This window comes from Pristiophorus japonicus, chromosome 5 (assembly GCF_044704955.1).
Source record: "Pristiophorus japonicus isolate sPriJap1 chromosome 5, sPriJap1.hap1, whole genome shotgun sequence".
Taxonomy (NCBI): Eukaryota; Metazoa; Chordata; class Chondrichthyes; family Pristiophoridae; genus Pristiophorus; species Pristiophorus japonicus.
The window spans coordinates 32,938,703-33,003,596 of NC_091981.1; the positions used below are offsets into that span (position 1 = coordinate 32,938,703).

The 64,894-nt window shown below is 46.5% G+C and overlaps 1 protein-coding gene across 1 annotated transcript; it reads right to left on the reverse strand.

The window, feature by feature from the left end:
- Nucleotides 1–29,932: 29,932 nt before the first annotated feature.
- Nucleotides 29,933–47,337, reverse strand: LOC139264275 (leucine-rich repeat-containing protein 14B-like). Its single transcript, XM_070880476.1, has 2 exons — nucleotides 46,346–47,337; nucleotides 29,933–35,300 (listed from the first exon to the last, which is right to left on the reverse strand). The coding sequence occupies exons 1-2, from the start codon at nucleotides 47,248–47,250 to the stop codon at nucleotides 34,655–34,657; spliced, it is 1,551 nt and encodes a 516-aa protein (XP_070736577.1). The 5' UTR covers nucleotides 47,251–47,337; the 3' UTR covers nucleotides 29,933–34,654.
- Between the last annotated feature and the right edge of the window lie 17,557 nt (nucleotides 47,338–64,894).

The following is a 64,894-nucleotide window of genomic DNA, read 5'->3' on the forward strand; positions in this document are numbered from 1 at the left end:
CTAAAGATAACCAGGAACCACTGTAAAAGGACCTGGGCCCCCAGCGACCCACTAACACAATCAACCTCGTTGTCAACCATGAGAATGAACCCACCATGCCCGTCAGTACGATCAGACCAGCCGCGCAGCCATGCAGCAATGATCCAACCAACTCATCCATGCCAGGACTTCAACTCAGCCGATCGACCCGGGAACGCAGAGTGCCAGATCGCCTCAACTTGCAAATAACCTGTACATTAGACTTTGCGGGGGAGTGATGTTATGTATGTATGTAAACCTCACCAATATGTAAGACGTGCCACCAGGGAGTACACCTGTGGGAGATCTAAGGGTCACCTGTGCACCCTGGGTAAGCAGGTATAAAAGGTAATCTACCATGCTACTTCCTCACTCTGGAGTCATGTTAAAGAGACCAAGGTTACAACAGTTTGAGCTTACAATACAGTCTTGTTGAGTTATTCAGAACATAACATGTACCATTTATCACAGGAAGACCTCTTTGATTATTACTTACTAACCCTTGTTTCCTCTGTCTTGCAGATTCACTTTCGAAATTCGTGCTTTCCAATTTCAGCTTTACTTCCTTCCCTATTGAATTTGTTCTCAGGTTCCCAAGCTAATTTAAACAGTAGCAAAATTCCCTGCGAGGATATTGATCCTGGTGCTGTTGAAGTGCAACCCGTCCAGTTTATACAGGTCCCATCTCCCCCAGAAGCAGTCCCAATGTCTCAGGAATTTAAAGCCTTCCCTCCTACACCAACTCTCCAGCCATGCGTTCATCCTCTCTATCCTTTTATTCTTGTACTCATTAGCACCGGTAATAACACAGAGATTAATACTTTTGAGGTCCTACCCTTTAAATTTCTCCTAGCTCCCTAAATTCTGCCTGCAGGACCTCATCCCTCTTTCTATGAGGGAGAAGGGAATAGAGGGTTATGCTGACAGAGTTAGATCAGGAAAGACAGGAGGCGGCTCGAGTGGAGCATAAGCCCTGGCATGGACTGATTGGGCCAAATGGCCTGTTTCTGTGCTGTATATCCTATGTAATGCTATGTAGGGAACATAGGAACGTAAGAAATAGGAGCAGGAGTAGGCCATTTAGCCCCTTGAGCCTGCTCCGTCTTTAATAAGATCATGGCTGATCTGAACTTGGCCTCAACTCCACTTCCAGATTAATCTTTAAAAATCAGAAATCCAGGACAATCATGGAGCGTTGGCAACCCTATTGTCAGCCCCTCTCATATCAAGCCAAGGATGGAGTTGCATGTGAGGGGGGATTGATTTGCTTTGGTCAGAAACAAATATGGCTCATTAATCTCTTATGCGATAAATTGTAAGCTGTCTGATTTAAAGATTAATCAGTTAGGATTAGAAAATCTCAACTGCACAAGACTTTATCAAGAAGAGCGGTCATTCTATCTGCAGAAAGCTGGGAAGGCTTCAATGGGTCTCGCACCAGCTCCTAGAAGGCTGGAATTCTTCGGACAGTCCAAGAACCCTGCTCGATGCACCCACTTTGATGGAGGGAGACAAGTGGCAGATTCACCCTCTCTACCCTGACAGAAATTTAAAAGGGTTACTGTAAATGGGACTAAATCAGGTTTCACCTCAAATTCCTACTAACCCCTGGGGAAGAAATGTCCGTTCTGGCCTCCCCCCCAACCCAGAAATGTCAGGCCTCATTTGTGAGTTTGATTTTTTTTCTCAACAATCCTTTCACAAGACGCAAAAAGCTGTGAAATCTCAGCTGCGTCCAGGGTTTTATTTTGCACTGGGGTTATCCTTCTTCAAACATGAATATTTTTTTTTAACATGGGACACATCATTGTGTTTGGCCCCATAATTCATAACATGCGGTGAAAACACACAGATATCTGCACGTTAGTTTATAACCCAGTCAGCAGGCTAAGGGGGCCCCCTTGAGGAAAGTCAATGTAAGCCATGGCCCGTTCAGTTCTGGGACTTTCCTCTGTCTTGCTTCACAAGAAGCCCATTCCACCATTTTGTGAAATTGCACTTGAGTCTGCTTCTTCGCCTACCTGTTTACTCGGCATAAATCTGTGCACTTGGATCTCATTGATGCCAGATTGCGGTCTATGGTTAAGCAAGCTTAGTAAATGTGCTGTAGATCTATGATCCAATCGACTTATAAAGTGCAACATCCCCGCAGACACAGGGAGCCCCTGGCCAAAGACCGCCCTAAGTGGAGGAAGTGCATCTGGGAGGGCGCTGAGCACCTCGAGTCTCATTGCCGAGAGCGTGCAGGTGCTCAGCGCAGGCAGTGGAAAGAGCGTGCAGCAAATCTGTCCCACCCTCCCTTACCCTCAACGACTATCTGTCCCACCTGTGACAGGGACTGTGGCTCACGTATCGGACAATTCAGCCACCAAAGGACTCATTCTAAGAGTGAAAGCAAGTCTTCCTTGATTCCGAGGGACTGTCTATGATGATGATGACGATGATTACTTGGGAAAGCAGATTTGAGGGCTGGACACCAAGGGATAGAAATTGGACCTCACTGCACCTGTTTTACGGGCGTAAAACGGGCAAAACCATGACCAGTTTCAGGGACCATCGTCCTGTGCCCCAAGGACGCCTGTAATGTATCCGACTCAAAAGTGGGTCAGATGATTTTTCAGGCGTCTCTGGCAGTTAACCTAAAACAGGTGTTGGGCCACTTGTCTAAGTAGATGCCAAATTGGACAGCACAAAGCGGAGCGGAACAGGAGTCGAGCCAGATTCTCCAGTGGATTCTTGCAGTGTTTTTAAATATAACATTTTTTTTTAAATATTCCTGTGGAGACGTGAGGAGCAGGATTGCGAGCAAGTACAGTGAGGCAAGCAAGCCCGCAATCCACCTGCTTAAAGTGGGCGAATTGCCTGTGGAGGTGTGGCAGGCACCAGTAGCTCACCCAAATTATATTAATGAGGCCCAAGGCCCAATTTCGGGCCGGCCTCGGGCCTCCCGGTTGAGAATGGGTTTGGGAGGAAAGGGCGCGGGCTCTGTGCACTGCCACCATTTCAGGCCCGAAAACGAACCGAAAAGAATTTCATCCCCTCCCCACATGTTCTATTTAAATAACATTTAAATGTGAGCATTTTCAGATTGAGTCGCCCACAAGCTTTGCACTGGGTGCTTGCTCAATACTTAATGCTTTCATATCAATACAATATTTCCAGGTATGGCTCCCTTCCAGCCTTAACTCCAGACCCTTCTGCTTTCAGGTATTTAATTGACAGATTTTAACTCAGGGCTGTGCATTCAGCCGCCTAGGCCCCACGCTCTAGAACTCTCTCCCTAAACCCCTCCGCCTCTCCACCTTCCATTCCCCTTTTAAGACACTCCTTTAAACCCACCACTGTGACCAGTTTTCGGGCTCTCCTTCTTTGGTTCAGCATGTTATTCCTTGTGCTTCGGCGAAGCACTTTGGGACATTTTTACTATGTTAAAGGCTCTATTATAAGACATGGAGCACCACAACAGCTATTGGTAAAAATCCTTTGGCATCATTTAGCTGCGTCTTAACTGCCGCAATATTATCCATCTTTTCTCTAGTCAACTGCAAAGTGCCCCTGTATCCTGTTTATAGCAGCATGCACCTTGATTGACAGCTTGTCTAAACACTCAGCATGCCTGTGAACTTTAGTGCTGAGGTGTTAACTTGATTGACACTCCATTAAGCCATCTAGAAATCTCAACACATAGTTCAGCTGTGCAGGTAACCATAGCGACGCCCTGGTGAAATGATAACAGATATCCAACAGAACCAACCATGCATCACACATCAGGCTACTGACAATATAGCACTTAAAGGACTTGTATTTATATAGCGCCTTTCATGACCTCAGGATGTCCCAAAGTGCTTTACAGCAAATGAAGTACTTTTGGAAGTGTAATCACTGTTGTAATGTAGGAAATACTGCGAAGCCAGGTCGCTGACTGCAGTGCAGGCAGGCATAGCAGGAGGGGCAAAGGAATGGCAAAAGTTTGTAGAGGGATGTGATCGGGGCCCAGGAGAGGTGTGAGTTCGGGGCCCAGAAGAGGCGAGGGCCCAGGGGTGGCAGGAGCCTGCGATATGTGTGCGCCCTAGGTCTGTACAGCAGAGCTGGTCTCCAGTTGTCTTGGGTAATCCTTGCCACTGGACCAAGACCGAGCTCTGTCAAAGCCGTGTGGTGGCTAGTGTACAACGGCCACCACACGTTAGAACAAATCCAAGCACAGGCATCTTCCACCCTCCAAGATGTAGTTCGCGATGTGGAATGTCAGGTCCTTCATTGAAACACCTGTGAACTCATCCCTTTTTGGCGTGGAAGCAAGTCATCCTCGCTTCGAGGGACTGCCTATGATGATATGATGATGATGAGTAGGAAATACGGCAGCCAATTTGCGCTCAGCAAGATCCCAATGAGATGTATGACCAGATAATCTGCTTGTTGGTTGAGGGATAAATATTGACCAGGAAACCTTTTAGGAGACATACATGGCTTTGGTATAATGGCATCCGAAAGACAGTGCTCTGACAATGCAGCATTCCCTCAGTATTGGACTGGAGAGTCAGCTTGGATTATGTGCTTACATCACTGAGTGAGACTTGAACCCACAACCTTCTGACGTGAGCATGCTACCAACTGAGCCAAGGCCATCTTTCAAATGAGGTGTTAAATGTAGGCCTTGTCTACCTATTCAGGTGGATGTAGGAGAACCTATGGCATCATTGGCTGAAGAGTAGAGGAGCTCTCCCAGTGCCTTGACCAGCATTTATCCTTCAGCCAACATTGCCAAAAACAAATTAATTACTAATATCACAGAGTGTGATTTCAACCCATTGACCCTGAAACTGGACACACCACACACATGTATATATATATCAAGAAAGGAAAATATGTAAGAAAAATGCAGCATTAAAACAAATCGGAAATAACTGTAAAGATCTGGCAAACGATCATATTTATACTTAGCAGATCCTGTGCTATTATGACAATTTTATAATTATAATTTTATAACTGCTTGTGTCGTTTGGACAACTGGAGAGCAATGACAGTGCACCATCTTCCTGTTTACACTGAAAAACTGGCTCCCTTATTCGTTGGGCTGAGTCATTTGTGAATCGATAATTCTACTATTATAATAACAGAGCTGCTTTGATCACTGTAAACACAGGGAGTAGGCATGCAGACATAGCTCTCGCATGGTACGGACTATAAAAACACTAAACATCAGAACACCTGATTTTACAGATGTGTGCCTTCGACATTGAGTGCCTGCTGACAACAGGAACCGTGATCGTGAGGTAGTGCAGTACTATTTGGCTAGCTGTATGTTAAGGGCATTGTTTGACCTGCCTGTTTGTCGAGCAAAAGCAGATGTCATTGAGTCACGCTATTCTTAACCTGATTTGTTATTCAATATTTGAAAACTAATACATCAAGAAAAGAGAAAAAATGAGAACAACCCAACAGTTGCTACAATCCCTTTAGTGAATATGAGTCCACATTTCAGGATCAGAAAAACAGGGAAAATAAATAGGTAATGATAGAAATGGTGCTGAAACATTCTGGAATCACGTGGATTTTTACAACATGTCATATTTCATCCAAAGACGAAAGGTCATCGAGCTAAAATGTTAACTCTGTTTTTCTCTCCACAAATGCTATGTAGCCTGCTGAGTATTGCCAGAATTTTGTTTTTATTTCAACAACAACTTGTATTTATATAGCACCTTTAACAAAGTGAAACGTCCCTAGATGTTTCACAGGAATATTATGAGATTTTAAAAATTCGACACCAAGCCGCATAAGTAGAAATTAGAGCAGGTGACCAAAAACTTGATCAAAGAGGTTTGTTTTAAGGAGCGTCTTGAAGGAGGAAAGAGAGGTGGAGAGGTTTAGGGAGGGAGTTCCAGAGCTTGGGACCTAGGCAATTGAAGGCACGGCCACCAAAGGCTGAACAATTATAATCAGGGATGCTCAAGAGGACAGAATTTGAGGAGCGCAGACATTTTGGGGGGGGCTGTGGGGCTGGAGGAGATTACAGAGGTAGGGAGGGGCAAGGCCATGGAGGGATTTGAAAACAAGGATGAGAATTTTGAAATCGAGGCATTGCTTAACCGGAAGCCAATGTAGCACAGGGGTGATTTCATATTTCATCCACTTGGCATTGATCATGGGCAGACTATTTGGTCGTGGGAGCCCAGTCCTTTTTGAGCTTGATGTCAACGGAAATATCCTTTCAGCTATGGTCACTGGACAGCGATCAGAAGCAGAAACACTAGCGGAGATTCCCCCCCTCCTTAAGTGTAGGGAACCTGGAACCAATTCCAATGACTCTGCTAATTCAGCACAGACCTGGAATCAAATCTAGGGCCTTACATGCTTGTACAACTCAACACCACACTGAGGGGTTCATCTATCCACAGAGCCTTGCTATTCTGTATGAATTAGCTACTAACTGGAGAAACTCAGTGAGGCATTGGGGAATTCTGAAAATCAAGCAGTCAGCCCTCAATGGTGCGATTATTCTATTTCTCCACAAATTCACGGGATGAGCGGGTTAAGGAATTGAAGCTAGTGGTGTAGCACTATCGCTGACCCTTGCTTGCTGGGGTGAAGTACTCGCTCCCCAAAATGAGCCTTAAATACAATCTCAGAGGAGGGCGTATTTCTGTGCCAATAATTATTTTCCACCTTTCTGACCAAACATTTACATGGGCTTCAGGAGGAAGATAGCCAATTTAGTGGCGACCAATGCAGAATTAAGGACTTTTCTATATCATAGAATGGATACGGTAGCATAGTGGTTTTGTTACTGGACTAGTAATCTGGAAACATGAGTTCAAATGGTAGCTGGGGAATTTAAATTCAGTTAATGGAATAAAAAGCTAGTATCAGCAATAGTGACCATGGGTTCAATTTTCCCCAGTGGTTTGCACTGTTTTTTTGGAATAGGCTGCTCTTTTTGGCCGAAGTTTCTCTAATCAGTTTGCACAGTGTAACTCAGTTAGTTACATAGAAACATAGAAACATAGAAAATAGGTGCAGGAGTAGGCCATTCGGCCCTTCTAGCCTGCACCGCCATTCAATGAGTTCATGGCTGAACATTCAACTTCAGTACCCCATTCCTGCTTTCTCGCCATACCCCTTGATCCCCCTAGTAGTAAGGACCTCATCTAACTCCTTTTTGAATATATTTAGTGAATTGGCCTCAACAACTTTCTGTGGTAGAGAATTCCACAGGTTCACCACTCTCTGGGTGAAGAAGTTCCTCCGCATCTCGGTCCTAAATGGCTTACCCCTTATCCTTAGACTGTGACCTCTGGTTCTGGACTTCCCCAACATTGGGAACATTCTTCCTGCATCTAACCTGTCTAACCCCGTCAGAATTTTAGGCCCTTTTTTTTTCAGCCAAAGGGGGCGTAACCAGCCACTTGCACCACTTCTGGCCATTTAGGGAAGTTTGGCCAGCTGAGAGTTACTCCAATTCTGCTTAGGCCAGCGTCTGTGGCCTCTGCAGAAAACCTTCCGGAGAGTTAAGGAAATCGGTGCAGGTAAGGAAATCGGTGCAGCAGATGCCCAGACTCACTAAAAGAATTGAAAAACACATAGCAGCAACATACCTCCAACCCCGCCTAAAGACTGTCCCCAGTTCACACACATAGAGTGAGAGAGAGAAAGAGAGAGAGAGAGAGAATGGGGACCGGACCAGGAGAATGGGGACTGAGAATGGGATTGGACCGGCAAGCCCTTCGGGCGGGCTGGAGATAAGTTGGTGCTATGTGTTTTTCAAATCTTTTAATGTGTTGGGAGCTGGCTGAATGCTTCACTTTGCAGCCTCAGCTCGCATTGTGTCCTTGGTTACCATTGCAGCCCAATCCTTTTGGCGCAGATCAAGGCTCCACCCCCATAACTAAAAGTCAAGTTACGCCACCCCAAAATGAAGAAATCCAGCGGGGAAACTTCACATTTTTTTTTTGCCATACTTAGGCCCCAAAAAAATGGACGTAACTCTTCAAGTACACCAAAAACATGCTTTGGGGAAAATTGAGCCCCATGAAACTACCAGAAATGACGAGATTGTTGTAAAGACCCATCTGGTTCACTAATGTCCTTTAGGGAAGGAAATCTGCCGTCCTTACCTTGTCTGGCTTATGTGACTCCAGACCCACAGCAATGTGGTTGACTCTTAAATGGCCTAGTAAGCCATTCAGTTATATAAAGTGGCTCACCACCACAGGGCAATTAGGGATGGGCAATAAATGCTGGCCTTGCCAGCAATGCTCACATCCCATGAATAAAAAAATAACCCTGTGCTCATTAAAACCTAGGTTGAAATTAGCTCCATTTCAATTCCACTTTGGATGCGTACAATTAGAAGAGACTTTCATCCCATCAGTCTGGGCTGGATTCAAATACAGGTTCCAGAGATGAAAGAACACTCTGCTAATCCACTGTACCACACAGAGTCTAGTGTCATTAAATCATTACTTGTCTGCTGTGAATTGACTTTTAAATCCGTATCTCTCACAACAGATTATTAATACCTTTCTGTAAACTTGCAAGAATGTAATTACTTCAACATACTCACACTTAATGTACTGTGTTCAGTTCTGTTCATGTTATATAAAGAGATTTGATAGAGGTGTTCAAACTCATGAGAGGTCTGGACAGAGTAGATAGAGAGAAACTGTTCTCATTGGCAGAAGGGTCGAATACCACAGATTTTAGGTAACTGGCAAAAGAACCAAAGGCGACATAAGAAAAATCTTTTTTACGCAGCGAGTGGCTAGAATCTGGAACGCACTGCCTGAAAGGGTGCTGGAGGTAGACTCAATCATGGCTTTCAAAAGGGAATTGGATAAGTACCTCAAAGAAAAAAAAATGCAGAGCTACGGGGAAAGGGTGGGGGAGTGGGACTAGCTGAGCTGCTTTTACAGAGAGCCGGCATGGGCTCGATGGGCCGATGGGCCGAATGGCCTTCTTCAGTGCTGTAAGCATGCTATGATTCTGTGATTTTATGATAAGGGTATAGAGGGACTAGAGAAGGTGCAACAAAGATTCACAATGCGGATACCAGAACTGAGAGGATATACGTATCAGGAACTGCTGAGCAGGCTGCGGCTCTTTTCCCTATAAAAGAGATAGCGGAGAAATGGCCTGATGGAGGTCTTTAAGATTATGAAAGGGTTTGATAGGGTAGGCGAAAAGAAAATGTTTCCACTTGTAGAGAAGTACAAAACTAGATGTCATAAATATATAATAAAAACAAAAACTGCTGGAAATATTCAGCAGAACAGGCAGCATCTGTGGAGAGAGAAACAGAGTTAATGTTTCAGGTCGCTGATCATTCATCAGAACTGGAAAAAGTTTGTAAAGCTGGAAAAACACCAAAACCAGTCACACTTTGTTCTGACAATGCCACTTTCCACATCAGTGCTTCCAATATGTCTTCCTTTTTCCTCAACCGAGAATTCCCCTCCACCATGGTTGAAAGATCCTCGACAGTGTCTGTTCCATTTCCTGCATTTCTGCTCTCACCCCTTCCTCTCCCTCCCAGAACCACAATAGGGTTCAGACTTCCAGCATCTGCAGTATTTTGCTTTTATGTCATAAATATGAGATAGTCACTACTAAATCCAATAGGGAATTCAGGGGAAACTTCTTTATCCAAAGAGTGCTTAGAATGTGGAACGCGCCACCACAAAAAGTAGTTGATGCAAAGAACACAAATCCCATTCCCGAAGGAACTTTCTATTTACATTCACTAATATCAGAGATATCACAGCACGATTGAATCAACACTGATCATTCCATCCAAAGTGATTCTTTCCAATACACAGTACATGTTTATCCATTACTTCTGTAATCGGCTTAATTTGATTGAGAGCACAGCACTTTAGTTAGTGGATACACAGCACAAAGCACGTCTTCATCATCGGAAGGACTAATAATCTTTTTTCAATTGGTTCATTCACAGCTTCTAGTTAACTGTAAGTATTTGTTCATAAGTAAAGGAATCTTAAAAAGTTTCACCTATCCGTGGTGTCTGTTATCGTCTCGATCCTGAAAATTAGGTGGAAACACTACAGGTCTAGAAATCCCCCGGTGTAACAGCAGCCGTTAAGCATGGTATGGTTGACAAAGTGGCAGCCGCCTCATCTCTGTCCGCTTCTGGCACAGGACACGACAGCAACCATGTTGGTGAGGGCCATAGCGCTGCCATTGACAGTGCTGGCCTCTCAAATTTAATTTAGAAAATCTTGACTTCAAGTGGTGTGCAATGCTGACCTGATGCCATGATTGCTATTTGGGACGTTCTTGCTCTCCACAACACCATGGGCTCAATTTTCCCAGGTCATTTGCGCCGTTTTTTTGGCGCATGCCGTTTTTTCTGGCGTAATTTTTTAATTCAATGTTTCCACCTGGAATCTGCGCTGGTGTAACTGCTTTAGTTACGATTTTTCAGGGTTAGGTTTTTTTGATGTCTTGGGGCGTTCCCTTTTGTCTGCGCCAGTTTTCAGCATTTTTCGCAGTTTGCCCAAAATTTTTTTATCCTAGATCGGCGTAACTCCCGAAAACTCTTCTGGTGAGTTAACAGGAAGCAGCGGACATTGAAAATTCGGCGCTTAAAGACGTCATTGTTTTTCATCGAAGTTTTTGGAGGGAATCTCTAACACTTGAAATATCCATAATAAAGTTCAACATTTTTTACCTCACCAGAAGAGTTTTCGGGAGTTACGCCGATCTAGGATAAAAAAATTTTGGGCAAACTGCGAAAAATGCTGAAAACTGGCGCAGACAAAAGGGAACGCCCCAAGACATCAAAAAAACCTAACCCTGAAAAATCGTAACTAAAGCAGTTACACCAGCGCAGATTCCAGGTGGAAACATTGAATTAAATAATTACGCCAGAAAAAACGGCATGCGCCAAAAAAACGGCGCAAATGACCTGGGAAAATTGAGCCCATGGTGTTGTGGAGAGCAAGAACGTCCCAAATAGCAATCATGGCATCAGGTCAGCATTGCACACCACTTGAAGTCAAGATTTTCTAAATTAAATTTGAGAGGCCAGCACTGTCAATGGCAGCGCTATGGCCCTCACCAACATGGTTGCTGTCGTGTCCTGTGCCAGAAGCGGATATGGAAGTTTCTTGGATTTCTGAAGTTTTCATTTTTTTTTACTCACATGCCACCACTGAAGGTCTTCAAGCAGGGCTGGAGGGAGGGTCATAGTGTCGGCCCTCAGAATCAGCCCCGCACCCAGACACAGGGGTTCGGGGCTCGGCTGGAAAACAAGCCTGTGGGGGTTGGCGGGGGCAGGGAGGGAGGTGGCGATCGGAAGGCTGCTGCACTAGGCATAAGATTACACTGAGTTTGGGGGAGAGGGGAAGAAGGGGAGAAGTCACAAGACTGCAATTAGTTGGGTGGTGGGGGGGGGAGGAGAGAAAGGAGAGGTCACAAGACCTGGGTGTGGTCCATCCATACAGACCTTGGGGAAAGAGAACAAAGAACCTATCCTGCCTGCCTTCCTGCCATTTTGAGCTTCTTGCAAAGCTAAAATTTAACTATGGGGACAATACTGACAATGCCATAACTTGTGCAAGCCTTCTGCATGATGGTGCCACATAGGAGACAATTAATTCGACTTCATCGCATGAGGAACATCAGAGCCCATAGGGTGCTGGGCAGGAGACCTTACCCACGTCGGGCATATCGAGACAGGCGTTCGTACCTGCACCTGAGTGATGCAGACTGTGTCAGAAAGCCTCATTCCTGCAAAGAAGTTGTAACCGAGATCTGTGAGTTGGTGAAAGCAGATCAGGAGGACTGCTTTGTCAGTTGAAGTGAAGGTTACAGCTGCACTTTCATTCTATGCATTCGGATACTTCCAAGTTATAACTGGGGATGTGTGCACCATCTCTCAACATGCAACACATGTCTGCATTTGGCAGGTGACTGCTGCACTATATGCCTGGAGGAATGACTACATAAAGTTCCCCATGACCGCCCAGGCAATGCGTGACAGGGCTGTGGGCTTCTCCAGGATTGTTGGCTTCCCAAAGGTACAGGGCTGCATTGATTGTACCCACATCGCCTTGCGAACACCTTTGGAGGATTCCGAGATGTACAGCTACAGAGAAGGCTTCCAGTCCATTAATGTACAGCTCGTATGTGACGACATGCATCACATCATGTCAGTCGATGCAAGATACCCTGGGAGCACCCATGATGCGTTCATCCTACGCGAGAGCTTTATATCTGCCATGTTTCAGCAGCAGCCAGAAGGGCAGAGCTGGCTACTGGAGACAAAGATTACAGCCTCGCCACCTGGCTCATGATGCTCCTATGCGTAACCCGGACGGAAGCTGACCGGGAATACAACATGTCGCACATTGCGACACGCAGCATCATAGAGAGGAGCATTGCCACCTTGAAGCAGTGTTTCCGATGTCTGGACCATTTTGGAGACTACTTGCTGTACTCCCCTGAGATTGTTGGTCAGTTCATTGTTGTGTGCTGCATGCTGCATAACTTAGCCATCATGAGGCAGCAGCAGCTGGTAGGAGAAGACCCACCTGCGGTGAGAGTGGCTGATGATAATGATGAGGAAGATGCAGATGATGAGCACGACGATGAGGATGAGGAAGCCATGCAAGTACCTGAACCCGAAGCACGACGGCGGAGGAGGGCGGGCCATTGTGCCCCTGTAACAATTGCTTGAGCCTTGCGCCAGCAGCTCATCCGTGAACACTGTGCTGCCTAAAGGCTCAGCGGCAACTATTCCAAATGGACCATATTTACTGTTTGACCTGTTCCGTTGTGTTGTGTTAATGGAAAAAATAATGGAAATGATTCTTGTTTACTTCAAAAGTTGTGTTAATAATCAAACAAATAATGGAAATGATTCTTCTTGAGTTCCAAAAGTTGTGCTAATAATGGAACAAATAATGAAAATGATTCAGGTTTAATGTAAAATACATTTTATTAAAAAGTTTAACAAACAGTTCTTTGTACTTAACTTTAATAAAATTATTCTTGTATCAAACTTAAAAGTTTTCAGTTACAATCACTTACAAACTTTAAGATCAATTACTAACTTTTAAAATTGTAAATTTACATAACTTACAACAATCTTTTAATTTGAGAACAGTTACAACAGTAACAATAATATTAACAACAACAGCAGCAGCAAAGAAAGGCTGCACCCATCTCTCCTCCACCTTATTCTAGGACCGCCCGCCGCGTTTGTTCCTGGTGACTCCACCACCCCTGCCCGCGGATGGTGGTGCAGTGTTTCTGGGGTTGATACCAAGCTTATTCTTTCAAAGATCTCGGGTAATGCGCACATGTTAAGGGGCGAGGGCGAGGGAGGGTGGCAGACGGCAATATGGAGGGCCCAGACGGCAATCTGGAGGGTTCAGGTGGCAATGTGGAGAGCCCGGCTTGGGACTCTTCAGAGGCTGATGTAGGGATTGGAATGCGAGTGGCAGTTGATTCTGTCAATGGGCGCGGGGTCTGGGCGTGTTTCCTTATGGCAGCAGCTAACTCCAATATGCCGTCTCTCATGTGCCCTGACAGTGCCTCAACTACCTGCAAAATTCCCTCCCTCATGGTCAGTGATAGTGTTTGCACCATCTCTGACATTCCCTCCCTGATGTTTACTGACAGTGCATCAGCTACCTGTGACATTCCCGGCCTCATGGTAACTCACTTGCAGAAGACAGTTAAGCTCTATGGGTTAAAGACTGCCTATTTTTAAATGATTTGTTTTCACTTTAGAAGACAGTTCCCCTTTAAGGACTTGAGACTGCTTTCTAAAATGACAGGCTAGCTTTAAGACAATGCTGCTCTTGCTCCAGGGATGCTAGGGCCACGCTATATTGGTCCTCCTGCTGAAACTATCGCTTCAAACAGCACGTTGCACGATAGGTTCTGTGCTGCAATCACGTAAATCAGCAGGCAACTGTGCTGCCTGTGCTCTTTATGGACGGGAGTTTACCTCGCCCAGCAGTGGAACTGGGAGTTTTCCATCACTATAGGATTTCTAGGCCTACTGTGTCTTGACGGGATCTCGGTTTAATGTCTCATCCAAAAAATGGCAAAAGACATGCATTGATGAGACGTTAAACCGAGGCCCCGGCTGCCCTCTAAGGTGGACGTAAAAGATCCCGTGGCACTTTTTCAAAGAAGAGCAGGGAAGTTATCCCCAATATTTATCCCTCAATCAACCTCATTATCACATTGCTGTTTGAGGGAGCCTGCTTGTGCGGAAATTGGCTGCCGCGTTTTCCACATTATAATGTGACTACAATCCAAAAGTAATTAGTTGGCTGTAAAGTATTGTGTATGTATAATATAAGTATATACCATGTACACTCAATGTACAGTTACATAAGAACACTGAATGTACCTTCACACTGTATACACTATACCTGTACCACCAGAGGGTGCAACTGGTGGAGACCTAGGGATCACCTGCACACTACAGGTAACCAAGTATAAAAGGGAGCTCACCTTACTGTACCCTCATTCAGGAGCTGCAATAAATGGACTAAGATCACAACAGTTCAAGTGCAATACCTTACCTCGTGGAGTCATTTCTAGAGTGTTTACAGACACAATAACTGGCGACGAGATTACGAATTTCCACGTGAAAAATGGCTAACATTGGCAACTTTCAACAACTCGCTGATGGGGAAGATTGGGAGGCCTTTGTGGAAAGGCTTGAACACTTTTTCATCGCCAACGACCTGGCTGGAGACACACCGACCTCGCTGGCTGATAAGCATAGAGCCATCCTGCTCAGCAGTTGTGGACCCACTGTTTGTGGTCTTGTCAGGGACTTGCTAGCCCCAGAGAAGATGACAACCAAAACTTACGTGGAGCTCGTAATGATGACACAGGAACAGCTCAAACCTAAAGAGAGCATCCTCACAGCCAGTCACCTGTTCTACACACACCGGCGGGAAAGGCCAAGAAATCGCAAACTATGCTGCAGACCTGAGACGAATGGCTGCACCTTGTGATTTTGGCGACCACCTCACCGAAGCACTGAGGGACACCTTTGATATTGGAATCGGCCACGAGGGCCTCCTCCACAGGCTGCGATTAACGGCGATCAACGTCCTATGCGGCACCAAATTTGGATCCATCAAAGCACCTGAAAATCCAACCGTCCAACTCGACTGTGCAGCGACGACACAGACCGCACAACCCAACAGTGAGATGATCCAACCCAAACGGCCAGACCTCACCTTCCAGGCTCCAGTGGCAGGACTCCGGAGGAAGAAGATCGGCGCAGAAGATAACTTCCCTGTTTCCGTGGCAGAACCTGGGGAGAAAAGGATCACCACAGCCTACCTCATGGAGAGAAAAAAAATGGTGCCACGAGGTGAAGCACCTGAAGTCAATATGGCCGCGACCAGACCACGAGGGACAGCGTTGAGGAAGCAACATGTGATGCGGAGCAGCGAACCGGATTGGGGTAAAGATTGCAAGGCCCTCTTAAAGGAGACCGGCAACCCAGCACAATTAAAGTTCCACTCTTTGTATAGCGATGCCGGTGATACACATGTAAAAAATGTAATTAACAAATGCATGTATCTAAATGTAACTTTGAACAGTGATGCCGGTAGTATACATGGAAAAGCTGTAATTGACAAATGCGAAGATGTAAGTGACAAATGCGAATATGTAAAGACAACTAACAATGTCGAATCGGATGATTGCGGTCGCAGCCAATGTATTATGACTGTAAATGAAGAAATGATGTGCAATGCCAGGTTCTACACGTACGCCGACAAAACCAAGGGCAACCTCCCGTCGGAAGCACCCAGGTCCAGCGGGCTACGCGATCATGTAGCCTGCGCCTCTGAGACCAATGTGGTCTCCCAGGGAGTGTGGCCACACACAGAGGGAGCATACCCACTGCAGGGCCAGTGATCAGCGGACGGCAAAGGCACCACTACTGGCACCCTGCCCCAGATCGGCCCTACCTCTCTGGCCACCAGGGCCAATACCAGGAGCAAGAGGTTAACGCCCTCCAGCCCTCCCGACAGGACCTGGGATGACCAGGCTCCCACTACTGCTGAAGGGCAGCAGGGAGACACTGCAGCCCTCAAAGGAGGACAGGGAGGCCACACATTCCTGTGGCTCTGCCCACCACTAGGCAATGGCAAAGGCCCTGAGACTCAGCCAGGTGAGTGATCCGAGCCCACCGAGTTGGCTGGGGACACAGCGCCGCCATCAGACAACCTGGAAACAGTCCGGTTACACTGTAACTAGCGTCCTCACCCACCTGCACCTACACCCCAGGGGCAAGACTGTAATACCACGTATGTACCTTACCTGTAAAATGTACTTATTCCACTACTGCTAAACCCAAACAGTGATGTAACCAATCCTATTTTTTTTTTCTCTGTACATGTATGCAAATTAAGGTGTTGAGCCACGCACATGGTCTATGTATGGTGGGGGGGGCGGGGGGCGGGAATAGATGTAGGTAGCCTTGGACACACATGGATCACATCCAGAACCCACATAAACCCCACTGCAACTTCCACTGCTGACCATTTCCCAATGTTGTGGCAATAAGGACTTGGGGGTCGACAGGGAGAGAGCACAGACAAGGTGCAAGGGCTTTGGGCACTCAAGTCGAGGGCCAGAGCACACAGTGCAAAGGCCAGTGGCACAAGACTTATGGGGGAGTGATGTTGTGTATGTATAATATAAATATATACCCTGTACACTCAATGTACTGTAACATTAGACCACTGAATGTATCTTCACACTGTATACACTATGCCTGTACCACCAGAGGGTGCAACTAGTGGAGACCTAGGGATCACCTGCACACTGCAGGTAACCAAATATAAAAGGGAGTCCACCTTACTGTACCCTCATTCAGGAGCTGCAATAAATGGACTAAGGTCACAACAGTTCAAGTGCAATACCTTACCTCATGGAGTCATTACTAGAGTGCTTACAGACACAGACACTTTGGGACATCTGGTGGTCATGAAAGATGCTATATAAATCCAAGTCTTTCTTTATAAAACAGTTCCAAAACTAGTGGGAATAAATATAAGATATTCATTAATAAATCCATTATGGAATTCAGGAGAAACCTCTTTACTCAGAGAATGGAAAAAATGTGGAATTTTCTGCCACATTTGTCTATAGTCCCTCCACTTCACAAGTAATTCATTGTATTTGCACCATTTTGGGGTAATTCTGTAAGATGGAACAAGGCACAATGGGGGCAAAATTCAACAGCTCCCGAAAACAGGTGTAGGGATCGCAATCGCAATGACAACATTCGTCCTTCCACCCCTGTCACTCCGCCAGTGCCCTGGCTGTCAGTCAGCCATCTCGGACTGCTGCCGTCCATGCCGAGATGGTGCAGTCCAAAGCCAGGCCTTCTAGGCCCAGAGATGCTCAAGCTCATCTTCCAAGGCCATTCCAGCATCCTTCCACCAGCCATGCTGCAGACACAACAGGTTGCACTGCACAGGAGCACTAGCACAGGCAAAGGCGCACAGAAGACAGGCACTAAGGGAATGCATAAAGGTGGTTAGATGATATTTGTATGCAATATGGCATGATTTGATTTACAAATTTATAAATTTGGTTTGGAATGCATATTTTGTGTTATCTTTTGTTTTTCCTTTGTTGCTAAGCAAACGCTGTGATGGTCAGTAACAGAGGGAAGGTAAGGGGTGGGACTGCTGGTGAATGTACAATGGGGTTGTGTTTACTGGTATCACAGTCAGATGAGTCATTCACAGATAGCTCAGCCAGAAAGAGGCTGTTTGAGTGCCTCCTCCCTTCCTCTTCCTCCTCTTCTTCCTCCTTTTTCCTCATTTTCCTCCTGCTCCTGCTCCTTTTCCTCCTCCTGTTCCTGCTCCTCCTCCTCAGCTGGTCGCTGTCATGTATGTACATTCTGTTTGTAGCCATCAGATGGCATCACTGTTGGAGGCCACTGAGCAGCTCGCACATGGTACTGCTCAGATATAAAAGGACAGCTATTTTGATAGTCAGGCACTTTGGGCCTAAATAAAGCAGAAGCAAGGTTGTACCTTGCTTAGTTAAACAGTACTCAGTTTGAATCTTTATTGTATACATAACATCGCCATATCGCCGGTGGCAAGGGCTATGCTCTCATGATGGTGAGTTTGTGCATGCAGCAGACCACCACGAATCTTGACACCTGCTCTGCCGGGTACTGCAGTGCCCCTCCCAGTCCAGCATTGCTTCAGCATGCCAATGGTGTGCTCTGTGATATTTCGTGTGGCAGCATGGCTTTCGTTGTGAGCATGCTGCCCATGTGTGCTTGGGTCGTGCACCGGAATCGCGAGCCATGTCGTCAACAGATCACCCTTGTCGCCCAGTAGCCAGTCGTGATGGCTCAGAAGACTGACGCAGAATGAAGGCATCATGGCTGCTTCCAGGATACCGGGCATTCACCTGCATGATTCAATGAGTACAGTCGCACAACAGCTGGACGTTGAGGGAGTGGAATCACTTTCGGGTGCGTTACATCTCAGAGTTTACATGCAGTGCCCACAAAGTAACGTGCGGCAGCCAATGGCACCCTGACCATGCGGAAGGGAAGCCTGCAATAAACAACAACAACTTGTATTTATATTGCACCTTTAATGTAGTGAAACGTCCCAAGGTGCTTCACAGGAGTATTATGTGATAGAAATTTGACACCGAGCCGCATAAGTACAAATTAGCACGGGTGACCAAAAGCTTGGTCAAAGAGGTCAGTTTTCAGGAACGTCTTGAAGGAGGAAAGAGAGATCGAGAGGTGGAGAGGTTCAGGCAGGGAGTTCCAGAGCTTGGGACCTAGGCAATTGAAGGCACGGCAGCCAATGATTGAGCGATTATAATCAGAGATGCTCAGGGGGCAGAATTAGAGGAACGTAGATATCTCAGGGGGTTGTGAGGGTGAAGGAGATTACAGAGATAGGGAGGAGCAAGGCCATGGAGGGATTTGAAAATAAGGATGAGAATTTTGAAATCGAGGCGTTGCTTAACCGGGAGCCAATGTAGGTCAGCGAGCACAGGGGTGATGGGTGAAGCGGGACTTGGTGCGAGTCCTCGCAAGTCATGTGCTCACTCTGCCTGCTGCTCTCTGGCAAGGCAGAAATAAATTCAGATCTCCTGGAATACAGAGCGTTGTGTATCACCCCTATGTGACAGTAGATGGCAAACTGGGAGATGTTGCAAATATCACGCATCCAATCGACACATAAAAGTTCATGGTCACGGTCACCTTCACAGCCACTGGCAATACGCTCCTCGTCCTGCTCTGAGGTTGCAGTTGTGGCTGCAGCAGGTGGAAGATTTCAGTGAGTATGTCCTTAATGAACCACAGATGTCTGACATGCTGTTCCTCGCTGAGGTTCAGGTAGGAGTATTGTGCCCTGAACACCCTGGGCAGGTATGGCCTCCTGCTGAGAGCCCTACTGCTCCTCCTCCTCTTCACTCTTCCAGCAGCTTGTCCTGTTCCGTGTCGTCTCTGCTCATTCACCCTGCCATGCTGTCATCATCATAGGCAGTCCCTCAGAATCGAGGAAGACTTGTTTCCACTCTTAAAATGAGTCCTTAGGTGGCTGAACAGTCCAATACGAGAACCACAGTCCCTGTCACAGGTGGGACAGATAGTCGTTGAGGGAAAGGGTGGCTGGGATTGGTTTGCCGCTCGCTCTTTCCGCTGCCTGCACTTGATTGCTGCACGCTCACGGCGATGAGACTCGAGGTGCTCAACGCCCTCCCAGATGCACTTCCTCCACTTAGTGCTGTAGGCCAAGGGGAATGCCTACTACTGCACCCATGGTCTGTACAGAATCCTTGACGTCAGGACAAAGTCTTTCAGCATCTCCCACGCCACTCCCTGTAGACTTTAGCAACTTTTAAGAACTCTAGAAACCACCAAACACTTCTACAAATGCAGCAACAGCCAGTAGAAATCAACCAGCAACCAACCTTTAAATAGCGCTGGTGGAGGGTCCTTCCTGCGGCTGAACACATGTTCAGCTGTGCGTGTTTAAAAGAGAATGTTGGCTGGAGCATTGAGCTCCAAAATGGCAGCCCAGGCATCAGTGTTATCGGCTGATTGACGCCATGATCTTGCAGCGGACACTCACTGCGCCCGTGCTAATGACCTCACCAAGATGGCGTCCATCACGGTCCGCACAAGACGTGTGTGGGCACATTGCGGATGCTACTTTGGATCTAAAACAGCACTCGTAGCATAAGCATAAGTTGTCACCTTCAGGAGAAGAAGTGGAAGAAAAGGGCAAATAATTAAACTCATAAGAAATTCAAAAGTGTCAGGGAAACCTTGAAATGAAGAGTACTGTACTTAATTTAGTTCAAGCCATTGTACTGAACAAAGAACCTCTCAATTACTTACCAGTGATTCCAATCTGTTCCCAATCAGCATTACTGTGACTTCTTGTAACAAAGGACCCGAAGGTTAAAGCAGAATTAGCTAGTAATCAGAACCTATTGTCGAAATCAAATGAGAGAAGTTGTTTTCAGAAAGGAATATGTTAATAGGCTGAGAAGGGAAATATGAAACAAATGTACCAGATCAGAGGGATCTGAAAAATGTACAGACTGAAGAAAGCAAATACTGAAGGCCCAAATTTGCCACCTTGGAGTTGAATTCAGATTTTGATGTGTTTAAATATCTCATAATATAAGACGATGAAAATTTCACATTCATTTCATGCTGCTCAAGTAAGACTGTGGAGTTTCACGCGTGAAAGAAATTCTGCGTAGCAGTTCATTCAAGGAATATTCGCTGTTTGAATATTATCACACATGCATTCAACCGATTTGTTCCAGAATAAAAGTGCAGAGGGAGGAATTGAGTATTGCAAGCAGTTAACACACTGTGAAACCCCTTTTGTTTGTTGGTTATGAAGATGCAATGTGAAGTGGCATCAGAACAGTCTCAGGTCTTAAGAAGGGTCCACACCAGATGTGTTGACTTGTCCATTCTCTCTACAGATGCTGACTGAGCAGCTGAGTCTTTCCAGCATTTTGCTTTCAGTGTTTCATCTCGGTTCCTGTTCACAATCCAACACAAACTGGCATGAAACAGGAAAGAGGTCATAAGGTTAACAGCTGTTGTAGAAGGTGCTCTTCTAAGGTTGGTGTTAGGGAAAGGATGTTCTTACTTATAAGGTTATAAGCTATTCCACAAGATAATCGGGTCCACAGATATTTATTGGCTTGCGTAGGAATTAAGCATACAGTGGTTACCAATAACTACATATATACAATGAAAACTATTACCAATAATAACTACACATATACTTGAGTCACTTACAGTAAAAATGAATTGCTGAAGAATTCACCGCATCACAGGTTTTTGAGCTTGGCTGACCGAGTCTTGTTAAATTCAGAAGTATCTATTCTAACACCCCTCTTTTTGGCCCCAATTTTCCCCAAAGAAGAAAAATGGCCTTAACTTTTTTTTTAGACCCCTCAGCGCTGAACATAAAAATCTATAGTTTCCTCAGCATATGCGCACCCTCTGGTGCTGACACTACCCAAACCAACTCTGCAGGGCGGAGCCCCCAATGTGTGCTGAAACGGCACAGCGCATGCAAGGAAAAAAAAACATTTTAGCGCATGCGCACAAAGAAAAAGACCCATTTGCACATGTACAGTAGAAAGTATTACAAAAAAAACAGCACGTTTGGGGACTGTGTGGATCACCATTGAGAATCCATTGGAGGCAGAGGTAGTTTCGCCGGTAGGAAATACAGCTTCGTTCACGAGATAGCTGCAATGGAAGGCCGCAGAGAAGACGAAAGGGCCAGGGACGGAGAAGGGGAAACCGGTAATGGTGAAGAGGTTTCGCGCGGATAAAATTGAGCGCCTGGTAGATTTAATCGAGAGTATATGGGAAGTTCTTCAGAACAAGGGAAGCTTCGGAAAAAATAAGCTTAAACCGTCTGCACTCGCAAAAGTTTGGGACCAGGTCGCAATCGAGTTTAATGGAATGTCCATGACCCCAAGAACCGGTGCGCAGCTGAAAAAAGAAGTGACAGGACCTCGGACAAGCAGTGACTGTAAGTAATATGTTAAATGTACATTTATTTGGACTTTAAAATATATGTATGTTTATGCACTGTAATAACATCTGTAAATGTGATCCGTGTGCATGTGTGTGTGCGTGTGTTCAGAAGGACCCTCTCTTAAAAAGTTCCATTTGCATCTTAGCAGAAGATGATGTCACAGATCAACCGAGAACAGTCACAAACTGGAGGAGGTCCATCCGCTAAGTAGGCTGCAACTAACAGCCGTGGAGCAGAGGATAGTGTCAATGATTAAATGCCACAGGAGAAGACCAACAATCAATCCAGAAGCTGGGCCCAGTTTTCCATTAGAGGGTAAGCCCTGCAAATTGCACAGTCTGGTTTGGCTAAATGTTATGTACTGCGTGTGCTGCCTGTGCTTCTCCTTCCTCAATGCTGCTAACCAAGCAACTGTCTTTTGTTTCTCAAAAGTTGAGCATCAGGAGGAGACTGAAGGTGCACCTGAAATTGAAGGAGAGAATGTTCAAGAAAACGGCACGCCAGATATTCCAATTCAGGAGAATGATGGGCAGCAAGAAGTCATAGATGACGAGATGGTTACCCTAGATTTGGAGGAGCTGAACCCCTCGAGGATTCCAAGCCCTTTCACAAGCGAATCAAGCGAGAGAACTTTTCCAGGTGTGACGTCTGAGGCTGCGGGTACAAGTGTGTCACAGCAAGCCACACCTGCGAGACGCCATGGGAGGGCGAACTCCAGACCTGATCCAGAAACATTGAGAACATAGGACATCTTGTGGGGAGGAGCGGGGAGGACATCGAACAATCTCAATTGCTCCTGGAAGCCTTTGGTGGGGTGAGGGCAGAGTTAGCTGGACTGTCATTACAGGTTGAAAGACTTTCGGGGCGATTGAACAAGGTAGTATCGGCAATAGGGGGGCTCACCCAGGCTGTCCTTAATGCGAGGAGCGCTTTCCACTCTACACCAAATTCAAGGGTTGATCCTGAGGCTGACGTTGACTACGAAGAGGTACCCGGGCATTCCACTATGACACATTTTGGCACTGTCCCTGTTGTAGCCCAGCATCAAGAAAAGCCGCGCCGGAAAAGAAACAGATTACACCTGGAGGTACGGGGGGGCAAGGAAGCAGAGGTCTGCAACTACGGGCACACGCAGGGGTAGCGGCATATACTGAGGCAGGATTAGCGCACAGTGCTAATGAAGAGGATAGATGTCTTGTTTGTTTTTTTGGTTGATTTAGTTGATTGCTCTTTGTAAAGTTTGGCCATGGCTCGGAATAAAGTTTTTTAAATTTTGAAGGTTTAAACATAAGTCAAGTTAAACTAATTACAACTGTGCTGTACAAATGTTTAATAAACATTTTAATTTTGGACTTTTAACCTGACTCCTGCACTTCAATTTTTAATGCTGCACTAATAAATTATCACAGGAGAACCGGATTGATAATGTAAAATGGCCTCACCACTTACAACCTATTGGTTTAAATGATACAGGGGCAGGTTCCAATACTAAGGTGTTCATGGATCCTGGCTTGTTCTGGGTCACTGATGCATGCAATGAAGTACCATGGTGCATATACCAGTGACCCTCACCAGTCTGGATCCATGAACAACTTAGTCTTATTGTCCACCTAAGCACTCCAACACTCCGAAACTCCATTTAAACATACAAGATTTATGGTGGGAGTATTTAATAACATAAGCTAATGTCCATCGAAGCACTCCAACACTCCTTTAAAACTTAAAAGATTGGTGGTGGAAATATTTAATAGCCATTATGTGATGTCCACTTAAGCACTCCAACACTCCTTTGAAACATAAAAAATTTGTGGTGGTAACATTTAATCAAATTATATATTTTCCACTTAAGCACTCCAACACTCCATAAAAACCTAAAAGATTTGTGGTTGGATTATTATTTTTTTAAATGTAATGTTCCACCTTTAAAAGAGATCACTGCTGCTTGCCTTTGAGCCTAGAGTGTCTTGCACTGTCCTTTGTGTGCAGACCTTCGGCCTGGGCTAGCAGCGGCTCCATTCGACCTCCAGGACAGTGGGGAGAAGGCTGCGCTGCATCCCAGAAGAAGAAGAGGATTGGTATGCTTATTCTTCATTTTTGGACCGCTTTAATGTTTTCCTTCAACTATTTGGATTATTTTGGGCCGTGAGGACATCGTTGGAAAAGGGTGAAGATTTTATTATTTTTTTTGCCATAATTCTTTTTTCATCGCAGGAGCATCAGTATAGGTAGGTTTTTGTTTTTTATTTTTATTTTATACCTGTTTATAGTTAAAATTTGGTCTTTAAATTACTTTAGAGTTTACTTATAAGCTAAATGGAAGTCCCTTCGGCCAGGGATAGCAGCGGGACAGTGCGGATTCTCTAACTGTAGGTAAGGCTTTTTCCTATGGTGATTCAAGGGTCTCTGCGCCGGTTTTTAAAATTTTGTAGGTGGGGAAAGTTTGCCTTATGTAAAGAAATGGTGCTGAATCTTCTTTTACAGGTACACCAGCTCCAGAATGTTTGCCGCTGGTAGTAGACGCCGGCCTCCTGACATTGGGGAATCTTTGGACTGAGCTTCGGCGCCTAGTGATGGGCAAAATTGGGGCCTTTGTATCTGTCTTTCATTCTGGCTACGTGAGAATACGCAGGTTTCAAAATATTACCTCATCCAATTAGCTGCAATAACTTCAGTTTTAACAAGAGTGACTGAGTTGTTAAACAAGCCATTAAACTGGAGACGGTTACAGGGACCCAGGATTCTCCTACTGGCGAGCTATCATTTGCCTTGCACAGATGTCTCCTTGGAGGAGTTAATCCCTCGGAGGACAGCTGGGCTATCTAGGAGGCACGGACAAAGGAAGCTTGTAGTTGAATGCTTAGCAGCTTATGTTTCTGTTTGATAAATTTTAATTTCATTGGAAATGAAACTGACATTTCCAGCCTTCAAACAGAAACTCACTTAGCAGGCAAAAGCTAAAAGTTAATATAAGGAATGATTTCCTTACTGTTGGGGCAGAGTGTAGGGAGCTTGGTTCTGTATCTGGTCATGCTGTTACCAGGTCAGCAATTGCTGGATGTTGACGCTGGGGGACTAAGCTTCAACTTAGGGATGAAATTAAAAAGGAAATTAGGAAAGCAAAGAGAGAGCATGAAAAAATGTTAGCAAGTAAAATCAAGGAAAACCGTAAGATGTTTTATAAATCGATTTGACTATTTGTACTAACGATTTTCTCATCCTTTTGCGCCTGCGTCCTCCAGACTCCGCCCCCCGCCCGAAACCGGAACCGGATGTGGGACCACGCAATTGGTCACATTGATTCTGACCATGTTGCCCAATTGAGCTGCCGAGCGCTGAGCCCCCCGCAAAGCCCTCAGCCCCCCCACCTCCAACCAAGCCCTGAGCCCCACTCCATGCCCTGAGACCCCGCCGAGCCCTGAGCCCCCCGCCACCACCGAGCACTGAGCCCCGCCCCCCCACTGAGCACTGAGCCCCGCGCCCCCCGCCGAGCCCTGAGCCCTCCCCTCACCGATCCCTGAGCCCCCCGCCGAGCCCTGAGTCCCGCCCCCTGCCGAGCCCTGAGCCCCCCACCGAGCCCTGAGCCCTGCGCCCCCCGCTGAGCCCTGAGCCCCGTCCCCTGCCGAGCCCTGAGCCCCGCACCCCACGCTGAGCCTGAGCCCTGAGCCCACCACCCCCCACCGAGCCCTCAGCCCTCAGCCCACCGCCTCCCGCCGAGCCCTAAGCCCCCCCTCACTGAACCCTGAGACCCCCACACCCCCCACCGAGCCCTGAGCCCCATGCTCCCCGCCAAGCCCTGAGCCCTCCCCTCACTGATCCCTGAGCCCCCCCGCAGATCCCTGAGCCCCCCACCGAGCCCTGAGCCCCCCCTCACCGAACCCTGAGACCCCCGCCCCCCCGCCGAGCCCTGAGACCCCCGCCCCACCTCACCGAGCCCTGAGACCCCCACCGCCCCCGCCGAGCCCTGAGCCCCACCCCCTACTGAGCCCTGAGCCCCCCGCCGAGCCCTGAGCCCCCCTCACCGAACCCTGAGACCCCCGCCCCCCCCTGCGAGCCCTGAGCCCTGAGACCCCCGCCCACCCTCACCGAGCCCTGAGACCCACGCCGCCTCCGCCGAGCCCTGAGCCCCACCCCTACTAAGCCCTGAGCCCCCCGCCGAGCCCTGAGCCTCCCGCCTCCCACCAAGCCCTAAGCCCCCTGCAGCCCTGAGCCCCCCACCCCCGGCCTCCCGCCTCCTGCGGAGCCCTGAACCGCAATGGGGCAGAGGGGGAGAATGGGGGTGGGGGGTAGAGAGAGAGAGAGCCTGGGGGAGCGGAAAAAAGAGACACAGGGGAGGAGAGAGAGAGAGATACGGGGGAGGGGTGGGAACAGAGAGACATTGGGGGGGGAGAGAGAGAGAGACATACGGCGGTAAAAGAGAGACACGGGGGAGGGGAGAGAGACACATGGGGGAGAGAAACGGGGTGGGGAGAAGAGAGAGACACTGGTGGAGGGGATTGGAGGGGAGAGAGGGAATCAAGGAAGACGGATCACGTTCTTGCAACCCGCTTTACACCCACACCTGATTTCTCAGAAAGCTTGGTGTGTGTGTTACAAGGGACATCGATGGATTGGATGAAATCCAGATGTCATGACACTATCACTATTCATTTCATACCCAATTAACCTGTTCATAATCCACATACAATGCCTCATCTATGGCAGGGATTGGGGGGTGGGAGGCGGTAAGGGACTTTGGCTGGGGGAGGGATGCACTTGTGCTGAGGTAAGGGACTTTGGCTGGAACTTGGGAGGCTTTTGCTGGGTTGTTCGAGATCTGTCCTCTATGTCTTCACAAATCAGAATGGATCAAATTACAATTTGCAAAGTCAGTGAGAACTTGGGCTGGACAGTTCCATTTACATATTCCAGTGAAACCTCAGGGTGTGGCATATCCTCCAAGAGGACCAATCAGCAATATGTCATGTGATAATGGAGAGCCAATCAGAGACACGGCGGCCAAATAGTTAGTACAAATAGTTGTGTCCTTCATAAATACATTATGAGCAAGAGGATAACTAAAGAAAGAGTCGGGCCTATTAGAGACCTTAAAGGTAATCTGTGTGTGGTGTCGGAAGAAGTGGGTATGGTTCTTAATGAATACTTTGCATCTGTTTTCACAAAGGAGAGGAACGATGCAGACATTGTAATCAGGGAGGAGGAGTGAGAAATATTAGATGAAATAAACATAGTGAGAGAGGAAGTATTAAGAAGTTTAGCAGCTTTGAAAGTGGATAAATCCCCAGGCCCGGATGAAATGTATCCCAGGCTGCTAAGAGAAACAAAAGAGGAAATAGCAGAGGCTCTGACCATCATTTTCCAATCCTCTCTGGCTACAGGTGTGGTGCTGGAGGACTGCTAACGTTGTGCCTTTGTTTAAAAAAGGGAGAAGGGATAGACCGAGTAATTATAGGCCAGTCAGCCTAACCTCGGCGGTGGGAAAATTATTGGAAAAAATTTGAGGGACAGGATAAATCTTTATTTAAAAAGACACGGGGCCCGAAATTGAAGAACTTACCACCCACTGCCGCCGACTGCTGCCGACATTCCTCTCGTCGAACCGCCCAATGCCACTTTCGACGTGGCCTGGAGTGGGCTAGAGCGGGCGGGAGGGGAAAGCCGCCAGGAAGTGCCTGCCGACATCAGCGGACAGCTGAGTCGCGCAACTGACTTCCTGCCTGCCGAGCTGCAATATTGATGCAGGCGGAAGCCGACGGGAAGATGGGGAATAAAAGGTTAGTACACTTTTGTAATTTTTTTCTTTACAGGGACTTACCTGGATAGGGTTCCCTGAAGATCTTCAGATGTTGTTTTTCTTTTTTTTATGCTTTTGCTTTTCAGCTCTTTGACCCTCGTGAGCCTGATTCCATCCTCGGCGGCACTTGAGCGGCAAGTGCCTTTGCCACCGAGAATGAGAGCGCCCGTCGGCTGCTGCCCAGATTGGCGGCGTAAGTTGCTCATTTGCCGCCCACTGACCTTCGAGGGAACTCTCCGATGAAAACCCCGCTCAAAGTACCATCAGGTACCTCAGCGGCCATCGGCGGTTCTTTGGGCGGCATTTGGGCGGCCGGAGGACTTCATCAAATTCGGGTCCACAGATTAATTGGGGACAGTCAGCATGGATTTGTTAAGGGAAGGTCGTGTCTGACTAACTTGATTGCATTTTTTGAGGAGGTAACAAGGAGGGTCGATGATGTGCGTTTGATGTAGTATTTATGGATTTTAGCGAGGCTTTTGTTAAGGTCCCACATGGCAGACAGGTCACGAAAGTAAAAGCCCATAGGATCCATGGCAAAGAGGCAAGTTGGATCCAAAATTGGCTCAGAGGCAGAAAGCAAAGGGTAATGGTTGATGGATGTTTTTGTGACTGGAAAAATGTTTCCAGTGGAGTCTGCGGGGTGCAGTACTGGGTCCCTTGCTTTTTGTGGTATATATCAATGATATAGACTTGAATGTAGGGGTTATGATTAAAAAGTTTGCAGATGATGCTAAAATCGGCTGTGTGGTTTATAATGAAGAAGAAAGCTGAAGACTGCAGGAAGACTTCAATGAACTGGTCAGGTGGGCAGAACAGTGGCAAATGGAGTTCAATCCAGAGAAGTGTGAGGTAATGCATCTAGGGAGGGCTAACAAGGCAAGGGAATACACATTAAATGCTAGGACACTGTGAAGTGTAGAGGAACATAGAGACCTTGGAGTGCATGTCCATAGATCCCTGAAGGTCACACGCCAGGTAGATAAGATGGTTAAGAAGGCATATGGAATACTTGCCTTTATTAGCCGAGGCATGGAATACAAGAGCAGTGAGGTTATGCTTGAAATGTATAAAACACTAGTTAGGCCACAGCTAGAGTACTGCGTGCAGTTCTGGTCACCACATTACAGGAAAGATGTGATTGAATTGGAGAGAGTACAAAGAAGATTTATGAGGATATTGCCTGGACTGGAGAATTTTAGCTATGAGGAAAGATTGGATAGGCTGAGTTTGTTTTCTTTGGAACTGAACAGGCTGAGAGGAGACCTTACTGAGTTGTATAAAATTATGAGGGGACTAGATTGAGTGGATAGTAAGGACCTATTTCCCTTAGCAGAGTGGCGCATAGATTTAAAGTAATTGATAGGAGGTTTAGAGGGGATTTGAGGGGAAATGTTTTCACCCAGAAGATGGAGGGGGAATGAAACTCAGTGCCTGAAAGGGCAGTAGTGGCAGAAACCCTCAGCACTTTTAAAAGTAGAAACATAGAAACATAGAAAATAGGTGCAGGAGTAGGCCATTCGGCCCTTCTAGCCTGCACCGCCATTCAATGAGTTCATGGCTGAACATGCAACTTCAGTACCCCATTCCTGCTTTCTCATCATACTCCTTGATTCCCCTAGTAGTAAGGACTTGGATATGCACTTAAAGTGCCGTAACCTACAAGGCTATGGACTAAGAGCTGGAAAGTGGAATTAGGTTGGATAGCTCATTGTCAGCCAGCGCGGACATGATGGGTCAAAATGGTCTCCTTCTATGCTGTAAATTTCTATGATTCTACAACTTACCTTCCCTGTCTGAGAATCAGTTTCTGTACTGGTGGCCCAGCCTACAACACTGGGTTTGGGTGCTGGCGGTCCGTTGAAAATGATCCCACGGATGCTCAAAATGAAAAGATACTTTCCCATCACTCATAAGCACGAAAGAAGAAAAAAACATTTTAAAATATTAAACTTAAATTGGAAGGAAATAATGTCCCACTGCTCACCTCTACATCCCACAGGAAGAATTTCAAGTCAAACAACATTGAACTGAAAAGGAGTCCATGTGAAGGGGTATAAGGTTTTTAATATCTTGTACATTCAGTGCAAGCATCGATGATGCACTAACATTACATGATGCCCTCTTCACACAGCATGGAAAGGAAACCGCCCGTTTTATAACAGATAAAGATGAACTCACACGGGCAGCTTTGTGACTGATTTCAAAATCATGTGGCGGTCAAATGCCTGCGAGGCTTTGCAGACATTTTTAAAGCAGTTGGTTATCATGCCCAACTAAAACAAGCACAGGTCCAGTATTCAAAATGTCATTTTATGCCCAAGAAGACAGCAAGGCATTGGTTGGTAATTCTTGCACAGAGTCATTCTTCAGCATGGTTTTTACATCAGCATTGCTTGGCGTAGATTGGGTCACCAACTCCAGTTGACCGTATTGCTGGAGGTTTCATCACATTACCTCCCACCTCCAACCGCTCCAGCCGGTCAATCAGCCTTTTTTCCCATCTCCAACTTTTTTACGACTAATAAACAAAAGTGTTAAAAGAAAATTATAAAAATAAACCCACACATCTTTTTATGCTCCTTCGATTTTTCTCCCGGATTAACCTTTAATTCCTGGAGACTCCGAGATAATCCTGGAGGGTTGGCAACTCGAAGCGTCTGCAGGGAAATGGGACTGAGCACGGTTGGAGAAGACATATCACACAGAAACTCAGCATTGCATAGGAAAGGTTAACAAAGTAAAAAAGGAATTCTGGTTCATGATTAATTCTGGCTGAAAATGAAATGTGATAATCTGGTATCATATCATATGTCGTTGTAAGGTATTACATTTTGGTAGGAAGAATGGGGAGGTCACTTATTACCTGGAGGGTGTGAGTCTAGATGGGGTAGAGGAACAAAGGGATCTCGGAGTACAAACACACAAATCACTAAAAGTTGTGACACAGGTTAACAAGACAATAACAAAAGCAAACCAAGCACTAGGGTTTATTGCTAGAGGTATAGAATTGAAAAGTAGGGAAGTTATGCCAAACCTATATCGAACCTTGGTTAGACCACACTTAGAGTACTGCGTGCAGTTCTGTTCGCCATATTATAAAAAGGATATAGAGACACTGGGGAGGGTGCAGAGAAGATTTACAAGGATGATACCAGATGCGAGGGTATACATATCAGAAAAGGATGAAAAGGGTCTCTTTTCTCTTGAAAAAACACGGCTGAGGGGTGACCTCATAGAGGTCTTTAAAATGATGAAAGGTTTTGATACGGAGAGAATGTTTTCACTTTTGGGGAAGGGCATAACTGGAGGCCATCACTATAAGCTAGTCACCAAGAAATCCAATAGAGAATTCAGAAGAATCTTCTTCATCCAAAGAGTGGTGAGAATGTGCAACTCACTACCACAGTGAGTGGTTGAAGCCAATAGTATGGATGGATTTAAGGGGAAGCTAGGCAAGCACATGAGGGAGAAGGGAATAGAGGGTTACGCTGATAGATTTAGATGAGGAAAGACGGGAGGAGGCTCAAGTGGAGCATAAGCGCCATGGACTGGTTGGGCCAAATGGCCTGTTTCTGTGTCGTATATCCTATCTAATCTTATGATGTCACAACACACCAGAGTTTCCTCGCTTGGGGATGTTACCTCCCAGAATGGCATCTGATGGACTTTTTGGGCGGACTAAAAATGAGCCATTTACACCCAATATTCCTAGGTCAACTCATTGGCATAATTTCAGATTTGATTTGGAGGAATCAAAATTATGAAGGGGTTTGATAGATAGATGGGGAAATCTTTCCACTGATAGGAGGATTGGTAACCAGATTTAAAGTAATTGGCAAAAGTGCCAGGGGGAAATGAGGAGAATTTTTTTACGCAGCGCGTTGTTGTGGCCTGCAATACATTGCCTGAAAGGGTGGGAGAAGTAGATTCAATAATAACTTTCAAAAGGGAATTGGATATATACTTGCAGGGCTATGGAGAAAGAGCAAGGGAGTGGGACTAATTGGATAGCCCAGAGAAGGCTGGTCTGGCAGCAAGGTAAGTCTGTCAGGGGGCAGTGGTGGGGGAATGATCATACAAGGGACTCGGGAGCCCAGGGCAACGGCAAGTTGAATTCAGGGAGAATGGGAAGGGAGGTGATGGCAATTGCAGGGATGGGGGAGTCCCGAGCAGCAGCAACCCAGATGAATTTTGAGGGGGCCCAAAGGAGCTGTACCGCCAGTAAAACTGGATGATGTGCCCATTGTCTACTGAGTTCTGTTCTGAAACAGCAGTTGTGGCCTTAATTCAATCATAGAGCCCTGATTTGTATACTAAAAGGACCTGTCGCCTAAAACAGGCAGGCGATTCGACTGCTCAGCAGTAGGCCCCTTTAAAGATGGCAACAGCCAGTGCCTCTGCGCTAATGGGGCAGCATGTCTACCGATCCAATTTTGAAGTGGTTACTTCCTCATTAATGCCGATTTGGATAAGTTAAAATCAGCCCCATTGCGTGTAAATCAAACAGGATGAGATGGGCACAGTTAAAGGAGAATGTCACAATAAGGGGGCAAAAATTATGAATGCCGTTAGTTAGCCACAGAAGCATCTTAACTCATTGGCAGTTTTTGCCAAGGCTGATGTGAGTAGGGAACTAAGAGACAGGCAGAAATGATGAGAAAGGAAACCCAAGGTGCAAGTATGAATCTGCAGGTAAGTGACAGAGCAGCCCAGCTTCTGGCCTCCTGCCCGATGGCTGTTGAAGTTGAGGTGGTGAGGGTATAAGGGGTGTCCTCTGGACCTCTCCACTGCACCATCCCCATCGGTCAACATTAGAGTAAGGCTGCAAGTAGGTACAGTTAAGTGTCAGGCCACGGCTGACAGTCACTGGATGTCCCAACTCGGTGCAGGAGATGGCAAAGTTATCTCCCTCTCTGCTAAGGCAGTTCCCCATTGTTATTACCAGGTAGGTGTGCCAGGGCACATAGAAATGGTTGATGACATTTGGCGACATTGGCCAATTAGCTAAGCTCTAGAATTCCCTCCCTAAACCTCTCTGCCTTTCTACCTCTCTTTCCTTCTTTAAGGTGCTCCTGAAAACTTACCTTTTTCTGCCCTAATATCTCCTAATGTGGCTCGGTGTCAAATTTTGTTTGATAATGCACCTGCGAAGCGCCTTGTGACATTTTACTACTTTAAAGGTGCTATATAAATACAAGCTGTTGTTGTGATTCCCCGCACCATAAACTGCTGATCGGGTGGATAGGCACTTCTCCGCAAGAAGGAAAAGTCTTCAGTCTTGTTGCTCTGTTGCATTGACAGAGGCCATTTCCTCCCAGAGAAAATAATTAAGACATTTATTTTATTCATTCACAGGATGTGAGTGTCACTGGCAAAGCCAACATTTATTGCCCATCCCTAATTGCCCCTGAAAAGGTGGTGATGAGCTGCCTTCTTGAACCACTGCAGTCCATGATACTTCTTTGCAGTGGTTTGTTACAACTGGGCTTGCTCGGCCAGAGGGCAATTCAGAGTCAACCATTGCTGTGGGTCTGGAGTCACATATAGGCCATACCAGGTAAGGACAGCAGATTTCCCTCCCTAAAGAACATCAGATGGGTTTTTACAAAAATCCAGTTAATTCATGTCACCATTACTGACACTAGCTTTTTAATTCCAGATTTGTTTAATTTACTGAATTTAAATTCCCCAGCTGCCATTGTGGGATTTGAACTCATGACCCTGGATCATTAGTCCAGGCTGCTGGATTACTAGCCCAGTAACATAACAACTATGCTACCCTACCTTGCAAGAATAAAAACAGATAAATTAAAATAATTTACATCTTCTTCGGTGGCTCAGTAGGTGAATGAGGAACTGAGCCACACCAGTCAGGAAGGTCCCAGCTTCTATCCCTGGTCTGTGTGTGTTAGTTGATCTCAGCGGTAGATAATAATAAATAATAAGAATAACTTTTATTTATATAGTGCCTTAGTAAAATATCCCAAGGCGCTTCACAACAATTTTACAACACATTAGATATTGACCATTGAGGGAAAGAGAGAAAAAGCATGAGAAGGAAGTGTAAAAGAGTTTAAAGCATCGGTCCGAAGCGGCAGCCAAAATGCACAGGAGAAAAATAAATGGCGGTAGTAATGCTACAATTGACCTCAGGCAAGGAACAAGACAATTAGGTATCCCGTGAACCAATGTGGAGTGTGTGTGCGTCTGTCTGTGTCTGTGTGTCGCCCTGTGTCTGTGTGTGTGTGTGCGTGCATGCAATGTTTGGAAATGGACAGGATCACACTCAGCTCTGATGCTTCCCACAGACTAATAGGTTGCTGACTCACTGCACTGTCTAGGTTCACACATCAAAAAATGACTTCTCTTTTTTGAGGTTCTGGGGCCAGCTGTCAACCGAGGCAGCAAATCCCGGCAGGAGTTACTGAATTCTGAAGCGGGGAGAAAAATCATATTATATAAATCATACAGCACAGAAAGAAGCCATTCGGCCCATCGTGCCTGTGCCAGCTCTTTGCAAACGTTATCCAATTAGTCTCACTCCCCCTGCTCTTTCCCCATAGCCCTGCAAATGTTACTGATTCAAATATATATCCAATTCCCTTTTGAAGGTCATTATTAAATCTGCTTTGACCATCCTTTCCGGCAGTAAATTTCAGATTGTAACAACTTACTGCGTAAAATAAAAATCATATTCTCCCCCCGGGTCTTTTATTACCAATAAAACTATTCTGTTTTACCATCTCTTTGTTTGCCACTTTTAATGTTAATCCACTTTTTTCAAAGCAGTTAAAAAGCTGGAAATAGCATCTGTGAATGACTGAAGCATTACTACGCTAATCTCATTGTTAGTCTCTTGAATGTTGGAATCAAAACTGCCAAACAGCGGAGTGGATACAGCAATATCGTTTCGATTGGCGTGTGACAATATCATCGTTAATTCGTGGTTTATTTCCTCGAACCTCTCCCGATCATATTTCACCAGATTCTCGTCGGTGAGTGGATAAATAAAAGTATCAGGGTAACAGTCCTTAGGCACTGGAAAATGAACTTTGCGAAGCATGGGGAGCTTAGTGAACATTTCAAAGAGACGACGAAGGGATCTTGACGTGAGCGGGTTCCCCAGGAAGCTGAACTCTGTCAGCTTTTTACAGGGCTCCACGACTAACATCAGCAGGTTGACATGCTCGTCGCCGATATTGCATTCCTCGAGAGTCAGGCTCCTCAGAGTGTGGGATGCGCGGCCAAGCAGCTTGAAGAAGGTCGACGGGAAGAGGTCAGCTACGTTGTGTCCACTCAGGTCCAGCACTTCTAGGTAATCAGCGTGCAGGCTGTTAGCCAGGTAGGCCATGTCAGCGTGATTCAGGCAGCAGCTGGAAACATCCAGGGAACACAGAGGAGTTTTTAAAGGGCTGTGGAGATATAAAATGAAGGGAAAAACAAAAATCACGTTTCAAATCAATGTAAGAATGAAAGAACTTATCACGATCTCAAAACGTCCCGAAACACTTCACAGTCAATGGTAATAGATATCCAACTGAACCATGTGTCATCGCATCAGGCTACTGAAAATACAGCACTTAAGAAATATAAACATAAGAAATAGGAGCAGGAGTAGGCCATACGGCCCCTCGAGCCTGCTCCGCCATTCAATAAGATCATGGCTGATCCGATCATGGACTCAGCTCCACTTCTCTGCCCACTCCCCATACAGCGTCTTTCATGACCTCAGGAAGTCTCAAAGTGCTTTATGACCAATGAAGATATTTTCAAGTGTAGTCACTGTTGTAATGTAGGAAATGTGACAGCCAATTTGTGTACAGCAATATCCCTCAAACAGCAATGAGATAATTAATTTTTGCAATTTTTTTTCAGGTATAAATATTGGCCAGGACAACAGGGAGAACTCCACTGCTTTTCTTCGAAATAGTGCTATTGGATTTTTAATGTCCACCTCAGACAGCAGACAGGGCCTCAATTTAACATATACCTGGATATCCTGATAATGATACTATATATAAATGGCACATTTATGTCTTTAACCCATCTAAGTGTTTATAATGATCACAGAATGTCTGGCCTGTCTCAGTATTTCCTTCTTTGGCTCGGTGTCAATTCTTATCTGATTACACACCTGTGAAGTGCCTGGGGACATTTTACTATATTATAGGCGATACATAAATGCAAGTTGTTGTTGTTGCTGTGTATTCCCAACATTATCGCTTCCATTGTAGCCAGTGTTGACTGCTGGAGCGAGCAATTAGGAGTAAAAATGTGTCTAATTAAAAGATGACATAATTGCCAAATAATAGGAAGTGGGACCCAGGGTCTGCGACAGCCTCCTCCTTTGAAACAGTCAGGAAATCAGATCTAAAGAGTATGACTTTGTGCACCAGCTGTCTTGGTGCTTTCAGTCCGTCTGTACTTCTCTCGCAGCACCTGGTATTAAATGACTGTGATAGTGAGACTCTGGCCTGAGAGTTCAGCCTTCGACCTGCTTTTGTGATAATATCATTTTAATAATACTGGTTATGCAACAGGAATTCCAGGAAAGGGTCATGTCATTCACTTGGTCTGAGAAACCAGTTCTGTGTTTCACTAAATGTCCCTATGTTTAAATAAGTCATTTTTTGGATCTAGTTCACATGCTCACTACGCTATATGGCTGGGATACCTGGGAGGTAAATGAAATTGACCCTGTGGGAGAGGGCAAGCTACAATAGGAGCTAGTCTGGTTCAAAAGCTGAAATGTGAAAAAATCCAAGCTGACACTGGAGGTATGCTGCAGACCTCCAGGACAGCACGAGCAGGAGGACAATGTAGCAATCTATGAAGAGTTAGGGAGGGCATGAGCATGTGGCAAACCAGTCCCACCCACCCTTTCCTTCAACCACTATCTGTCGCACATGTGACAGAGACTGTAATTCCCGTATTGGACTGTTCAGTCATCTAAGAACTCACTTTTAGAATGGAAGCAAGTCGTCCTCGATTCCGAGGGACTGCCTATGATGATGAGTGGACAGGAAAGTTATTTTAACGAGAAACCAAATATAAACTGAGAAACCCGCAAGTGATTTAGAGTCAGAATTGGTAAATGTCACACATGACCATTTCGTGACCACGTGTGTCAAGGAATCCATGAGAGACAGTGCTCATCTTGACCTGGTGTTCGCTAATGATTGAGCCAGGATATGCAAGTCACCATGCCCCCAAAGGACAGCGACCACAGAACAAGCAAGTTCAACCCAATCTAATGGCCAGAAATACCTAAGATCAGGAGTCGGGAGATAACTTTAAAAAGGATATATAGATCGGGGTAGGTGATTCAGCAACACTTCCGTAGGGAGCAAGAATATACAATTTATGCAGTATCTAAAATTATCATCACTAGTCAATGCCCATAGTGCTAGGATCAAGACCAAATGTAAAGAAAGAAAGAACGTCATGTCCTCAGGACATCCCAAAGCACTTCACAGCCAATGAAGTACTTTTGCAGTTCAGTCAATGTTCTTGTTGTCTTCAGAATAACTCCACAAGACAGTGTGTTGTAAATTCAAACTGATGTGACCTTAGTCTCTTTAATCAAACTTCAGAGTGAAGAATCAGCATGGCAGACAATCTTTTATACTTGTTTGCACGAGGTGTACAGATGACCCTTGGGTCTCCAACACGTGCTCCCCCTGGTGGCAAGACTTACACTATTATAAAGTTTACATACATAACATCACTCCACCCTCCCCCCGCCGCCCCCCCCCCCCCCCCCCCGCAAAGTCTTAGATACAAGTTATTTACAAGTTGAGGCGATCAGGGGCTCTTCATTCCTGGGTTGATCGCCTGAGTTGAAGTCCTGGCATGGGTGAGTCGGTTGGATCATTGCTGCACTGCGGTGTGGCTGGTCTGATCGGACTGTCGGGCATGGTGGGTTCATCCTCGTGATTGACAGCGAGGTCGATTGCTGGTTGGGTGTGTGTTGGTGAATCAATAATGGTAATGTTCTCTTCAAACTGTTCTTGGTTGTCGGTGAATCGCAGTTTGGTCTGATCCAAATGCTTGCTGCATGTTTGTCCATTTAGAAGTTTGACAACAAACACTCTATTCCCCTCCTTGTCTAAAACAGTGCCAGCAACCCATTTGGGACCATGACCATGATTAAGAACAAATACAGGGTCATTAACCTCAATGTCACGCGATACAGCCGCGCGATCGTGGTACATGTTATGCCAGTAACGCCGGGTTTCTACATGATGATTGAGATCCAGGTGGACTAAGGAGAGCCTGGTTTTGAGTGCTCTCTTCATTAACAATTCTGCCAGGGGATCCCCGGTAAGCGAGTGGGGTCGCATCCAGAAACTGAGCAGAACCCAAGATAAGTTGGTCTGTAGGGAACCGTCCGTCACACGTTTCAAGCTCTGCTTGATAGTTTGGACTGCCCATTCCGCTTGACCGTTGAATGCGGGCTTAAACGAGGCAGACCTGACAGGTTTGATGCCATTGCGGATCATGAACTCGTTAAATTCCGAGCTGGTGAAACATGGTCCATTGTCACTAACAAGGACATCGGGCAAACCATGGGTGGCGAACATGGCCCAAAGGCTTTCAATGGTGGCAGTGGACGTATTTGATGACATTATTACACATTCAATCCATTTAGAGTCAGCGTCCACTGCTACTAGGAACATCTTTCCTAGAAAGGGGCCAGCGAAATCTACATGGACCCTGGACCACGGTTTTAAGGGCCATGACCATAAACCCAGTGGGGCCTCGCTTGGTGCATTGCTCAACTGTGAGCAAGTGTTACTCCAATTCCGAGTCAATGCCGGGCCACCAAACGTGTGACCTGGCAATAGCCTTCATAATGACTATGTCTGGGTGGGTACTGTGTAGGTTGCGTATAAATGTTTCCCTGCCTTTTTTTGACAAAACCATGCAATTCCTCCATAGGAGACAATCCGATTGGATGGACATTTAATTCTTGCGTCGGTAAAACGGCTTAATTTCATCTTGCATTTACCCGGGGAACAGCCGACTAGCTCCCATTAAGGACACAGCTTTTTTACTAGTGATAGCACAGGGTCCTGGCTAGTCCAGGTCCTGATCTGGCGAGCCGTGACGGGTGACCCCTCGCTCTCAAAAGCATCCATTACAAGAAGCAAGTCTGCGGGTTGCTTCATTTCCATCCCGGTGATGGGCAATGGTAGCCAACTGAGGGCATCAGCACAGTTCTCAGTGCCTGGTCTGTGGCGGATTACATAGTCATAAACAGATAATGTTAGTGCCCATCTTTGGATACGGGACAAAGCATTGGTGTTAATATCTTTGCTTTCTGAAAACAGCGAAGTGAGCGCTTTGTGGTCAGTTTCGAGCTCGAACAGGAATCCAAATAAGTATTGGTGCATTTTCTTAACCCTGTATATGCATGCTAATGCTTCTTTCTCAACCATACTTAGGCTCTTTCAGCCTTAGATAAACTTCTGGACGCATATGCAACCGGTTGCAGTTTGCCTGACATATTGGCTTGCTGTAACACACAACCGACCCTGTACAAAGATGCATCACAAGCTAGTACTAAACGTTAACACGGGTCATACAATGCAAGTAACTTGTTAGAACATAGCAGGCTTCTGGCCTTCTCAAAGGCTGTCTCTTGAGATTTACCCCAAACCCAGTCATCACCCTTACGTAGCAATAAATGCAAAGGTTCCAGCAAAGTGCTCGACCCGGGTAGAAAGTTACCAAAATAGCTGAGGAGTCTCAGGAATGAACGCAGCTCTGTCACATTCTGTGGTCTGGGTGCATCCTTGATGGCCTTCGTCTTAGAGTCTGTGGGTCTGATGCTGTCTGCCGCAATCTTTCTCTCCCAAAATTCGGCCTCTGGCACCAGGAAAACACACTTGGAGCGTTTTAGCCTGAGTCCCACTCTGTCCAATCACTTTAGAACCTCTTCCAGGTTGTGCAAGTGTTCGGTGGTGTCACGACCAGTGATCAGGGTGTCGTCTTGCAACACAACAGTGCATGGAACCAATTTCAGCAGACTCTCCATGTTCCTCTGGAAGATGGCCGCAGCTGAGCAAATCCCAAAAGGGCACCTGTGGTATATGAACAGTTCTTTGTGTGTGTTGATGCACATCAATCTTTCCAAATATTCAGCCAGCTCCTATGTCATGTAAGCAGAGGTTAGATACAGCTTGGTGAACGACTTCCCCCCTGCTAACGTTGCAAACAGGTCCTCCACTTCGGGTAGTGGGTACTGGTCCTATAACGAGAGTTGGTTGATGGTTACTTTGTAGTCTCCGCAGATTCTGACCGTCCCATCGCTTTTCAACACCAGAACAATTGGACTAGCGCACTTGTTGAATTAGACTGGCGATATAAATCCCTCTCGTTGTAGTCTGTCCAGTTCAATCTCGACTTTCTCCCGCATCATATATGCACATTGGTACCAACGATATAGGTAAAAAAAGTGATGAGGCCCTACGAGATGAATTTAAGGAGCTAGGAGCTAAATTAAAACGTAGGACCTCAAAAGTAGTAATCTCAGGATTGCTACCAGTGCCACGAGCTAGTCAGAGTAGGAATCGCAGGATAGCTCAGATGAATACATGGCTTGAGCAGTGGTGCAGCAGGGAGGGATTCAAATTCCTGGGGCATTGGAACCGGTCCTGGGGGAGGTGGGACCAGTACAAACCGGACGGTCTGCACCTGGGCAGGACCGGAATCAATGTCCTAGGGGGAGTGTCTGCTAGTGCTGTTGGGGAGGAGTTAAACTAATATGGCAGGGGGATGGGAACCAATGCAGGGAGACAGAGGGAAACAAAATGAAGACAAAAGCAAAAGACAGAAAGAAGATGAGTAAAAGTGGAGGGCAGAGAAACCCAAGGCAAAAAACAAAAAGGGCCACTGTACAGCAAAATTCTAAAGGGTCAAAGTGTAATAAAAAGGCAAGCATGAAAGCTCGGTGCCTCAATGCAAGGAGTATTCGGAACCCAGGAGAGGGCTCTGAGCTAGTTAGAGTGGGTGAGAACTCAAATGAACAGGACCCCAAGAAAGAATGCAAAAGGCAGGAGGCAATAGAGCAGAGTAGCACTGGGGTAAGTGTAAACCACAATGTGACAGGAAGGGACAATATGTATGAATATAAAGGGGCTGCAGGAGGGGCCAAAACTAAAAATCATGGTTTAAAAACTAGTATTAAAACACTCTACCTAAACGCACACAGCATTCGAAATAAAGTAAATGAGTTGACGGCACAAATCATTACAAATGGGTATGATTTGGTGGCCATTACAGAAACGTGGTTGCAGGGGGGCCAAGACTGGGAAATAAACATACAGGGGTATCTGACAATTCAGAAAGATAGACAAGAAGGGAAAGGAGGTGGGGTAGCTCTGTTAATAAAGGATGATATCAGGGCAGTTGTGAGAGATAATATAGGCTCTAATGAACAAAATGTTGAATCATTGTGGGTGGAGATTAGAGATAGTAAGGGGAAAAAGTCACTGGTGGGCGGAGTTTATAGGCCCCCAAATAATAACTTCATGGTGGGGCGGGCAATAATCAAGGGAATAATGGAGGCATGTGAAAAAGGAACGGCAGTAATCATGGGGGATTTTAACCTACATATCGATTGGTCAAATCAAATCGCACGGGGTAGTCTGGAGGAGGAATTCATAGAATGCATACGGGATTGTTTTAGAACAGTATGTTACAGAACCTACAAGGGAGCAAGCTATCTTCGATCTGGTCCTGTTAAAAGATCCTCTCGGAATGAGTGATCACAGTATGATTGAATTTGTAATACAGATTGAGGGTGAGGAAGTAGTGTCTCAAACAAGCGTACTATGCTTAAACAAAGGGGACTACAGTGGGATGAGGGCAGAGTTGGCTAAAGTAGACTGGAAACACAGACTAAATGGTGGCAAAATTGAGGAACAGTGGAGGACTTTTAAGGAGCTCTTTCATAGTGCTCAACAAAAATATATTCCAGTGAAAAAGAAGGGCGGTAAGAGAAGGGATAACCAGCCATGGTTAACCAAGGAAATAAAGGAGAGTATCAAATTAAAAACCAATGCATGGCCAAGGTTAGTGGGAAACTAGAAGGTTGGGAAAATTTTAAACGACAGCAAAGAATGACTAAGAAAGCAATAAAGAAAGGAAAGATAGATTACGAAAGTAAACTTGCGCAAAACATAAAAACAGATAGTAAAAGCTTTTACCGATATATAAAACGGAAGAGAGTAAAGTAAATGTTGGTCCCTTAGAAGATGAGAAGGGGGATTTAATAATGGGAAATGTGGAAATGGCTGAGACCTTAAACAATTATTTTGCTTCGGTCTTCACAGTGGAAGACACAAAAACCATGCCAAAAATTGCTGGTCACGGGAATGTGCCTATCACTAGCGGGGTAGTGCTGGATAGGCTAATGGGACTCAAGGTAGACAAGTTCCCTGGTCCAGATGAAATGCATCCCAGGATATTAAAAGAGATGGCGGAAGTTATAGCACATGCATTCGTTATAATCTACCAAAATTCTATGGACTCTGGGGAGGTACCAGCGGATTGGAAAGCAGCTAATGTAACACCTCTGTTTAAAAAAGGGGGCAGACAAAAGGCAGGTAACTATAGGCCGGTTAGTTTAACATCTGTAGTGGGGAAAATGCTTGAAGCTATCATTAAGGAAGAAATAGCAGGACATCTAGATAGGAATAATGCAATCAAGCAGACGCAACATGGATTCATGAAGGGGAAATCATGTTTATAACTAATTTACTGGAATTCTTTGAGGATATAACGAGTATGGTGGATAGAGGTGTACCGATGGATGTGGTGTATTTAGATTTCCAAAAGGCATTTGATAAGGTGCCACACAAAAGGTTATTGCAGAAGATAAAGGTACGCGGAGTCAGAGGAAATGTATTAGCATGGATCGAGAATTGGCTGGCTAACAGAAAGCAGAGAGTCGGGATAAATGGGTCCTTTTCGGGTTGGAAATCGGTGGTTAGTAGTGTGCCACAGGATCGGTGCTGGGACCACAACTGTTTACAACATACATAGATGACCTGGAAGAGGGGACAGAGTGTAGTGTAACAAAATTTGCAGATGGCACAAAGATTAGTGGGAAAGCGGGTTGTGTAGAGGACACAGAGAGGCTGCAAAGAGATTTAGATAGGTTAAGCGAATGGGCTAAGGCTTGGCAGATGGAATACAATATCGGAAAATGTGAAGTCATCCACCTTGGAAAAAAAAACAGTAAAAGGGAATATTATTTAAATGGGGAGAAATTACAACATGCTGCGGTGCAGAGGGACCTGGGGGTCCTTGTGCATGAATCCCAAAAAGTTAGTTTGCAGGTGCAGCAGGTAATCAGGAAGGCGAATGGAATGTTGGCCTTCATTGCGAGAGGGATGGAGCACAAAAGCAGGGAGGTCCTGCTGCAACTGTATAGGGTATTAGTGAAGCCTCACCTGGAGTACTGCGTGCAGTTTTGGTCACCTTACTTCAGGAAGGAGGGGGTACAGAGACGATTCACTCGGCTGATTCCGGAGATGAGGGGGTTACCTTATGATGATAGATTGAGCAGACTGGATCTTTACTCATTGGAGTTCAGAAGGATGAGGGGTGATCTTATAGAAACATTTAACATAATGAAAGGGATAGACAAGATCGAGGCAGAGAGGTTGTTTCCACTGGTCGGGGAGACTAGAACTAGGGGGCACAGCCTCAAAATACAGGGGAGCCAATTTAAAACCGAGTTGAGAAAGAATTTCTTCTCCCAGAGGGTTGTGAATCTGTGGAATTCTCTGCCCAAGGAAGCAGTTGAGGCTAGCTCATTGGATGTATTCAAATCACAGATAGATAGATTTTTAACCAATAAGGGAATTAAGGGTTACGGGGAGCGGTCGGGTAAGTGGAGCCGATTCCACGGCCAGATCAGCCATGATCTTGTTGAATGGCGGAGCAGGCTCGAGGGGCTAGATGGCCTACTCCTGTTTCTAATTCTTATGTTCTTATGTTCTTATGAACCGCTCAGGCCTTGTGATAAACGGGCCATGCATCAGGGACTAGATTCATCTGCACTTTGGCGCGTGTGAAGTTGCTGATGCCCGGCTCAAATAGCGATGGAAATTTGTTTAGCACTTGAGCGCATAAGACGTCATCTACCGAAGACAGTGCTTTGATGTCGTCCCAGTTCAATCGAATCTTTCCCAACCAGCTTCTGCCGAAATGCGTTGGGCCATCGCCTGGTACAATCCATAGTGATAAATTATGCACAGCTCCATTGTACGATACCTTCACTGCCGTACTGCCAATGACTGGTATGAACTCTTTGGTGTAGCTTTGTATGAATCGGGTTTAGCTTTGGCCTTTGTGCCTTGTTGCCCCACAGTTTCTCAAAAGCCTTCTGGCTCATAATTAACTGACTCGCCCCCGTGTCCAATTCCATGGAAACTGGAATGCCATTTAATTTGACTTTCAACATTATCGGAGGGCTTTTGGTGGTGAGGGTGTGTACCCCATACACTTCCTCTTCAGCCTCGGGTTGAGTTGCCTCTCTTACTTGTTCAGCATGACCCGCGCCGGATTGGTCATCTTCTGCTGACTCTGCCACGTGGTGAGTCGCAGCATGTTTGCACGTTCGCTGGAGGTGTCCCGTTGTTCTGCAGCCTTTGTACAAGTAGTGCTTGAATCAACATTGATGGGCTCTATGATTACCCCCGCAGCGCCAACATGGTGTTAATGGATTCGCATTCACGCCCCACGGCGGACTCTGAGTCATCCTAGGTCTGGCCTCTGCAGGTGTGTAGGCCCTGCCATGTACAGTTCTGTCTGCTGAAGGCGTTATTTTATGCACAGTACTTGCCGGTGAGCTTCGATGCTGAGAAGATGTCTGCTTAGTGTTATCGTTTTTGGGCATGAAATCCTAGGCTATTGTGATGGCCTGGCTCAGATCTAGGGATTCGGCAGACAGCAGTTTGTGAAGAATGACCTCATGGCCGATTCCAAGCACGAAAAAAATCCCGCAACATTTCCCCAAAAAATCCGGCAAATTTGCACGGTCCCGCAAGGCGTCTTAGGTCAGTGACATAGCTCGCCACGTCCTGGCCCTCGGAGCAATGGTGCATATAAAAGCGATACATGGCCATTAAGATGCTGTCCTTTGGCTTGAGGTGTTCCCGAACCAGCGTGCACAACTCGTCATATGTCTTGTCTGTCGGTTTTGTCGGTGCTAGCAGATTTTTGATGAGGCCATATATCGTGGACCCACAAACGGTGAGGAGAATCGCCCTGCGCTTGACCGCGTTACTGTCCTTATCCAGTTTGTTGGCCATGAAGTACTGGTCAAGATGCTCAATGAAGGCTTCCCTATCATCACCCTCAACAAATCTCTCAAGAATACCAACAGCAGCCATAACCGCGTGAAAGTTCGTGATCTGTTACTCGTCGCCAATTGTTAAGTTCAGAATAACTCCACAAGAATGTGTGCTGTAAGCTCAAACTGATGGGACCTTAGTCTCTTTAATCAAACTCCAGAATCAAGAATCAGCATGGCAGACAACCTTTTATACTTGCTTGCACGAGGTGTGCAGGTGACCCTTAGGTCGCCAACAGGTGCTCCCCCTTGTGGCAAGTCTTACACTATTATAGCGTTTGCATACATAACAGTTCTAATATAGGAAATACAGCAGCCAATTTGCAAACAGCAATGTGAGGATGAGCAGATAATCTATTTTTAGGTGTTGGTTTAGGGATAAATGTTGGCCAGGACATTGGGGAGAACTCCCTTGCTTCCTTGCTCTTCTTCAAAATAATGCCATTGGATCTTTTACGTCCACCTGAGAGGGCAGACGGGGCCTCGGTTTAATGTCTTATCTGAAAGACGGCACCTCCAACAGTGCAGCACTCCCTCAGTACTGCACTGAGGTGTCAGCCTAGATTTTGTGCTCAAGCCGCTGGAGTGGGACTGGAACCCACAACCTTCTGATTCAGAGGTGAGTGCGCAAGCCACGGCTGACACCAATGTAATCTTCAGGTGGAGTGTGGCAATTCATCCATGGCACATAAATGTAATTCAGTCCTATTTTAAAGTCATGTTCTGTCCTCATTTTTATATTTCCAATATAAATTCCTATTTCCATTGTGTTACCACCAACAGGAGGCTGTAATTACAGAATAATAGTTAGTTTCCATTATAAATGACATAGGAATTTATAATGGCAAAAGGTGACAGGAAGTGTGTGCAGACGGAGGATATTTTATATAATTACTACTGGTAATATCACCATGCCTTTGTTACCTCTAGACTTGACTATTCCAATGCACTCCTGGCTGGCCTCCCACATTCTACCCTATGTAAATTTGAGGTTATTCAAAACTCTGCTGCACATATCCTAATTTCCTCTCCGACCCCCTCACGCGATCAAAAGAGGTGTTCTTGAATTTAATGGTCGTCAGACCCTACCTGAGTATCTTGCGTATTCGTCCAGTTAGAATGGAAAAACCCAGGCTCAGTTCTGTAAGATATTTCATCTCGCTTAGCCTCTCTCCGATTGTCACCAGCAGAGGTTCGTCCTCTTGCGTCATTCTGCGTACATCGAAGGTTCTTGCTGGCAGTGTCAGTGACCTCAGCAGTGGAAGCGGCACTTGGCTCAGGAGGAATTCAAAATGTTCCATTTCCAGGTGAACATTGTGCACCAACTCCAACTTCTGCAGTGCCTCAGGCTTAATCAACTTGATTATGTAAAAGAATTTCCTCAAAGCCAGGTTGTCGGCCCTGAATTCAACGCATCTGATCTTCAGCGGGCAATGTATCCTCAGCATCAAGGCCTGAACCATTACTTCATAGCTCCGCTGTGTCACAAACACATTCATTAAAACCTCAATTGAAATACCAGATACCAAATCGTCGAGTTTACGGGTTTGTATCTCCACTAGCAAATCAAAACATGTCCTTGCCATCAACTCGGTTCTTCCCCACCTCCCTAAGGCCTTTCTACAATCACAAGCCTGAAATTCAGTATCATTGAGGCCCGTAAGATCGACCACTTTCAACCTCTTTGAATACGTCACTGAACTGTTTAGAACGTAGTCCTTCAGCCCTGTTAAACATGCTTGCAGGCAAACTTGACAGGTCCTGTTGCAGAGATCTTCCTCACAGTCCACTGTCTTCCCCAGGAGTTTTCCGATGCTAAATTCCGCCAACGGCCACTTTTCTACTAAGTCGTGGACCACTGCGGCCTGCTCCAGTAAATAGCTAGCTTTGAAGAGCAGAGGGTACAGGTTTTGTGCCACATAAACAATGCTTCTCTGAGCAATCTGGACATCTGATACCAAGGCGTGGGCACTGATGAACCGCAAGGTCTTCATTATTCCTCGCTTCTGTTAGGTTTGTAGTTTTCAACGCCGGCTCCAAGGGAACTCACGACGTTCTGAGAGGCTGCCTGCCTCGTCCACATTCTGTGCCGTATATTTTTAGCAGCAGCTGCACGGTATCAGCTGCTCTCTCCTGGATGGGAGTCATCGCTGTCATGTGCTCAAGCTCATATCTATTTTAATAGCAACTGGCTGGACAGGTCAGTGAAAGTGTGATACCATTAGGACTGTGACTGCGTTCTCAGCACTGCAGTATCTCCTGGGGAACCATATCCCTGAAATCTACTGCAGAAATCCAATTGATCGACTCAATATTTCTGCTGGATGTCCACAATGGAATACAACAGATTTTCCATTTAAAATTTCTTCTTGGTCACCAATATGCTGAATATTGTATTGCAACCAGAGTGAACTATAACAGCACCTTGCACTTATATAGCATCCTTAACGTAAAGAAGTTTCCCAAAGTGCTTCACAGATATGTAATAAAAACAACGGACATCAAGCCAAAAGAGATGTTAGGAGGGGTAATGAATAGCTCGGTCATAGAGGTGGGTTTTAAGAATGGCGTTAAAGGAGGAGAGGGCAGTGGAGATATGAAGGGATTTAGGGAGGGAATTGCAGAGCCTGAGGTCTAGGCTGCTGCAGGCTTGATGTTCCATATTGTTGTTGACAAATGTGTTTGTTTTGGTCCCTCCAGCTTTCTCCTCTCCCGAAGCTGCTGACTCATGCGGGATATAATCTCCTGTAGCTGCTGATTTATGTCGGGTTAACCTCTCCTGAAGGTGCGAATTCATGCTGGGGTTCAGTTCCACAAATAGCTGTTTGTTACGCGTGACCCCCAGTCAGCGAGTGAGTTGCAACTCATTTGTCCACAGCAAGGTCCCACAAACAGCAATGGGAAAAATCGCCGGTTAATCTGTTCTTAGAGATGGTAACCAATAGATAACTGTTGGCCAGGACACTGGGAGAATTACCCGGCTCTTCACGTAGTGGCATAGGCTTTTTTACATCCACCTCAACAATGATGCCTTGGTTTAGCATCTTATGCAAAATGACAATGGTAGCTCCAAACAATGCAGTACTCCCTCAATACTATATTGAAGTATCAGCCTGTATTACATGCTTAAGTGTCTGGAGTGGGGCTTCAACCCACAATCACGAGGACAGACTGGATCAACTGAGCCTTTATACATTGGAGTTTCAAAGGATGAGAGGGGATCTCATAGAAACATATAAGATTCTGGCGGAATGGGACAGGTTAGATGCGGGTAGAATGTTCCCGATGTTGGGGAAGTCCAGAACCAGGGGTCACAGTCTAAGGATAAGGGGTAGGCCGTTTAGGACTAAGATGAGGAGAAACTTCTTCACTCAGAGAGTTGTTAACCTGTGAAATTCCCTGCCGCAGAGAGTTGTTGATGCCAGTTCATTGGATATATTCAAGAGGGAGTTAGATATGGCCCTTGCGGTTAAGGAGATCAAAGGGTATGGAGAGAAAGCAGGAAAGATATACTGAGAGAATGACCAGCCATGGTCTTATTGAATAGTGGTGTAGGCTCGAAGGGCCGAATGGCCTACTCCTGCACCTATTTTCTATGTTTCTATATTTCAATCTCATTCAGGTGCAACAGCCAAGCCGACACTTAAGACATTTTCATTACGTCAGATCACTGAATGTGAACACAGGCTCCAGTGATGAAAGAATAATGTCAAAGCACTGCCTAGTCCCCGATAGGCAATCTTCTGATTCTAGTTCCCCTTCTCCATGTTTTGGTAGTCTTCATTTTCTTCACTCTGATCCAGGCCACTTTTCAGTTCAGCTATCTAATTATTTCCTAGTTATGCATGCAGAAACGATTAAAGATCGTAAATTCATCAGCACTAAGGGAGTCTCCAGTAGGAAGAATCTACTTGCCGCCACCTACCTGAGTACCATCTCCTAATTCTTCTCTTCTTGCACAGTCCAGTCATTGCTTCACTAGACTATAGGCATCACACACACAACTAGGTGTTCAATTGATCAAGGATGCTTGGTTGTGAATAAATATAGTCTGATACTACAGTTCTGGTCGCCTATCTCATGCTACGGTACACAGCAGCAGATTATTATCTTATCAAGAAATTCAGATCCAGAAATTAATTTGAACAAAGTCTTCAATAAAACTGCTCAACCATCAATCATCCTTAGCTACAATGGACCTACTAATCTGGATAAAGTTGATAATTAACATTCATTTAAAAGAAAAAAATGAAAGACTTGCATTTCTTTAGTGATGTTCACAACCTCAGGACATCCTAAAATGCTTTACAGTTATTGGAGTTCTTTTGAATTGTAGTTACTGTTGTAATGTAGCAAATGCAGCACAACAATAACTTGCATTATATAGCAACTTTAACGTAGCAAAACATCCCAAAGCACTTAACAAGAGCGTTAACAATAATGAATTTTGGCACTGCGCCACAGAAGGACATATCAGGACAGATATCTAAAAGTTTGGTCCAAGAGATGGCCATTAAAATCAGGCCTGCACAAGTTGCCAGAATTGGAGGAGCGCAGAGATCTCGAAGGCTTGTAGGGCTGGAGCAGGTTACACAGAAAGGGAGGGAATGAGGTCATGGAGGGATTTGAAAACAAGGATGAGGATTGTAAAATTGAGGCATTGTCGGACCAGGAACCAGTACAGGTCAGCAAGCACAGGGGTGATGGGTGAACGAGACTTGGTGCAAATTAAGATACAAGCAGCAGAGTTTTGGATGAGCACAAGTTTATGTAGGGTAGAAGATGGGAGGCCATCTAGGAGATCACTGGAATAGTTACATCTAGAGGTAACAAAGGCATGGATGAGGGTTTCAGCAGCAGATGAGCTGAGACATGGTCGGGGAGTTGGCACTGTTACATAGGTGGAAGTAGGCAGTCTTGGTGATGGAGCAGATACGTGGTCAAATGCTCATCTCTGGGTCATACACAACACCAAGTTTGTGAACGGACTGGTGCAGCTTCAGACAGTTGCCAGGGAGAGGGGTGGATAGGGAACGGAGTTTGTGGCTGACAGCTTCCTTCAATTGACCGGCAAACGCGCTGGGTGGGCTTAACAAGCTCATTGATGGGAAAATCATTTTACATAGCGGGCTGGAGCCAGCAGCGAGGCCTCGACACACCACCGACCTCGTCCGCCACCGACCCGCCGAGGTAGGGGCAATTGTGGCCTTAGTTACTTTCATGTTTCCCATTAGTTTCCTGCTCTGTGCTCCTGAAGGCACAAACAACTCTGTAATCATGTGTCCAATCTTTATTACAGCCAAACTTGTCCTCACCTGACATCCACACTTACAAACATTCCAGGTGCGGGGTCAATGGCTCGTCTTAGGAGCAGGAATCATAATCAAATTTTTTTTTCCCTCCCTAGTCCAACTGAGTCTAATTGTCAGGCGCTTACTGCTAACCTGGCAGAGATCAACTTACTCAGTACAGACTAGCAATGGAATCTGACACCTTTCTATTGATTTTTGTCCAGCTCCATGCTGGGTAACACATCAAATCTTGATCCTATCTTCATTGAATATCCGTGCATGTGCAATTTCCAGCAGGTAACTGCTTTGGCTTAGTTGGTAGAACTCTCGCTTCTGCATTGGGATTTGAATTCAAACCCTGCTATGTCTAAGTTGACACTTCCATGCTTTACCTGGGGAGCACTGCACTGTTGGAGGTACTCTCTTTCAAATGAGACGTTAAACCAAGACCCTGTCAGCCTCCTTTGGTGGCCATAGAATATCTTATGCCACTATTCAAAGAAGAGATTATCTAATCATTTGTTTCCTGTTGTTCAGAAGATCAACAACAACTTGCATTTAAATAGCACCTTTAACATAGTGAAACATCCACATTACATTGCTCACACTGTTCTGTGGCTGGTTAACCTGCAAGAATCCCTTTTGTACCACAATGATCAGTTTTTTCTTCTTCAATCACCTACTGTATGACCAATTCCCTTTTCTTAAACAATCTACTAGCTTGGAAGGAACACCAAAGTCTCTCCATCTCTGATGAGGGTATACAGAGACTTCAGTATTTTCTCCAAATTTATTATTAAACACATCTGGCAAATAGATTTCGATGAGATCATCTGGGATTCATTCTACAATTGCTTACCAAGTGGGATAAAAGTCCGAAGATCTCTCATAAACGTGATTGATAATAAGCATGCGCTGTCTGCAGTGTAAGATGCCCCAGTTGCGTATACATATACACGTGGTGTTAGTATTTGCTTTAATCTCATATGGTTGAGGTTTTTGCTTTCTTTTTACTAATTGATTTGTACTGTGGCTAGAAATAATTAAACAGTTAAAATTGTTCATTTCCAGGATGCTTTAGGGTTTAAAGTGTCAGGGTACAACTTAGCAGACTGTGCAGCTTAGCTTCTGCTAAAAATGCAGGATGTGTGAATTGTGCCTGTTGGCTTCTTTTTCTCGCCAAAGTGTGAAACAAGATAGCCAAGATGATGCTGAGATAAAGGGATGGGATAATAGGTTGATACATGATGATTAGTTGCATGCTTAATGGTAATCAAATTGATCACTTGAAAGTTTTGTAGGAATTATCTATGGGGGTTTTGTTCACAATAACACTTGTTATACTATAATGTCATCCAGCTGGGTGGGACTGCACTTTCCTGGTTCAATTCCTAGCTATCTAATCGTAGCCAGAGAATCACCTGCAATGGTTTTTCTTCCCGCCCCCGCATCGTTACTTCTGGTGTCCCCCAAGGATCTATTGTCGACCCCGTCCTATTTCTCATCTACATGTTTCCCCTTGGCGACATCATCTGGAAAAACAGCGTCAGTTTCCACATGTATGATAATGACGCCCAGCTCTACCTCATTACCACTTCTCTCGACCCCTTCACGGTCTCTAAATTGTCAGACTGCTTGTCTGACATCCAATTCTGAATGAGCAGAAATTTTCTCCAATTGAATATTGAGAAGACCGAAGCCATTGTTTTCAGTTCCCGCCACAAACTCCGTTCCCCAGACACTGACGACCCCTCTCCCCAACTCCTGTCTGAGATTGAACCAGACTGTTCGCAACCTTGCAGTCATATTTGACCCTGAAATGAGCTTTCGACCACATATCCGCAGCATAACTAAGACCGCCTATTTCCACCTCTGTAACATCGGTCACCTCCACCCTTGCCTCACTTCATTCACTGCTGAAGCCCTCATCCATGCCTTTGTTACCTCTAGATTTGATTTTTGCAATGCACTCCTGGTTGGCCTCCCACATTCTACTCTACATAAACTAGAGGTGATCCAAAACTCAGCTGCCCGTATCCTAACTCGCACCAAGTCCTGCTCACCCCTCACCCCTGTGCTCGCTGACCTACATTGGCTTCTGGTTAAGCAACGCCTCGATTTCAAAATTCTCATCCTTATTTTTAAATCACTCCATGGCCTCGCCCCTCCCTATCTCGGTAATCTCCTCCAGCCCCTCAAGCCCTCGAGATGTCTACGCTCCTCTAATTCTGCAGCAGTGGTGCGGCTTCCCCTAAAAAGTTTTTTTTGTTGGCCGACTGTTATGTCGGCCTGACAAATATGCCCCCGGGTTCGACCGGGCCACCAACAGGCAGCCTGGCACCCCGTCTTGGGTGCCAGGCCGTTAGCCTTGCCAAAACACTCCCTGGTGGCCCACTGTGCCAAAGTTTTATAATCGCGGAGGCTCTCCCCTTTAAGTGAAGGGGAATTCCGTGGTGACGCAACGCCGTGATGACATCATCGCGGCGATCACTCCGCACCGGCCCCAACGTGTGCCCCTCAGTTGCTGTCACCGTTGCGTATCTGCCCCTCAGGTGCAGTCACCGCCCCCATTATGATCGAGTTCCGGATCGGAGAGAAAAAAAAACAAAGAGCCAAATGTCTCTCGAGTGGCGACCTGAACCGCGGCTGTGGTAAAAACCATCGAAACGGGGTGGGCCGAGGGTCAATTTCTTCCCCATAGAGTCTGGATTAAATAGATTGATGAAGGTTATGTCGCTACCCAGAGGAAAAAAGGGGGAATTGTGTTTATTTCTCTGTATGTCTGTTGCTAAGAGACATTGGGCCCAAATTTCCCCATGAGTTGCACCGTTTGTTTTGGTATAACTTGATTTTTCTGGTGTATCTTTTAAGTTGCAAATATGGCTATTTAATTTGTGCCAGTGTAAGTGAGTTAGTTAGGTTTTTTGTTAGGTCAGTTTTTTTTTCAAAAGGGGACGTTCCCAGCCACTTACACCGTTTATGCCAATTTGTCCAGAAAAAAGTTGTACTAAACTAACTTAGGGCAGCGTATGTGTCCACTTTTGTCCGCACAGAAAGACCTTACTTACAGTTAATGAATCAGTGCAAGTAACTACATTTCAAGCACCACCAAGCACCAAACAAAGCACAAGCAGTAATAACAATTCAATAAAAAATAAGGAAGTGAAGTAAGTAATTAAAGTAACAAATAAAAGTACTGCATCAAATCCTACCTTTAACTGAAGGCTGGCCGTGCTGGAGTCTGTTCGGCCAGGGCAAGGTGCGGAGCACTGGCAAGCCCTTCGGCCAGGACAAGAATCGGGAGAACACAGCAGACTGTGGCGGAGGGGAGAGAAACAGAGAAAGAACACGGCAGGCTGTGGCGGGTGGGGGGGGTGAGGGGGAAGCGAGAAATGGAGAAAGAACGCTCAAGCTGCGGGGGGCGGGGGGAGGGAGCTGGTGGTGGTGGGTGGGGGGGAGGGAGGGAGAAGGCAGAACTCTGCAGGCTGTGGGGAAGGGGGGGTGCTGACGAGGAGGGATAAAGAAGTCACATGACTGAAGGGGAGGGGGAGAGAACAAAAAACCTTTGGGTTTCTTACCTTGTTTTGGGAGTGAGAAGAGCTGGGCTGTGTGTTGTGTTACTGGAACATGATTTAGTTTCAATGTAAAAAATATTTTATTGAAAATTTTAGAATCCACTTCACTTTAGTGTAATAAAATTACTTTTTTTATCAAACTGTATTTTAATATGAATCTTTAAGATCACTTAAAATCTTTAAGATCACTTATAAACTTGTAACGTTACAAAAGTTACAAAACAATTTTAATGTGAAAAATCTTACACTGTAAAATCACTTAAACTTCAAGATCACTTTTTAGGTGTGAAATTAAATAACTTACAAAATGTGAGAACATTTACACTCTAAGATCACTTAAAAATTCTAAGATCACTTATAAGTTGTAAAGTTACAAAACTTACAAAACAATTTTCATTAGAAAAAACTTACACTCTCAGATCACTTAAAAACTTTAAGGTCACTTTCGTCATGTAAAGTTACATCACTTACAAACAATTTACATTTGAAAACAGTTACAAGAGTAAAATCAACAATAACAACAAAAACAACAGCAGCAAAGAAAGGCTGTCCCCATCTCAGATCCACATCTCGGTGAATGTGCACTGCTTCCTGGGGGGTGGTGGTGGTGTTGGCGGGGACGGAGGGGGGTGGTTTTGGCTTGGGTCTCTACAGAGACTAGTGCAGGGATTGCCATGGGAGTGGCAGTGTATTGGCCTGGCTGTGTTCCCTTATTGCAGCAGCTACCTCCCTGATGGCCTGTGCCGTCGTTCCCGCTGCTTCTGAAATTCCCTCCCTGATGGCTTGTGCTGTCATTCTCGCTGGCTCTGAAATGTCCTCCCTCATGTCCCGTGACAGTATTGCTATTTCTGCCGTCAGTGTCGTTACCTCATCACCCACCCCACTGACAGTGTTCACGAGTGATCGGGTAAGCTCATTGGTCTCCATACCCAATGCCATCACCCGAGCCACATCTGTTGCACCCTCCAGCTCAGGACAGCGTGGTACATTTCTCCTTGGCCTCGCCCTGGGTCTGTCGAGCGGAATCCCTCCAGTGTGATGCACAGGCAGGGAAGGTGTGGCCATGGGTGTTACAGGCTGCATTCTAACAGGAGTGGGACCCAGAACCTCAGGCGGTGGGCCCCTAGGTGTTCCATACTGAATTCCAGCAGGAGTGGGATCTAGAACCTCGGACAGTGGACTCCTGGGTGGTCCATACTGAATTCCAGCAGGAGTGGGACCTAGAACCTCGGACAGTGGACCCTGGGTGGTCCATACTGCATTCCAGCAGGAGTGGGACCTAGAACCTCGGACGGTAGGGCACTGAATGATCCATACTGCATTCCAGCAGCACTGGAACCTGCAACCTCTGGACTTTCGAAAGCCTCCAATGTCGGACCAAACCTTAAACCACTATGCAGGGACTGGGATGAGCTGAAACCACAGAATGTCAAACCAGACCCTAAACCACTATGCAGGGACTGGGATGAGCTGAAACCACAGAATGTCAAACCAGACCCTAAACCACTATGCAGGGACTGGGATGAGCTGAAACCACGGAATGTTGAAGCAGACCCTAAACCACTATGCAAGGACTGGACGCTCAAACCACGAATGACGAATCAGAAATCATGGAAGTGCTTGGCAACGCAAGTTCAAGATTCTCCCCTTCATACCTCTCCATGGCCACCCCCTCCCCCCTACAAAGTTGGTCTGGCTCGCCCACATCTGAATCTTCTTCTGTATCTTCAGGGTTGGCATCAGGTTCTGCAAAATATAACAGAAGTCAAATGTTTAGCAGAAGAGGAGGGGCAGGATGGGTGGCATGAATAGGTCACACGTAGCAGGCCAGGCAGCAGGTTGATTTGAAGGGCCACAAGTAATTTTCATACTTACCCTCTCCCTTGCGTGGGCTCAGCTTGTGCAGTACTGATTGCTTTCTACCAGGCAAGACCCATCAAAGCAGCGACTCTCTGTTCCAAGGATGTCAGTGGGTGCAGATTTGGCGGGCCTCCTCCTGTTCGAGTTCTTTCCCTTTTGTTGTGGGCCAATTTCTTCTGCAAAGATGAAAATATAACTTGTTGGAGAGGGTGTCTTTCTGCTGGGTAGAACATATACAGATGGTCACATTTACAGATGCAATTCCATTGACAAATGAAAATACTACTTACACTAACTGCTTGACGAAGGTCCCACCATTTCTTTTTGCACTGTCTTCCACTTCTCGTGGTATTCACCACTGCGCAGTAATCTTCTGCAAGTTTGTTCCAGCGTTTATTAATTTATTTGGGTGGCACTTTTGCGCGACCTCTGTTGCTCGTATCCAGCTCCTGCCATCGTTCTTCAATTACATTCACTAGTACCTCCACTTCTTGATGCGTGAAATTCTTCGTTCTTGGAGTACGGTGTTGAATTGCTCTATTGAATTGACACTCAGTGATTTTTAAAAACACAAACTCCTTATTTTGCTTGCAGCAATGAATTATTCTCACCTATGCGGCACTCCTTGTGGAAGTTTAGCAGCTGATTTCTTGCAGAGTACTCCAAACAGCACTCCTATAGCTTTCAAAACATCAAGCAGGCATCCAAAACTCAGTGAGAGGTTCTCCCTTTAAAAATGGCCAATTGCCAATCCCCACTGAGCATGCGCGAACGCTGCAACGCGCATGCATGTGCTGCCGGCACTCACACAGTCACTCAGATTAGGGCCCGCCCCCCTGCCGGCCCTGTGTGGCCAGCACTGACCTAGCTCTGCCGCCCCCCCCCCCTCTCTTCATTGTACGCCACGCCAGCTCCACAGATGACCCGAGAATCGGCCATGATCTCAAGGAGTATTTTCGGCGCTGCTTCTGAGGTAAAATGTTGGCGGGGGGTTCAGAGATGCGCGGAAAAAACCAGAGGGCCAAATTTGGGCCCATTGAGTGTGTCAAAGACTTGGTCAAACACAATAAATGGATTCGTTATCAACCATATTTGGTGTCGTATTCGAATTGTCTTGCACCAGTCAGGGCATAACTTAACTAGTGCTATTTTTTTTACTGTCATAAGAGCAGTTCTTCTCTGAACAAGTTTCCTATTTATAACACAAGAACACAAAGCATCAGAACCACATTTGGTAATGCTTCTGGTTTGTTGGTGATGCATGCATCATAAGCACTGGCAGTAGCAGTGTATTCTGAATGCACATAGGATAGTTATATCATTAAGTTGTTCCTTGAAAGTAACTTGGGCGCATAAATACTTGAAGAGACTGTACTGTTCCCTAATGGGTACTCAGATTCCTATCGATTTAATGCCTGCTCCGAAGACTCTGACACTCCATCCCAGCACTCTCTCAAACTCCATCCCATCACGCTTTCAAACACTATCCCATCACTCTCTCAAACTCCATCCCATTACTACTAAAAAACTTGATGAGAGAGTGATGGGATGGAGTTTGAGAGAGTGATGGGATGGAGTTTGAGAGAGTGATGGGATGGAGTTTGAGAGAGTGATGGGATGGAGTTTGAGAGAGTGATGGGATGGTGGTTGAAAGCGTGATGGGATAGAGTTTGAGAGAGTGCTGGGATGGAGTGTCAGAGTCTTCGGAGCAGGCATTAAATCGATAGGAATCTGAGTACCCATTAGGGAACAGTACAGTCTCTTCAAGTATTTATGTGCCCAAGTTACTTTCAAGGAACAACTTAATGATATAACTATCCTATGTGCAGTTATTTATGGCTGTTCTTCCATTATATCATCCAGTGTGACAACAAAAATAGTTTTACAGTCAAAAAACCATTTGAGTAGCAGAGTCAGCACTGCCCAATATGGAGTTCAGCAGATTCTGTCCCTGGGCTGTGCTGAGATAGCTGATTTCCAATGGAATGGGAACATGGGATGCTACAACAATCTTCAGCTCCGCTGTTTAGGAAGAGGAATAAATAAAACAGACCAGATGACTATTCCTGATTGCTAGTCCATGTCCCCTGCTACAAAGTGCACTTGAGTGGATGTTGGGCAAGGAGAAGATTGAACTCCTGTGCTCGTGGTCTGCGACTACTCACTGCTAATGCTCACACATGGGGAATGGCCACTAGGAGGACTGTTGGCATTCGTGGATTAGTACCCACTACCACCCAATGTCCATCACCAGCCAATGTCCATCATCACCCAGTGTCCATCACCACCCAGTGTCCACTACCACCCAGTGTCCATCACCACCCAGTGTCCATCGTCACCCAGTGTCCACTGCCACCCAGTGTCCATCACCAGCCAATGTCCATCATCACCCAGTGTCCATCACCAGCCAGTGTCCATCACCAGCCAGTGTCCACTACCACCCAGTGTCCACCACCATCCAGTGTCCATCATCAGCCAGTGTCCATCATCACCCAGTGTCCATCACCACCCAGTGCCACTTAACACCCAGTACCCCTTAATACCCAGTACCACTTAACACCCAGAACCCCTTAATACCTAGTACCCCTTAATACGCAGTACCCCTTAAAACCCTGTACCCCTTAACACCCAGTACCCCTTAACATCCTGTACCCCCTTAACACCCAGTACCCCTTAATACCCAGTACGCCTTAACACCCAGTACCCCTAAACACCCAGTACCCCTAAACACCCAGTACCCTTTAACATCCTGTACTCCTTAACACCCAGTACCCCTTAACACCCAGTACCCCTGAATACCCAGTACCCCTCAACACCCAGTACCGCTCAACACCCAGTACCCCTGAATACCCAGTACCCCTGAATACCCAGTACCCCTCAACACCCAGTACCCCTGAATACCCAGTACCCCTTAACACCCAGTACCCCTTAACACCCAGTACCCCTTGCGGATCCCCCACTTCCTTCGGCCCAATATTGGTGGCTGTACCTTCAGCTGTCTAGGCCGAAGCTCTGGAATTCCCGCCCTAAGCCTCGTCATCTCTCTCCTCTTCTTTAAGGCTCTCCTTAAAACCTACCTCTTTGACCAAACGTTTGGGGTCCGAACTTGGTGAATGCTAAGGCCTGCCCATTTCGCGGTGGTCCCCGGGCGGAACGCATCTTTTTACCGCCCGCTGCTGCAGGGGCCAGTCGGGAACGAGTTTCGCCGCGGTTGTGTCGGCGGCAGCAGCAGGCAGCGGGAGTCGGCGGGCGGGAGCGAGCGGCGGCAGCAGTGGGCGCTCGGTGCAGGCCTCTCGATTCAGCAAACATCGGAGGCCGTGCACCGCGCAGGCACAAGACTTGTTTTTTTTTTGTAGTTTCCTCTGGGTGATGACATCACTTTTGCCGCGATTGGGTCTGGTGGCACATGCTCATAAAAGCTGTGTACTCACTTGCACCTGCCATGTTGGAATGGGGTCAGTTTTGGAGAGAGAGAGATACAAATTCATGATCAGCCATCCATCAAGGAAAGTAATAATGAGTGCAAAAAAAACTTCCAAGAAGTCTGATGGAGCCAAGCCCAGAGCTCCTTAGTTTAATGATGACAAGCTGGAAGAGCTTGTAGGTGAGGTGGAGCACTGGTATAAAGACCTCACCCGGGTTGGTCGTGGCAAGCCTCCACCACCCCAATATAGACGCATTTGGAGGGAGATTGGTGAGGCCGTGTCCTCAGTGTGCAACATTGTGCGGGATGGAAACCAGTGTCGGGAACGATGGAACGATGTGGTCAGCAAGAGTGAGTAAACATTTATTGGACCATTCCTGTGCAAGTCCAAAAGGTTCTGTGACAATTGTGTCTGTGTATGTGAGTGTGTGTGCTGCATGAGCAAAAGGGGCAAGGCTGCAACGTTTCTTTCTGCAGAAGAAAAGAACATCCAAGCCATCAAGCCTGAGTGCCACGGGAAGGGGCTCAGCAGATGTCATCGAGTTGAGCAGCCGAGAGGAGTGTGCCCTGGCATTGGTGGGTGACCACCGGCATGCCATCACAAAGGGTGATGCTGATCCCGTGTTAGAGCATGTTAAGCTTATTCTAAAATCCGGTCTGCGTCACGCTCATGTCATGAAAGGTCATGCAATGTTAGGTCAAATGCCTTTTAACGCAGTGTGTCGGCCATTAACGGTGTGCTCATGTAGCAGTGGAACTCCTTGAAGGTAAGAATGTGAAATGTTACGGTTCACATGTCAGCTTGACCAACCCCACCCCCAGCCAGACACTGAAATGTTGTCCTCTACTTGCAGATGTTGAATCGGACAGCACCGAGCAATGCACCCCATCCACCTCTGGCACACAAATGCCAAGTGTGACACCAACATCTCCCACCCCGACATTGTCACAAGCCCAACACATCAGCTTCTTTCTCCACACCCCCTCCCCCCCCCCCCCCCCACAAGATCACCCATATCCAGTGCACCCACCTCCGCCACCCAGAGTCACGAAGACTAGGAGGGAAAGGAGGGAGAAGTGCCAGTCTTTGAACCACTTGAGGTCGAGGAGGTGGAAGAGGAGGACTCCAGCCTCCTGACGTGTGTGCCACCTGTCCACCCAACATCGGTTTTGGGATCCAACTTCGTAGGATTCGAGTCGGACGAAGTAGGAACAAGTGCTGGGAGGCGCAGAGGCCGTGCCGGAAAAGCCACCAAGCCGCAAGCTCCCAGGATGATGCAACGATCCGATGAGGATGCAGGACGGCTCGCAGCAATTCAAGAAATGGTCCAGCTGACGAGGACGAGCGTGGAACTAGGTCGAGATGTGCTGCAGACCATGGCTGGGATAGCTGCCAGCATCGCCACCTTTGCTCAGCAGCATACTGCCAGTATGGAGCGGCTCATTAGTGCGGTGGAGCGCAACACCAACTCTGTTGAGGCGATGAGGCAAGCGATGGCTTCTGGCCATGTCATGCAACCCCCCGAGCCCACACCATCGAGGCCGACAGACCCTGAGGGGCCAGACATGCCGGCACCTTCAATCATGCCCCCTATATTCTCTCCAAGACGAACACGGCAGCAGCGCTCCGGCTGCCCTCCTGCACAACATGATGGAGCAGAGGCGGTGAGGGGCAGGGGTGTGGCTCACCGTGGTGAAGGCGGACCCATGAAGAGGATGATGGGCCTCACATCGAGGGGAGGGGGGAAGAGAGGTGGTGGTAATGGGTAGAGAGTCGGGTCTTGGTGGTGGATATGTTCTTTACTCCTCATTAAGTTATGGCTGTTGTTTCATATGAGTCATTGTTGTTATATATTTAATGTACCTCGACAATACATAAGTACAATGGTGCGCCACAGAGGGCGCTGAGGTAGGAGACCTGAAAGTACTTGCAAGACAGAGTATAAAAGGCTGCCCACCACACCTGTGAGGCACTCTGGAGTTACACAATAAAGGACTAAGGTCACAGCAGTTACTACAACACCAGACCATGTGGAGTCAGTGATTTGAGTGCTACATACATCACATTGGCGACAAGGACAGGGACGAACTTCACACAACCATGGCTACTCTGGGCTCGCTAAAGTATTTTACGGTGGGCAATGATTGGGAGGCCTTTACGGAAAGGCTCTAGTACTACTTCGCAGCAAACGACCTGACGGGGAACACGGACGCACTGAGAGAGAAGCGTAAGGCGATATTGCTTTCCAGTTGTGGTGATGAGGTTGACTGTCTCGTCAGGGGTTTACTGGTACCTGCGAGCGCCAGGGATAAGTCATATGAGGAGCTGATCGCACTCATTCGTGACCAACTGAAACTGAAGGAGAGCATCCTCACGGCCCGGCACAAATTCTACCACCACTGCAGACCTGAGGGCCAGGATGTCACCAAATATGCTGCGGACCTCAGGAGACTCGCGGCGCCGTGTGATTTTGGCACACATCTTGACGACGCGTTGCGAGACGCCTTTGTTATGGTGATTGGCCATGAGGGTCTCCTTCACAGGCTGCTATCCAGTGAACCCACAGTCACCCTGAAGCAAGCCATCACCATCTGCAGAGCATTTATGACCTCGACTTGCAGCACCAAGCAGATGATCCACACAGTCTTGAACCCGGCAGGCACTGTCCACAGAATAGCGCCCGCCACGGACAAAACTGCAGAACGTGGCTCTGTTCAGGGCAGGGAGTACGGACCTCAGGGTCTTGGAACTCGGAGTCCGCCGAGGGGGGCTAATCGAGTAGCACCATGTTGCCGCTGCGGAGGAAGCCATGGGGCTCACCGGTGCAGGTTTGCGGAGTATACGTGCAATACCTGCCACACGAAAGGCCACCTTCAACGTATGTGCAAAAGAAACCTGACTCACCGTCTGGCTGAGGAGATGGTAGAGGGTCCACCATCCAGCGAGGAGCAGGCAGAAGAAGATGAGGCATTGTTTGGACTGTATACGTGTACCGACGATTCGGCCCCAGTGATTATGGAAGTCAAGATCAACGGAGTCCCATTGAGTATGGAAGTGGACACTGAATCGGGTCCGTCGTTGATGAGTCAGAGAACGTTTGAGAAACTGTGGGTCAACCCAGCTGCACGACCCAAGCTGGTCCCGATCACGGTGAAGCTTACACCAGGGAACTGATACTTGTTCTTGGCAGAGCGGATGTGCAGGTATCGCATAGGGGCGATACACACGATTTACCTTTGTGGGTCATTGCAGGCGATGGGCCGACGCTTCTCAGCAGGAGGTGGATGGGGAAGGTCCTTGGGTGCTGGAAAGACTTCATTCCTCCACAGACCGCTGTTCCTCGGGTTCCCAAAGAGCAGCGCCGACCGAGCTGGAGGAGAAAGAAGCCGTTCATCGGCAGTCTAAGACGACAGCAGCCCAGAATTCCTGACCTCAAGCAATCCTGTAGCCTCAGCCTCCACAGACGAGCAGACCCTGGAAGAGCAGGCGTTGATCCGGAAATCCATCGACGGATGACAAATCGGGGGGGGGGGGGCGCACGCGAAGAAAAAGTCGGGCAGCGGTCGCGGCTACGGTGGAGGCCGGGACGGCGACGGCCAGAACGTCAGGAGAAGAGGCCACAGCGGCGGCAGAGGCTACAGCGGCGGCCGGAACGGCAGGAGAGGAGGCTACAGTGGCGGCCGGAACGGCAGGAGAGGAGGCTACAGCAGTGGCAGGTATGACCCGGGAGAACGCGACAGCAGATTAGGCAGCAGTTACGGCAGTTACGGAGGCCACAGGGACTATAACTGATCAAATCCACAGAACCATTTCTGCCACGATTCAAGATTCAATTATTCTTGGCCGTTTTTCTTCTTTCTTCCTTCTTTACCCCTTCTAGTTCTTCCTAAAACACCATGCCAGCGAGCTCAAGAGCAGCAGAGTTCAGCAGAACAAAGGCCACAAGAGCAACTAAAATGGCGGCGCCCAGTGGAAGCCTCGTAGGAACCACAAGATGACGTCTTAAAAGGGAAATGCACCCGGGAGCCTTAAAAGGGCCTTACCCCATTAGCGGTCCCCACAAAGAGACTTTAGTAAGGCAAGAGCGAGTCTAATTGAGTAATGTGATTTGTATGATGACATGATTTAGGATAAGAGTTAATATTTTGATGCTATATAGGTACTGTGTTTAAAATGATGGATATGAATGATTTGCGAAAAGAGTTAATACCACGAGGTACAAGTAAAACAGTTAAGGGGTCCGTGACTAACATGCCTAATGGACCAAAGCAATTTTCGATTTTACATGATTCATGCAATGGTTCAGCGGCTGCAGATGAGCCGCTAAGACGACTACTGAGAACAGAGGCAACGCACTAGTTGCGATACCCTGTCTCAGCGCAGCCCATTACCTCGGGCAAAAGGGGGCAGCATACTGCCACCGTACCTCAACCAGTGAGCTGGGATTAAATAACTGTTCAGTGTACCTGCAACCTTTTGACATAACATCTGTACCATCCAATATATGTACCATACAAATATACTGTCCATGTATACCTGCTTTCTGTTGGAGGTTATACTTGTGACTTCATCACCCATGTAAGGACTGCTAATACCACATACTTGCACCGGATCGCAAGCATAATCTCTACATGGGGGGGGGAAAGAGGGAAGTGGAAGGTCATGGACTCACACTCACAAATCAACCAGGACGAACAAGGCTGAGGTTACTGGCACTGGCTCTTTGAACTGGGGGGGCGGGGGGGTGGTGTGAGATGTTATGTATTGTCCAGGTACATTAAATGTATAAGTACAATGGTGCGCCACAGAGGGCGCTGTGGTGGGAGACCTGAAAGTACCTGCACGACAGAGTATAAAAGGCTGCCCACCACACCTGAGAGGCACTCTGGAGTTACACAATAAAGGACTAAGGATACAGCAGTTACTACAACACCAGACTGTGTGGAGTCAGTGATTTGAGTGCTACATGCACCACAGTTGTCAATGTCACTTGACTGGTCTCGGAACAACTGTACATATATTGGATTCAATTGTTTGCATGCTTTGTCATTTTGGCATGCTGCACTATTCAATAGAGTCACATTATTCACCCACTCTTGGTCGGTGTCTCATTTTTACATTATCTCGAGTGCGTTCTGAGGAAAAGACAAATCTCCTTCAGGTGTACTGCTGTATGAGAAATCTCTTGCCCTCCACATATGATGTGACTGTTTAATGGGTCCTCTCATCTCATAAGGCGATTGCGATACAAGTAAGGGTCATCAATGCAGGAAGGCTGCCATTCAATGAGAGACAGTTGCACTACTTGCAGGGCACACATTAAGGCTTGCACTTCAGTCCATTTTTCCTTAGGTCCACCATCGCGGCGTCCCACCCTTGATATCACGTGTTCCTCAGTGACCTTGCAGTCCTTTAGATATCTTTTTCCATCTTCTATACTTCATGTGATGCTGTTCTCAATATCACATGCTGCGACTTGCCAGAGCA

Excerpts from the sequence above, each read along its gene's own strand:
- LOC139264275 (XM_070880476.1), bottom strand. The coding sequence starts at position 47,250 with ATGAAGACCTTGCGGTTCATCAGTGCCCACGCCTTGGTATCAGATGTC. Across the intron at positions 35,301-46,345 it reads CGAATACGCAAGATACTCAG|CCCTTTAAAAACTCCTCTGT; the intron begins GTAGGGTCTGAC and ends ATATCTCCACAG.